Source organism: Mesocricetus auratus, unplaced genomic scaffold (genome assembly GCF_017639785.1).
Source record: "Mesocricetus auratus isolate SY011 unplaced genomic scaffold, BCM_Maur_2.0 Super-Scaffold_100007, whole genome shotgun sequence".
Classification (NCBI taxonomy): domain Eukaryota; kingdom Metazoa; phylum Chordata; class Mammalia; order Rodentia; family Cricetidae; genus Mesocricetus; species Mesocricetus auratus.
In genome coordinates this window covers 64,133,001-64,204,186 of record NW_024429191.1, presented here as the reverse complement: position 1 = coordinate 64,204,186, position 71,186 = coordinate 64,133,001, and the positions used below count along the sequence as shown (strand labels likewise).

Genomic DNA, 71,186 nt, shown 5'->3' with positions numbered 1-71,186 from the left:
CACTGCAAGCTCTGAAGATACTCCCCATCAGTCTTTCCTGTGCTTCACCGCAAGCTCTGAAGATACTCCCCATCAGTCTTTCCTGTGCTTCACCGCAAGCTCTGAAGATACTCCCCATCAGTCTTTCCTAGGCTCACCGCAACTGAGCTGGGACCACCATTGCTGATTCTGTGGTTGTTTGTGTGGGTTCAGATCCATGATCCTCCTGCCTCAGCTTCCCAAAGGCTGCGATGACGGCTTGTACCAACACATCCTCCAGATTTCTGGTCTTAACATAGCACTTAGATCGCCCTGCTTTCTTTGATGTTGTTTACCCAGTAAGTGTTCTTTTTCAGTAAAAAACATCAAATGGAGGTCTCAAATACTCTCTTCCAGCCGTTTGTTCCTTTATTTTACTCTCTCCTGCTTGATCTGTGACATCAGCTCACTTATCACTTTCCCATTCCAAGTTACTTTAACAAATTCTTCATTCATTAGTCAGCAAATATGGAGCTTAAATTTTGCTTTTTTTTATTTTAAAGACAGTCTTGCTGCTTAGTCTCTTGTACTCTTGGTCCTTCTGCCTCCAAAGTGCTACGGTTACAGGCGGGTACATCACAGGCGGGTACCATCACAAGTGGCTAAGACTTCTTTTAAAAAGCAGGACTTGGGCCGGGCGTTGGTGGCGCACGCCTTTAATCCCAGCACTCGGGAGGCAGAGATAGGCGGATCTTTGTGAGTTCAAGACCAGCCTGGTCTACAAGAGCGAGTTCCAGGACAGCCTCCAAAGCCACAGAGAAACCCTGTCTCGAAAAACAACAACAACAACAAAAAAAAAAAAGCAGGACTTATGGGGCTGGGGAGATGGCTTGGTGGGTAAAGTGCTTGGCGTACAAACATGAAGAAGTGAGTTAGAATCCTCAGCACACAAATAAATATCAGGTAGGTTCACCTACAATTCCCCATCTGGAGGATGGAGAGGAATTCCCCTAGCAAGCTTACTCCCTTAACTCCCTGACACATCAAGCTCTATTCAGTTGAGACTCCGCCTCGATGAACAAGGTGAGAGAGCAATGGGGAAGATTCCCATATGCCTCTGGTTTCTACAAGTAGCACACACGTGTATCTGTATGCACGCTTCCTCACACACACCCATGCCTACCCACCTCCCCCCCCACACACACATACATACAAACAGTCACGCACATGCACACCCCACCAACGGACATGTGCAAGAAAAATAATAAGTAGGCGGCTTACCTAACATGAAGTAGTCTTGATTGGCTATGGCCAGAGGCACCGTTACAGTTTTGGGTATGTCCCATCAGCCTGCATTGATGCTGTAGGTGGTGTACACACTGCTTTCCTCGTGTGGGACTTTTCAGATACTTCCATCTGGCTGGATTCTCATCACTCTCTCCTGACACAGTGACTTGATGAACCATCCTGCGGTGCTCTATAACATGGTTTTAGTTCTCTTGCGTGAGCCCCCTCAGTACCCTCCCCAAACCTCTGTCTACCTCCTCACAAAGCCCCCCTCCCCACTTCCTCGAGGAAAGGGCACATCCTGAGCTGCCCTTCTTGGGCTCTGAGTCGCTGCCGGACCTGCAGCCTCAAGGGAGGTGAGGGAGGTGATGTGAGGGGCCACACGTCATTTTATTGCCTTCACCCTCAGTTTCCTTCAGCTCCACTCATACCAGGCAGTTATGCATAGTATACTTTTATGAGGGTCCCAGGGGAGTGACCTGCACCACTCAGCAGCAGCAGGGGAGGAAGTGAGCGTGGGGTGTCACTGTCCTAATGTCCCTATTGAAGAGGATGTGTCCCAGAGAGGAAGGGGCTTTCTCTGTTTTGGTCTAGCTTCTAAACATCTCTTCTAACCCCCCCCCCCCCCCGTAACAGCTCCATGTTCCAGGTCACCCTGTCCTTCATTCTTGCTGATTCTCTGCTGAAGCTCAGCCCTCCAACTTAATCACAGGGAAATTCAGCTCTGCCAAACCTTTCACAGTGAGAAAAAAAGTTCTGCCAAAGGGTTTTCATAAGCAATGCTAACTCTAAAAGTCAACTTCAAAACTTCCTTGTAGTAAAATGTCAGTTGTTAGTTTCATTGTTTTTGTTTCAGTTTGGGAGTTGTTTGTTTTGTTTTAGTTTGGGGTTACTTGTTTTGTTTCTGTTTGGGTTGTTTATTTTGTTTTTGAGACAGTCTCACATAAGCCAGGCTGCCTTTGAACTCACTCTGTGGCAGTCGGTGACCTCTACATCTTAGTGCTGGGATTGCAAGCTTGCATCATCATACATAGTTTATGGGGAGCTGGGGATCAAACCCAGGGTCTCACGAGTGCTAGGGACCACTCTACCAAATGACCTACATTCCAGTCCTAGTTTCAGTTTTGAACTGTGTCTTCAGTTTTTGCTACTACTACTACTACACATGTTGGACCATATCACATTCACATCATGCATAGGGACTTGCACATGACAGCCTTTGGTTCTGCCCTTCTCCGGCTTGGGTCTTGTGGAAAAGCGCTTTCATGTCGGTACCATGTGAGGAGAGGAAAGGCACAAGGTTTCTAGCTCAGGCTGGCCAGGTGCTTGGCACAGCAGCAGAGTCTGCCTAGAGCCCACGGGGAGGGGCTTTCTTTGTCAGGGAATGGTTCAGCTTTGAAGGCATCCAGTATGAGGTAGCTACAGGAGCTCGGATAGCAACAAGCAGAGGGTAACAGGAATGCAGATGCCTGCACTCAGGAGAGACGCCATTTCTTTATTGGATACGGGCATCATGGGAGTACAGAGTATCGGGTTAGCTATAAAAGAGATAGCAAGAAAAAGAAAAAATACTGATGAGAAATAGACAAATGGAAACAGATGTAATAATCGAATGCATAATAAATGAAAGCATAAGAATAAAGCCCTGGGGGTCAGAGGGCTGGGGAAATGAGGACCTGAGTTCAGATCTCTAACACCATAGGAAAGCCAGGAAGGTTAGCATTCATCTGTAATCCCCAGTGCTGGGTGCAGAGAGACAGGATGTCCTTTGGGATCTTATTCGCCAGCCAACCTACCTGAACCAATGAGCTCCAAGTTCAGTGAGAGATCCTGTCCCAAAAGATAAGATGGAGAGTGATCAAGGATGACACATAACGTTGACTTTTTGCCTCCACATATGTGCACACACACCAACACGAGCACACACATATACACCACACATGTGTCCAAAGAATAAAGCGCTAGAAGGATTTCAATTAAAAAGTCAAGCTAGACTGTGGTAGTGAACACCTTTAATCCTAGGACTCTGGAGGCAGGGGTGGGAGGGTTTCTGAGTTCAAGACCAACCTGGTCTACAGAGCAAATTTCAGGACAGTCAGGGCTACACAGAGAAACCCTATCTCGAAAAAGAAGAGAAGAGTGAAAAGTCAGAACAAGGAGCCATTACTCAGTGGTTAGGAGCACTGGCTGCTCTTCCGGAAGACGCCAGTTCAGGTCCCACACAGCAGCTCACAGCTGTCTGTAATTCCAGTTCCAAGAGATCTATCTGATGCTTTCTTCTGGCCTTCACGGGTAGAAAGCATGTACGTGTTATGCATGAATACATGCCGTCAAAGCATCCATGCACATAACTTTTAAAGATAATTTTTTAGTCTTTATGTGCTTTGGTGTTTTGCTTGCATGTATGTCTGTGTGAGGGTGTCAGATCTTGGAATTATAGTTGTGAGCTGCCATATGGGTGCTGGGAATTGAAACCAGGTCTTCTGGTAAAGCGATCAGTGCTCTTAACCACTGAGACATCACTCCAGCCTCCACATATAAAAACTTTTAGTAGAAAAAGTCAGGACACAAGGTCTGTTGTTACACTTAGTTATCACTGTGCTCAATGTCATTTTTTTCTAACAACAAAAATTAGGGGGAAAAATGAGGGAGAAGAGCAATGAGAGGGGCTGAAACATTACCATATTTTATTGTCTAAAGAGAAAGCCAAATAAGCCAGATGTGGTGACACATGTCCTTAATACCAACACCAGGAAGGCCAAAGCAGGTGGATCTATGAGTTCAAGGCCACCCAGGGCTACATAGTGACCTCCATTTCTAGAAGAAACAAGGAGGAAGAAAGAAGATAGAAGATGACAACAACCAAATAAAAACTACAGGACCTAAAAGATGAATAAGTAGCCATGCTAAAATATAAACTGTGGTTCTACTATTATCTCAGAAACACCCACTTAAAGAGAAAAGCATAACGGGAAAATATTCGAATAAACACCAGGCTAAGCACAAATGTAAGCACAAATAAGGAAACTGTTAAGTTTGGAGACACACGGGAAAGAGCTTACGGAACCGCCTTTCTTGTGGCCCACGCTGTGGCCGGTACATGTGACAAAGCTTCTAGACTACAGATCTGCGTCTTCCCTGTTCCTCAGAGCACTGAGGAAGAAGCTTCACCACCTGGTCCATCCTGGTTTGTGCCTTTCTCTCTGGAGGTCACTGAAGCTTAGAGAGCAGCAGGCAGGGAGCTGCCATTCTGTAAAACAAGAAGATATTCAAAGCACCCCAGCCTGAGACCTGACGCTTCCAAAAGGGGAGACTCGGTGTCTCTTTTCCTGTGAAATGTGTTTGCTTCAACAAAGCACATTTTACTGTTTAAAAGAAAAACTCTCCAGAAATGCAAGTGAAGTTTAAGCTTTCGCAGGTTCTTTGGAGTACCCGTGTTCTGCTTCCTGACGTATCGGCCTGTGGAGGCACCACGTCCCTCCTTGTGATCTAAACTCTACCCCAGCAACTACTGAGGCTTTGACGTGGGCATCAGAATAAGTCAGTCGAGTCATATTTGAATTGCTTGCATATATTGCTCTCAAAAATGCAGAAATATTTGGTGCACTGTGTGTATGAGGTGGCATTTGTGACGTTAATCTTGACCGTCAACTTGATGGGATCTAAACTCACCATAGAAATAAGCCTCTGAGGAATGTCTGTGAGGACGTTTCTAGATTGAATTAACTGAGGTGAGAAAGAGCCACCGTGAGTGTGAGCTATACCATTCCACAGAGTGGGGACCCTGGACTCTATAGAAATGAGAAACCAAGCTGAGTTACTCAACTTATCTCACTTCCCGACAGACTATGGGACCAGCTCCCCCAAGCTCTGCTGCCATGCCTTTCCTGATGTGGTGGACTGCACCCTCAAACTGTGAACCCAAAATAAATTCTCATTTCCTTAAGTTGCAAAAATAAAGTATTTTGCCACAGCAACGAAAAAGGTAACCAATCAGAATTCGACCTACGCCTGGGAAACTTTACCATTTTTAATGGTGTTCTTTCTACTGAAGTAATAAGATAAGCAAATCAGAATAGGGTATACAGAAAAAAATATTTGTCATGGGAAAACCTGAAGATGAAAATATCTAAGAACAACAAAACCATCAATCACTACTATCCAGGATGTCCATGGAATTTCCAAGACAATATGGTCAGTGTCCACATCCCTACAGAACCTCAGTGGTGCTGGTGCCTGAACCTTACCTTACCTTATCCCAAGAGGTGACTAGGGGTGTCTCACTGTCCATGGTTTAAGGAGTAGACTTCACAATTGGTTGGTTTTGTTGAGCATGACAACTTTAAGCCTATACAAAAGAGTCTCAATTCTTCATTAAGACAGTGTCAACCCCTCGTCTGAATGGGAAGTGGGTGGTGTCTGATCATGAAGTTACAGGAATAGGGGTGGCAGGGACATAGAAAAGACAAGCGAAAGGAGAAAGGCCTGCCAACTGGTCCACTATGGAATAGAGAGACCTGAAAGAAGGGGACAACTAGGGAGTGTTCCCCAAGGGATGGCCTGGTGACAATCATCCAGATTTTCCTTGATGATTCGGTTACAGACTTAAAAGATGCGTGTAAATTTTTATTAATAACAAAAGGCATAAAAATACTGGAAATACCTTTTGTGCAATCCCAGAACTGAGTGATGGCTGCTTAAAACACGTTTGAACGTTTGGAGATATGCAGGTAGTATAAAGCAACTATTGAGAAAGCAGATGTATTCAGATTGCAAGTTATGGCTGCAAGCACTGTGCGACCGACCATTGGAAACCAAATATGCTGAATTGGCAAAGATAAATGCAATCCTATAGCAAAATGCAAGGTGGGAAAGGGAAATTCCCCTGATACTCAAGGTCTAGCCTAGAGTACACAGTGGCAAACAGCAAGAGAGACTCTGCCTCAAACATTGCAGAGGGGAAGACTGACACCCAAGACTTTCCTCTCACCTCCACATACATGTGCGTGTAGGTGTCCTCACACACATACGCTTGCAAAGGTAAATACATAATGAAGCAGAAAAGCAATCCCAAAGTCTATATTCTACTGCAAACAGCACATATAAGCCTTTTCACATTCTTCTATAGGACTTTCTATCTGTACTCACTCTAGATGTGACCCTAAATATGTATACATAGAAATGAACATTTATGTATATCTGCATATGAATAAACATATACGTAAATGTGCATAAACATATAAGATTTTAATTGCCTCCTGTTCTGCACTGAGCTCCTTGTTGTGTTAATGGCATATTTCAAAACACACAGGATTTTAGTTGACTACATATCAAACTTCTAGTGTAGTTGGTGGATTTTGTGTGTCTAAGCTCAAGGTCATGGCAATGTCTTCCAGGTCTTTAAACACTATGTTTTGTATTTCATGTTTGGACCACATCAGTCTGAAATGGATGTGTATGGCATGAGTCAGGCATCACTCTTCATTTTGTTGCAGATAGCATCAATGGGCCATTCTTCCCACTGTGCCTCTCGGCTCCCCTAACCCACACATCACCTGTGAGGGTGTGTGTCTGGAGTCTGCTCCATGCATCACACTGAACCAGTACTGTGCCTCCTGTCCTGAAGATTTAGGGTAGGTTCTCTTAATTTTTTTGTGGGTAAGTCCCTCCACTTTTATTCTTCAAGGTTGCCAGAGGCTTGAGTTGTATGCATACTAGAGGAGTCCATACTGAAGCTCGTCATAAATGGCTCAAACAAAGATAAAAACTCCCACCCAAAGCAAGGAAAAGAATTTTTGATATTTTATTAGATTTATGTATTTATTTCACGTCAGAGGGCAAGTGACAGGCCAGAGGACAGTGTGCAGGGCTTAGTTCTCTCCATGTGGGTCTGAGGAGCATACCCAGGTTATCAGGCTTGTACATAAGCATCTTTACCTACTGAGCCATTTGTTGCCTCTGGACAAAGAAATGCCCTCCGTTATATGTATGCTTTCTACTGCCTGAATAGTCTAATATACTACAAGCTGAAAAACCAACAGAGAAGGTTTTTGTCTTGCTTTTGTTATGATTACTATTTTAAGCTGTCTCACTAATGTAGCTCAGGCTGGCCTCCAACTTTGGTCATCTTTCTTCAACCTCCCAATGGCTGGGGTTCAGGCAGGTGACACCACATGTGACTAAACTGGCAGCTATCTGTGCAAATGAAATCATTCTGAAGGAAACTAGCAGTAAGTAGATTCCTGCTTAGGATGAGTCCCTACAAAATTATGAAATAAGAGAAGAAAATATTCTGTTTCGTGGTGTCAGTTGATCTAGGAAATGGCAAACTTAGTCATCTCCCCCCGCCCCCAAGAACCCCATGTAATAAGATTATCATCTACAGATTATTTTAAAGTGTGTTTAAGAATAATTAAATACATAAAAAGAAGAGCTTGTAATCATCAGAAAAAGTGATAGTTTTTAAAAGGCTGAGCTGTCTTTAAAAGGATTCAAACTGAGTTTCAGGGGTTGAAACAATATCTCTTGAAATGAAAGTAACCATTGATTCCACGAAAATGGAAAGTCTTGGTTAAATAAATGCTGGCTTAACCATAGAAGCATGACCATAAGCCCTCATTAATGATCTTTCCTACTGCAGGCTTCAACAATCTTTAGTTGTGATCTGCCGGGTGCCAGCAGATGTGGGAAAAGCAGGGAGCATTCTCATGGGCTACACATCTCTTTCAGTCTTTCCCCGCGATATTTGTCTTGAATGTTAAACATGGTGTTTTTAACCAAGTGTGGCCAAGATGATGATGCTCAAAAATGATCCAGTTGCTGGGCATTGGTGGCGCACGCCTTTAAACCCAGCACTCGGGAAGCAGAGTTAGGCAGATCTCTGTGAGTTCGAGACCAGCCTGGTCTACAACAGTTAGTTCCAGGACAGCCTCCAAAGCCACAGAGAAACCCTGTCTCAAAAAACAAACAAGAAAGAAAAGAAAAAAATCCAGTGAAGTCAAAAGTGAAAGGGCACTTTCCAGTGGTTAAGTAGTTGGTGTGGGAAGCTTCGTGATGCTGCCTAAATAGAACCCACGCAGTTGAGTTCAACACGAAGCAGCATCACAGACTCTGAGATCATTTCAGCATGTCCCCAATATGGGTGACAGAGCCTGCCTAGGTATATAGCAGATCTAAACTCACACACTTGTCCTAAAGCTTACAGTTGTACATGACCCTCATCCTGACTCAGTGCTCAGGCCTCCCATTCCCCAGCCCCTATCCAGAATCTATAGCAAGCACATGATGTCTATACTTCTGCCCATCGGAGTCTTCAAGTACCTCCTGAAATAGTGAGGTCACTGTGATGTCTAAACACTGGTGCTAATCATTAAGGTTTGTTGGTTTGTTTTCCATCAACAGATCAAACCCAGGGCCCTACTCATACTAGGCAAGTGCACTATCTCTGGGGCCTCCACACCAGATGTTTATATGTCTCTAAGATCTCAACAACAACCCTCCCAATATAGACATGTGTAATTCTTCTTGATGTTTTATTTTATTTTTTAGTGGTTTTTTTGTTAACTATACAAAATAAAGGGTTTCATTCCAACATTTTCACCTATATATAATCATTTTACTCTGTTCATATTTGCCCCCACTGCAATTTTCTCCATAAATATTGTTTATTGAGACAGGGTTTCCACATAGCCTAGGTTGGCCTTGAGTTCCCTAAGTAGCAGGGAATTACCTTAAATTTCTGATCCTCCTGCCTGCACCACCTGAGTACTATGATTAGGCATGTGCTATCACACCCAATTTATGCAATGCTAGGGATTAAATCCAAAACTTTATGTATCCTAGGCCAGCACTGTACCAACTGAGTTTCATCTCCCAACACTGCAATTTTTTTTCATTTTTGAATGAAGAAACTGAGAATAAGTTTTGATGCCCCTGTCTGTCCTGAGGTTTGTACATACATGCTTGTATGTGTGTATTTGTGTGTGTGTGTGTATGTGTGTGTGTGTGTGTGTGTGTGTGTATGAGCACATATGTATGTATAATCACGGGCACGCACCCTCATACACCTGAATACATGCATGTATTCTCTTTTACCCTGAACATCCTGACCCGAGACTTCCTGTACAGTCTAAATTAAGCTTCCACGTGTAAAATGACAATGCACTCTCATCAACTCTTTTTTTTTTTTTTTTTTTTTTTTTTTTGATTTTTCGAGACAGGGTTTCTCTGTATTGTCTTGGAAGCTGTCCTGGAACTCGCTTTGTAGACCAGGCTGGCCTCGAACTCACAGAGATCCACCTGCCTCTGCCTCCCGAGTGCTGGGATTAAAGGCGTGCGCCACCAACGCCCGGCTCATCAACTCTTAAATACTGTCACAGAAACATAAGAACTCAGCTGTGGGAACACCAGACCTTGAGCAGAGACCCACTTCCCCTTCTGCCTGGGAGTAGGCAGCTGTAAGACAATGTTTACTAAAAACATGTTTACTAAAAACAATACAATGCCTGGGGGCAATAAGTTCCTGGAAAAGGCCTGCCCACAGAAACCGCCCTGACCTCGACCTTGTCCAAAGACTAACCGCCTCTTCTGCCACACCCAGATCAGTTTTTTGTGTCAGAGCAGAACCAGCGAGGGGAGAGGAGAGAGCAGAAGCTTCTCTGGTGGGAGCCTTTCTTAGGAAGTTTTCTTGAACCTTTTTGGGGCCTGCTTAAAGTTTTCTTTACATCGTTGAACAAGTCTCTGTGTTGTCAATCCCCGACACCCTCCGCATGTTCTCGGACACAGGCCGAGCAGCAGACGAGACACTCAGCTGATTTCCTTCTTCAAGTTTTCCATGATCTTCTGACCTCAGCAGGTCCAGCTGCTGCCTCCTGCAGGGCTCTTATGTAAACCCCACAGCCAGGATGTCTAGTCTTCAAAGCCCAGGCGACCATCTGAGAAGCTGGAAGAAACCAGTCAAAGATGGGGTTCTGGGTAGCCATTCCAGGTAGGCTCTGCTTTTATGTGCTGGCACATTTGTGGAGCAAATTCGTTGCACTGAGAAGGGCAGTTAATGAATACAAGTTCAGTTCAGTTCTTAGTGTAAACAAGAGAGAGAGCCTGTGTCTGTAATTTCAACGGCATTGGGGTCATTTCGGAGCTGGTGGGGCTCTATTTGTCTTAGGAAATCTCGAAAACTTTTATAGGGAATTCGGAAAATATTTTTGGCCAGCAGGAAAGATAAAATCCCTGCACACAAAGTACAGGCATGGTCCCAGGGACTGCACAGACAGACTGCTGTAAAACCCCTGTTTAATAAGGCATTAAAATGCCATCGACCTGGACACATTAAAAAAAGAGAGAGAAGAGAGAGAGCTATGAAAACAAATACCATTCAAATAATTAGGATCTTATGCCTGAGGCCAGCCTCGATGCCAAGCAGGGACTTCCCTGCAGGAATCTGAGCCCGGCCTGATCCCAAAAGGAGAAATGGGCCGAGACAAAGGCAGCTCAGGCAGGCCCTTCCCTGCCCCCTCTCTGCCCGCCTCAGTGTGCTACAGGCTGTGTCTGAAACAGCTGCGCTTGCCCACCTTTGGTCGCTGTGCAGCCTGGGGCCTCAGGTGGAAGTTCCCAGAGCCCAGAGGTGGACGGGCCTCCAGTAGGGCAATTTGGGAGAGCACAGGGTAGGCGCTACTCCTGCAGGCGCCACAGGGACAAGAAGGCATTTGAAAGCCTACTCTAGTTGGTGAATAGGTGCCAAAATGGGTCAAGGGTTGGAAGGCGTGCACTTGTTTTGTTTACGAGCATAGCTACACGGGGGGGGGGGGGGCGGCAGGGGCGAGGAGGGAAGGATATCTTTTCACAAGCCCCTTCAGAAGCTGCTTTGGAGCCATTCCTGCAGGGCGGCCAAGCCGTTGGAGCCCAGGTGCATGGCGACCCGGTTGCATGGCAGCCCGGTTACATTCCCTCCCCTAACCATCCCCCAGGGTAGTTTCCAAGGGACTCAACCCCAGAAGTTTGAAAAATTAAGAATTTGTCCTCATTATTTCTATTTAGGATCGCCCATGTTGTGTAGGCGTGGCTGGTTGGCAGGCCTGTTAGAAAAGCGCGCTCATAAATTTGGATTTTAAATCAGATTGAGTCTCAGGTGCAAGTCGAGAGTGAGTCTTGCGGCTGGTTTTGTTGTTGTTGCCTTCTCATTCTCTCTTTAAAAAGTCTCCTACAAATGTGTGTCAGTGATAAATAACTTTAAGGGATCCCACAGAGAAACTTCTGACCATCACAGTACGTGTCTATATTTTACTTTATTTTGTACCAATCCTTTTTTACTGAGCGAGATCGTAACACAGTGAAATTTGAAAATGAGAACATGGAAAAGGGGAGGGAGAGAGAAGGAGAAAAAAAGAAACGTAATTTTAAAATCTATGATTTTTTTTTCCTAGGGTTAATTTGAATTGGACCAGTTGGTTTCATTTTGCAATACAAAAGAAAAATTCAGGCCTTAGGGCCCAAGACTTTCATTAAATTCAGCTTTAGTGAGCTCTAATAATACGGTGGTTTATTAAAAGCGTGAAAAATGTCATTGCAGAGGCCTTCCCTCAGCAGCAGCCGTGCCTCCGCCTCTGACTCACGCTTCCTCCGTGGCGGCCTGGGCTGTAAAGTTGTGGTCAGGATATTTAAGGTCCACTGAACAGGCTCCTTGAAATCTTTCTTGCCATTTGGCTGGGCTCACGTCCCAATTAGCCATGTTGCCATGCAGAGCAGTAGCTGGACAGCAAGCTTGAGAGAGGCTGGGTGCTCAGGGCTGTGGGGAGTGATTGGTCTAAAAGGGTAGCAGGGAACTGAGAGCCCGGTGCCCCTGCAGGAGCCCGCTGGAGGAAATGAAAGGATCAACAGGAGGCAGGGAGCACTGTGGCCGATTGTTCCCAGCCACAGCCGTGGGCTTTCCTGTGTGTGCCGGAAATTGACCTCCTCAGAAGCCAGGGATGCAGGGGGCGGGCCGCAAGGATACCGATAAGGCAGGTGACGCTGCTAAATCACCCAGCTCTTACAGCCAATGACATTGATCCACACTTTGGTAATCGTTCCCCGCCCTCAGCTTATAAAAAGCCACATTTTGGTTTTGGTTTAGTTTTTCTCCAATGGAAATGCAGAAACAATCATGGACCGGTACTAATGGAACAGGAAGCACCATGGTTACAACTCTTTGGCTAATGTACTGTTTTATTTAGAAGCATCTCCTTTGGCCCTTAAATCCAGAAGGTTGGCTTTTTAAAATGGAAGAATCTGGATGCAAGAAAAACTTGCCCATATCGTGGCAAGGTGGGGAGGCACATGGGGGGGGTATTTGAATTTTGATACAGGGTCTCATGTAGTAGGCTGATCTCCAACTTGATATGTGGCCAAGACTAACCCTGAGCCTCTTCCCTCTACCTCTAGAATTCTGGGATTAAGTTGCGTGCCGCCACACCCAGCCTTTTTTCAACAACTGATTGATTCCCAGTGTTGCTGAGTTTGCTGTGGATGACAGGCAAACTCTCCAGCTGTCCCTTCCTCCCTCGCAGCAGTGGTGATGGTGATTAGTTAGAAGTATATCCCACCCCCAAGCCAGAACAGATTGATGCCCAGCTCAACTGTCATCAGAAAGGCTTCATCTAGCAACTGATGGAAACAGACGCAGAGACCCACAGCCAAACAAGAGGCAGAGCTCCAGGAATCCTGCAGAAGAGGGGGAAGAAGGATTGCAGGAGGCAGAGGGGTCAAGGACACCACAAGAAAACCCACAGAACCAACTAACCCGGGCTCATAGGGGTCACAGAGACTGAACTGATAACCAGGGAGCCTACATGGGACTGATCTAGGCTCCCTGTATACATATAATATAGTTGTATAATTAGATCTTCTTGTGGGACTCCTAACAGTAGGAGCAGGGACTGTCTCTGACTCTGATGCCTCCTTTTGGGACCCTTTCCTCCTACCAAATTGCCGCCATTCAGCCTTAATAGAAGAGGAGGTGCCTTATCTAACTGCAACTTGATATTCCATGGCTGGCCCGTGGTATCCATGGAAGGCCTGCCCTTTTCTGAAGAGAAGCAGAGGCAGAGTGGATGGGGTGGGGGAGGGCATGCATGGGAAGGGACAACATATTAACAAACAAAAAAGGAAATAGACCCCCTCTGCTTACTACTCTGTGACACTGAGTCCCAAGGCCCTGGTGATCAGGATACTGAAAAGATCAGGTGTGACTCTTCACAGACTTGCTCTCCTGCTGCCAGCAGTTGGCATTGTACGCCTAACTACACATGAGTCCAGGCTTTGGCATCTGGTAGAGACAGCTTAACTGTGAGACAGGAGAAGCAATAAAGCCCCTAAAAGCAATAAATAGAATCTCCCTGAAGAAAAAAAAAAAAAAAGGTCTCACATCTTTTAAGCATCTAAAATGAAACTTATGGAGAATGGCATCCCAGGCTGGGCGGGGAGGGGGGCAGCAACTTGACTGGAACACGGGTTTTTCTGTATTGTTTCACTATATGCTTAAGAGATGTCCTTTGTCATCCCCTAATTAACATGCCTGGCAACAAGCTCACAGAGATTAGGCACGAATCTAATGAGTGGTAGACTTCAGCCCATCCTCTGTCTGCTGCCTGTCCCGGCCTCTCCACCCACAGCTCCGGTAAACTATCCATGGGAGGAGGCCCAGAGCCCCAACTTTCCTTGCCTGTCCCTACAGAGTCTCCCCTTTTGATCTCAGCTTCCCTCAGGAGGCAAAAGTGCCTCCTATCAATTTATTATTTATAAATTAATTTACAACCCAGTGTGGTAGTGAACACCGGAAAGCCCCAGCACTCGGCAAAGCAAAAGGAACAAGAATTTCAGGGCAGTCTGGGCAACATAAAGAGGTAGTCTCAAAAAACCAAACAAACAAACGAATAAACAAATTTATAAATATACCGCCATCCTAACAAACATTAGCTGTTTGAAAAGAATGAAGTAAAATTCACAACATAAGTTTAGTATTCCATCCCCTTTACTTTGGAAAGCCCTGCTGTAGATGCAGACAGGGCCTTGCTGTGATGAAGAAATACTTCATTACAGATATTCTTCATAGAATCGAACCTGAACCGCTGGCTACAAGGGAAGTAAGCAGTGGCAGAGAAGAAGGAAAGACCGCTGGGGGAAAGGACAAGTCCCACAGCCAGCATATGACAGTCCCGGGACCAGGCCCCTGTGGTCTCACACCCAGTCCCAAACCCTTTTCACTGCCTTGTACTGGTGACAAAAAGGCTGCCAAAAGTTCATTTTCTTGGACCAGGAAGTTATGTTTGGGTCTCCAGTGTAATCGGCCGGGGCTTACCACTTGAGGCAGCCATACTGAGTCTGGACTAGATTGAGGGCCATCCATTGCCCTAAGGAGACACCAAAACTCCCAGTCCAGGCAGCCGAGCACGTGGAGCCCAGGGAGAAAGAAGACTCTGCCAGGCTGCATTTAATGCTATTAAAAGCAGCTCACATACTTTCCACCGTCCCTAATGGAGCCATGTCATTTTACAGACCCAGCCCTTGCTTCAGGCAGCCAGCTAGGAATTATGGGTATTTAAGAGAAGCAATTCCTAAGCAAGTCTCTCCCAGGTCATTCCAAGGAAGCATGCTGTACCCAGGGGTTAGAACGGCAAGAGGAGGCAGCCCTTGCTTTACTACCTAAGCCTTCCCACAAAGAATGCCCAGTTGTTCTGGAGGCGTCTTCACAATTTGTCAAGTCTGCCAGTGACATCTCTTGGAGAGGCTGGCATAGCATCAGCTGTCTGAGTGTGAACATTGGGAGCTGCAGGAAAGGTAACCCCCATAGCCCAGGTATAGCTTGTAGCTGGGGTTGGTAGAGGTGGCCAAGTTTCTAAAAGGGTAAGTCTGCCTTTCCCTGTTAGTTAATCCCAAAGCCATGGAAGCACACATCTTTTGTCTCCAGAAGCCTTGGGAGAAAGAGGGCAGAGGGGACAGTGACAGTCCTGCTGGTAAAGGTGACAGAAGTAACAGCTTAGAGAAAAGTGAAAAAGCTTCCTTTGAGAGAGGCCTGGGTTTGAAGCCAGTTGTGGGCTTAGACCATGGCCTGAAGACAGTTCTCATCTTCCTGACCTCTCGTTGCTCTCCTGGGAGGTGGCTGTGAGGGGCACCAAGCCCAGTGCCTGAGGGTTGATGATTAACAAACTAAGTGGAAATTTCAGTTTTCTTTTCTCATGATGCAGATGAGAACGATAAAACCCTGTGTTTAGACTCGGTCTTCATTGTCCAACTCTGCAAAACAAAAGCAATGTCGGTCCCTAAAGGGAAGCAGTGAAATGGAACATGGGTGTTTACTTCCTAACCCTGTCAATCACCAGGATCAGAGATGGCAGCACAAGGTGCTTTCACACACAGTCAAGCCAGGAGCAGGGCACACCTGTGGTTGCAGCACACGGGGAGCCCAGCAGGAGGATCATGAGTTCAAGACATATCTAAGCTACATGATGAACCTCTTCCAAAGAGAAAAATGAAGAGGGAAGGGGAGAAACCCTCCACAATCCTAAGAGCCATGTATGCTTAGAAATTGTCTCCAAGTCCCCAACACAAGCTAGAGACATCCCAAAGCTCTGACTGAAGGGAGACAGTAACCCAGATGCAGGTATTTACCTGGATGATATAGGCACTGTTTGGAAGGTTGTGGTATCTTTAGAATAGAAACCCAGGAGAGCAGAGTCCTCCCCTGGGAGGACAGAGAGCTTCAAAGACCACCTGGCCCAGTGGTCCATAAACTGGATGCTGGAAAGGACCCTCTACAACGTCACCAGTGGAGCAATTGAGGCCCCTCTGGTGCACTGAGCTTGTAATCAAGACATTTGGGATACTGAACCAAAAGCACTTACTTTGAGTTTGAGAACAGCCTTGATCTCATGGTAAGTCTCAGACCCCTCCTCCCAGCGCTACTAAGATCCCATCACAACAACAACAACAAAAAAAAAAAAAACAAAACCAAGCAAGAGCCTCTGGCTATTGGCCTCCTAATTCCTGACTAGCTCAGTTCCGAAGAATTCTACCTAGATGCAGCCTGGCTTGGAACACCCTGCCAGGATCCCCGGACCCAGGAAATCTCAATTCCAGGGTCAAGACTTTCTCAGGATGCTGTATAGGTGCAACAATTATTTGTCCAGTCAAAAATCAGAACGTTCCACCTTCCAAATGGCAGTGACACTCAGTGTCATAAGATTTTGTTGGAAAAAGTCTTCTAATACCTCAAATCCAAAAGGTCTAGACTGGAGCATCCTGGGGTTACATCTAGTGGCCAGCTTGTCTGCAGGGAGGATGGTGAGTGATGTTCGGGCAGCTACCTCCTTTACCCACACAGGTACCAGGGACCAGGGTTGAGAAAGAGGTCAGGCTATAAAGGGATGAAGGAGGGAATTTCCTGAGCATTCTCCCTCCCTCCCTCCATCAGGACCATGCACTAGGTTTCCTTACATAGGGAGCCATGTTTGGATGTGTCTTGTCTTCGGTGTTGTTTTCATGAGACAAAGTCAATTCACTGTTGGCATGGATTAAGCATGGTTCCCAGGGGATTGTCTCCTTGTCTAAGAGCTGATAGGTATCAAGGCTTGATGTTGGAAATATCCCTGATCTAGTCTTCCCGTGCCAACATGCCTCTAGGCAAGAAGGAAGAAAAGATAAACAGCTGTCATTGTGAACATCATACTCCAGTTGCAGGCCCTTGGACAGGAGGGTACTCAAATTGCCCAGTACCTTATGAGTAGCCTGTGACCTGGGAGTTGACCCGCCTTGCTTCCATGCCACACCTATGGGGGTGCTACCCCAGGCTGAAGGCAGAGACCTCCATGAAGGCAGCTCTCCTGTCTCTGCCAATGCAGTTAGTTCCCTGGCTCCACAGGTCTCAGCGGCCATCATACACGGGTGATGCATAAGTACCACTCACAACATCCCAAAGCTCTGACTGAAGGGAGCCAGTAACCCAGATGCAGGTATTTACCCGGATGATGTAGACCTGCCAGGCCTGAGGGATGAGAGAAAGACTCAAGTGGGCTCAGAGCTTTGGGAGGTAGAACCTGAATCATTTGGCATGGGTTTAAAGTGACCTGGAAGGGACCACAAGGAGTCAGCACCAAGTCCACAACTCGGTGGGAAGAAAACCCGAAAGGCAATGTTGTCTTGGGTCAGAACAGGGCGGGGTGAGATGCCCTGAGACTCTTTAGTAAAAATAACCCAGGAGGTGGTATCAGGAGAGGGGAGTGAGGCTGGGCTTTTCAAGTTCGTAGACATGTTTTGTAGGAGGAGCCACACACATAGATGGTGTCAGACAGAATACCCTATGAGCTAGAAGGCTGCAGCCCAAGGCGTCACGCAACAGCAGCACTGAAGGCCTGGGAGAGTCAAAAGGAAAGGGACAAGGTGCGACAGCCCCAAGGCAGTCTGTCCAGCCCCAAGGCAGTCTGTCCAGCCCCAAGGCAGTCTGTCCAGCCCCAAGGCAGTCTGCCCAGCCCCAAGGCAGTCTGTCCAGCCCCAAGGCAGTCTGCCCAGCCCCAAGGCAGTCTGTCCAGCCCCAAGGCAGTCTGCCCAGCCCCAAGGCAGTCTGTCCAGCCCCAAGGCAGTCTGTCCGTTGCATCCCTGGCAGCAGCTTCAGCCTCTTCCTGCGGTTACTGCTCTTTGCAGCTGGGTAGTTTGTTTGGGTTCAAGGAGTTCTGTAATTACACCTTATTTTTCTTTTGTCTTTTAATTATATATTTTAATTGCAGAAGTAATCACGTGCTTATTGAAACAAGCCAAACAACAGAGCTGTGGGTGAGAACCCTTCAACGGGTCCTTCTGAGCCATCTAACCCTAGTACGGGCACACCACGCATGTCTAAGCGCTTGTATACGCACCCCACACACGTCTAAGCTCTTGCATTCACACCCAGGCTGGATTTTGGCTTTGCATTGTATTGTAATGGGAGACTACACTATCACTCTTTTTTCTCACATAAGAGGTCATAGGCACGTACTTGATTCAATTATTAATTGCTGCTTAGTGATACTTAGTCCAGTTACTCCAGCTTTGTTTTTTTTTTAATCTAAATGCTCTTGAGACCACATCCTATTATGCCTTTCTTTTTTACTTAATTTTCAATCGGTTCCTATGTCATTAATGGTTCTTTGTAATCATAATTCCATTGGCTGCATCATATCCCAGAATATGAGGAAATCATCATTTACCAATTTGCTTTCTGCCAGTGGGGACTTGAAAAAATAATGGTTCAATGAGCATTACACAGCATCCAGCTGTGTCTTCATCTCTGGCTATTCTTTCCCTTAAGGATGTGAATACTTTTAGAGTCATTGTCCAGGCTACCAAATTGCTTTTTCCAGAAAAACTAACAGTCTGTTCCCACCAGCAATAACCATTAAAGGCTGCCTTTTTCTTTTCTTACTTCTGGTTAGACAGGAGTGGCACGCTGCCACTCAGCTTGCATTTTATGTTTTTATGAAGTTGATTTAATCATCTTTGTAAGTCTTGTCATAGGAACCATGCAAGCACCCCTCATTCTGGTTCTTTTCTCCCTCATTCCCAGCCCAGCCTTGAGCCTTCCAGAGCCAACATTGCCTCCAGAATGGCCCCTTCCCATCCTATTCCTGCATCCCTTGTCTCTGTTCACTGATATCATCTGTCTCCCTATAGCCCTAAACTAGCTGATTTCTTCTAACTTCTGTGCCTAGGGGCATCCCTTGTTCTGTGTGCAGAGGCCCCAATACCAGAGAATAGAGCAACCAAGTCTGAGCCTAGAATTTTGTTGGGCGCAGACATCAGGCTAGGATTAGTGTTGACAGGCAGCAGATGCAAAAGGAGCCTTGCTGCTCTGACCTTGGTTCAGGAAGAGTGGGAGTCGGGGCCTCTGCGCCCTATCTACTGGGCTTCACACAGCCCTCTCATCTTTTCCTCTTCCATTTTCCTTCTCTCATTATTCTAGTTCAGGCTTTAATTTTCACAAATGATACAATTTGGATGTTTGGAGTTTCTGCAGAATGCCTGTGATCCTCCGAGCCCTGGGGCCTGTTTGCCGTTGTTGAGGAGGGACCCTGGATGCTCTGCAGGCCCCATCAGACTGTGGTAATAGGCAGGGGCTGGTAGGCTGAGGGGTAAGGCCCGTCCTCCATAGTGAGACTTCACAGAAATCCCGCTGGAACTTTCTCTGCTCTTGCCCTGTCTTCTTTCCTTCATAATGATGAATGGCTGAAAAGAAAACTATCTAATCTCCAAACTGCTGGCTTTTTTCCCCTTCTCTTTCTTCAAGGAGAGGAGGAAGAACACAGTCACATAAAACAGAGTCCTTCATCGCCCGCTCCTCAGGAGACGCTCATTCCCTTTTCATCCCGGGGGGCCTGTTTCTGATCTGCGATGGGCTCACATTGAAAGTTCCAGGCTGGCCCTCTCTAATCGGCTGCGACAGACACTGCAGTTGCATGGGCTGCCCATTGAAATTGAATTGATTACCCGGCCCCTCTGCCATTTTGTTCTGCGCACGATTGCTTAATAGCTGTCACCTTGGCTTTCAGTCCCAGCCAGCTTGGGGCTGACTGGTTCCCATTACTTGAGATGGCCAGTGCAAGTTCACCACCCTTTACAGGATGTCCCTGATTGATTCCGTATGCCTTGGAGACCTGTGAGAGATTTGCATAGGGGTTGCTGGGGGGGGGGGGGGGAGTGGTGGTGGTGGAATAGAAGCCTTCAGGCCACAGAGGCTGCCAGGTTTTTGCTGTGGGGCTAGCCATGTTTGCCATGTTTGAATCATTACCTGAATGCGTCTGGCCTCCGCTGACATAACTGCTAATGAATTTGTAAATTTTGCAAAACTAGAAAACTTAGCCTGTTCTAACCTTGGCTGTCACCACCTGCCCCCGCCCCACCACCACCATTGGGGTCTACAAGCAGAAACTGCTTTTCTGGCCTGAGCTTGTGCAGGCCTTTGAAATGAGTCTCTCCCTCCCTGCCACCCCCGCCCCAGCGGGCAGGAAAGCCTGACTTGGAGGGAGACATCTTTCAAGTAAAATCCTTTGCACTGGGAACTACTTCAATTAGACGGCAGGCAGAATGTTAACATGCCCTTCGGCCTTTTAAGTGGGTTTTAATTTTATGTTGTAAGATAAGGCACTGCAAGGCCAGGCTGCGTTTCTTCTAGCAGGCTCCATTAGAGGGGCCAGGAGAGGCCTCTTGACCCCCCTACCCCAGGCCCTGCTGAAGCCAGAAATCGCTTTGGTTTTTTAGCAATTTGTCAGTCTGACCCAGCTTCTCTTTTGTGATTCTGGACCTGCTGTCACTGAGGGCAGTCCAGTGGCTGATCTTCGAGGTTGGAAAACCTCTAGCCTTGGCTGGAGCAGAATCCAGAGAGCCACACGATCATGGCCACATAGCTGAGTGATAATCGGCTATTTTTTCTTCCCCAGCAGGGCATGGTAGAAGCAGGCAGTGTCATGTGGCAGGCTTCTGGGCTGATGATGTATGACCTGCCGGCGCTACTGAATGCTGCCCTTTGTTCCAAAAGATCCCATGTGCCCCCTTTTTATTGAGTTGTTGATTCAGAGGGGCAGGAAAAGTTCCACAAATCCCACTGCAGGTCCTGCTCTTGCTATGCCCAGGTGGGGCAGCCAGGGAAACTCCAGCTTCCCAGAAAGTCAGGACTGTGTGAGCTGTTTCAAGATCGAATACCTCTTTGGGAACAACTTTCTCTTACTCAGTTAAGTAGGTATTTTGAGAAAATCTAGGAAAATACTCCCAGCCCTACCAGTTCCAGGTGAGGAGTGTCCTGGACGGGTACCATCTGTGGAAAGGAATGAGCAGGGCCTTGTGAGCTAAGAGCCACCGTTTCTGTCTCTAAGCTAAACCAAGGTTTTTCTCGGTGGCTAAACCTTGGTGGGCACCAACAGGTAAGGGAGTACGAGGGAGGCTACCCAGTGGGAGGCCCCATAGAGCCACAAGGAAGGGTGCAGACAAGTTTCTGAGCAGGAAGTCTTAGTCCTGATGAAGAGGCTTTAGAAGCATCCCTCTTCTTGCCTCTTTCTCCTGGGTTCCAAGACCATCTTCAGTGGAGGCCATGGTGATGGAGAAAATGCCTTAGGGGATGGATGAGCCATGGGGATGAGGGCTGTGCTGGTCCACTTTTCTTCATCTAATGAGAGAAGCCCAGGTTGGATTTCATCTCCCCCAAACCATCCACCTTGAGGCCAGGGACTCACTTCATACCCACGAGGATGAAGGTGGCTGACACACTCACAGTGCCAGGTGCTCCAGGAAGCCCAGACTCTGGCTCAAACCTGCTCTGTAGGTATTTTTCTGAAGTACACACATGCCACTAAGGAGTCTCTACTTCCCCCAAACTGCAGGGCTGTGCTGACTGCCTGCTCTACCCTGCTCTACCCCTCTCAGGTCTTTGTGAGCCCTGGAACACAGCCCCGTAACCCAGGGAGTATCATGGGACTGAAAGCACTTGGAACTTCCTTCATTCTGAGGACACATGGTGCGAACAAATGCTTAGAGGCATTGAGGGCCCCACCAGACACTTGAAGGAAGAAAAAAGGGAGAGGCAGGCCCCACTGCCAAGCAATAGCAAAACATTAATAAAGGACAAACACACACTTCACAGTTGCAAGATGACTTTATGTTCCAATATGCAAATTAAAATGTCCATGCTACATACCAAAACACTTGGAAGTTTCATACCAACTGTCAGCTAATGTGTTTTCTAATAAAGCTTTATCTGTAGTGTGTGCATTTATAATATATATATATGTTATATCTAAACCATTCTTAGATAACATCAAATGTAATAAAAATTTAAATAGCTGTCTTTCCAAATACTGCCTCCAGCATTCATTTTTGGTAAGTTTATTCATAAGAAGCAAAGCTGAATTAGACATGTGGCCCGCATTTGTGAGATATAGATATATTTATTTATATATTTATTTATATAATATTTAAATAGCTATCCAGCATGCAAAGAGTTTAGTGATTTCCAGATTCTGACTGAGTGTTCACACCAGCCACCCTGACACTCTGGTGATGTCCGATGCTAATGGACTGAGTGTGTGCTCTCCTCGTTGCCCACTCTGAAAGAACTATCGGCTCCTCTGAGCTGGAACGCCTAAGTTTTTTTCTCAGCTGCCCGTTTCCTTCTGCCAGCTTTCTTGTTCCAAGGATGTAGATTTTCTGGGAGCAGAATGGGTCCAGCAGACGTGTAACATCAGTTCAGGTGAGACCTCCACGGGATGTTGCCAGGTGAGGTGTGTTTGCCTGCCCATCATAGGATGCAGATGGTATCTAGCAGGCTGAGGGGCCACATGCTGGGACTGGGGGGAGGAGCTCTGTACTTTATTATGATGAAACTTGAATGATTACAGAAATACTACTGGTGCATTTTCCCTCCTCTCTGAGGAGCAAGCACCATGAGGTGACATTTAGCACATGACCCTGTCTGAAAGGCATGCCTCAGACCCTGGAGCTTCAAAATCCAAGTCCAGGCTGATGTTTGCCCAACCCTACTGTCACAGCACTCTAAAGCTCAGGTAGTCTCATACAATCTCCACAAGCAAAGGGGGGGGGGTTCCCAGGAGTGGTGGGTAGCTCCCCCTGCAGGTGGAAGGCCAAGAACTCTAAGTAAGCACAGATACCCCCAGCAAAGAATGGCCCTCCTTGTGCCAGAGACCTCAGCTGGCCCCTGAGTAAAATCAGAGTATATTTCAGAAGCCTCTAGATAACTCATGAGCCCCCCACTTCTATCCCACCCAGGGCGTGTCAAGAGATGCCAGGTAGCAGTGGACTTGGCCCCGGAAGCCAAAATTACTTCTTAGATAACTGTATTTTTTTCTTGTCTTGGCCTTAGCTGCATGTCAGAAGATAGATGCTCTCCAACCACATACATGCATGTAGAAGCACAAGCATGTGCACGCCTGCGCGCGTGCAGACATATGTGTACACACACCCACACACACATGCACACACGCGCGCGCACACACACACACACACACATGCACACCTTCTGAAATACCTTCCCACGTTTCTTGGCAGTGCCAGCCATCCACAGAGGTTAATACTGGATTGACATGGTCCTGGGGCTGTGAAGGGTACAGCAGTTACGTCATCCATCAGTCCAGTTCTCCACAGCCCCCACTCCTGAATGGTACTGTAAGGATGACTCTCGGGTCAGGGAGAAGCTCTGTGAGTAGAGGAACTCATTGGCAGCGTTCAGGTGTGGTGAGGGCGGCTTCCTCTCACACACTGCAGGGAGGCCACGCTCTCTAGGGAAGGAAGCAGACGGCCCCCGCTCTCGGACCTGAGACTGGGACAGCTGGTTGTACACACTGAAGTGGGCATTTCCTGGCGGCTGGGCACTCTGGGCAGAGATGGTGGGCAGCCGAGGCATCATCGTGGTGGTGGTGAAGTGCGTGGGGAAGGGCTGGTAAGGCACTGTCTCCATGGTTTGAACACTGTAACTGGTGTACGGTGATACCGACGTCCACATGTTACAGCTCAGTGGGGGTGGGGGCAAGTCATCCACGGCAGACACCCCCGCAATCTCAGGCCCTGAACTGGAGTACATGCAGGCCTCTCTGGGGGTCACCTCACTGCAATAGGAAGGGCTCAGCATCTGCTGGTCGTAGGGAGGGGGTGAGCGGAAATAGTGATCGTCTCCCACCGAAGAGGGAGTCTCCAGATATGATCGCTTGCAGGGTAAGTCCAGGTGGCGGGCACTGTCTGCTGGAAGACAAAGAAGTGCTTAGGAAGGGGGTTCCCAGCAGCCCAGGGCCTGGTGCACCCGCCCACCCCCACATGCCAGGACAGCCTGCCCTTTTCACTCAGCACCCGCCCTGGCCCCATGTTGCCTGGTACTCCCAGAACCTTCTGAATCAGCTGCAGCTTTTATAAGGTGACGATGTCCAAGAAGCGGTCAGATTATGGACCCTCGTCAAAGGCCACAGGGGACACCACATTACTGGACACTGAGGGATGCATTGCATCAGACAACACAATGCTCTGATCCCTTGCCAGCCTGACTCTCGGGATACTGAGAGGCCCTTATGCACACTGCCATTCTCGGGCTAGCCCAGCCTTGGCCCAGGAAAGTGCCAGGCAGAGCCAGGCCCGGAGACCACATCTGTCAGAACTCGCCAACAAATTAAGGCCTCAGCCCTCAGTGCCTGCGGAGAGCCTCAGGAAGGGGGCCGTGGGCCAAAGAGCTTGTAGGCAAGTTTTTGCTGTTTTGAGAAAAGCTTAACCCTACTGTGTTCAAAGAAGACACGTCTGTGGTTGTCCCGCCAATCCCAATCTGACAGTCTTCACACAGCTGCTGTACTAGTGACAAGGGAAAAGGCTGAACGTTCAGGCTTACTTTGACACCATCTGGAAAGATACCAGCAGCCACCACAAACCACATCTCTGCATCTTCCACACCCCACCCGCACCGACTGTGTGGGCTCAACCCTCTGGAGTGAGATGTCTTCCCCCAGGGCCCAGGGGTAACTGAGGCTTGAGGGCTGGAGCAGCAGCCTTCTCCCCTGAGACTGGCCTCTCTCCTGTGCTTGCTTCTCTAGGGATCCGTGTATACAGAGCCGGGCAGCCTGAAGGAAGAGGGGTGGAGCCCCTAGTGCCTCTGCAGACTAGTTCCTGGCTGCCAGGGGTACTTACGCCTCTCCTACTTCCTCCCCTGACTAAATTCCTGGGATTGGCCGGTGACCCAGTCACTCTGGGTCAGGAAGGAGCAAAGGGCCAGACAGGTGGTACAGGCCTTAAGGCCATCAGTATGTGCCACAATTACTCAGTTTTGTTGCTGGCTTATGAAAGCAGCTGTGGGCCAAGTATGGGTATAGATGAGTTCCACCAAAGCTTTATTTACGGATACTAAAATTTGGCTATTATGTAATAACATGAAAACCTTTTTGAAATATAGAGTTATCAGGTCTAATGACCCAAAGGCCATTTCTGACCTCCAGGGGACCAGGTTATAATGGGACTTGCATCGAGGATACTTGGCACTCTGCCAGGCTTGTCTCCAGGAGTGGGCCAACAGAATGTTCTGGATTTTATGCAAAAATCCCCAGACTCACTCCAAGAGAATTCTGGGGACCTACGAAGGCCTCTTGGCAAGGTAATACTAGCCATGCCTGCATCTGTTTGTGGAAAACAGGGCTGGCAGCAGAGCCTGGATATGCTGGTTCCCAGGCCAGTGTTGTAAAGAAGCCAAGTGCCCAGCCACTCATTTCAGTTTCCAAGAAGCCCGTGTGCATCATTAAGGGCTGGGTGGAGAGCACCAGACAGGTATTGTGGGTTCTCCCTGCTCTGCGGCAGAGACTACCAATAATCCAGCTTCCTTCTAGGCAGAGCAGAGCAGGAGGAACCCCATCCAGGCTCCCAAACCAACATCTGGGGCTCTGGCCAGCATACTTGGAACACCAAGAGCTGTCTGAGGATCCCCAAGGCCACACAAAAGTGAGCACCAACATGCCTGCCCATAGAAAGGTGGCTCTGGCCTGGCCCAACCCTCAGGCACATCCCAGAGCCCTACCTCTGCGCTTCAGGCAGTGGTAGAAGAGGCTGGAGTCCCTCTGCGTTGAGAAGGTGTTGAGGGGCAGGTCCTGGGGCTCTGCAGCAGCAAACTGCATGTGGGCCCCATTCTCATACTGGTAGTGCTGCAGGGCCTGGTGTGCGCTGTGCAGGGGGCTGACATCTGGCTTAGCCGACAGCTGGCTGGAGACGAGCCTCTGCCTCATGATGCTTTTGGAGATCACCGGATACTCCTTGCTGGAGGAGCAGGGAGAAAGTGAAGATGCTTTGAAGGTTCCGGGCTCTTCCCGTCCCACCCCTGGCCAGGGCAGTCCCACCTCTGCAACCGGGCCACACGCAGGTCACTGTCATCACTGCCCCGGAATCCCTTGGCAAAGGGGTTGTTCTCAATTTTCAGCTGTGTAATCTGTCAGAAAAAGGACACACAGAGTCACTGGAAGGAGAGAGGACAGGCTGGCTTGGTAGATCTCCTCTGCCAACCCAGGCCTAATGAAAACCTAGGCATGGCCTGCCTGGAGAAGCTACATTACAGCCCTAAGCCAGCTCAGGGTCCAGGACCAACAGGGTCTTCCTTGACCTGGCTGCTCACTGGGAGTAGCTTGTCCCAGGCTCTCTGCTCTATTTGTTTCAGCCCTTCTGGTGCTTTCTGCTAATCCCTGTGGCAGCTTCCTGCGTATGTCAACCCCCCTTACAGACTCTGAGTGACTGCACATCTGACTTGGTCATACTTCTAAAATCCACCCTAGCCTATGACCAGGAGTCAGGAAGGAAGGGATAGGCACAGGCCAGGGACCCAGGTTCCTCTCCCACTAGACCAAATATACCTACAGGGAAGAGTCTAAAAGAGAAGAGCCCAAACCCCAAGGCAGACTCCATGCCTCCAGTTGCTGGCCACGGCTCTGTCTTCCCGGGCTCCTTGGTTTAACTCCCTGGCTGTTTCCCGGTGTGGCAGCCTCACTATCCATCCGTACTACACTGCTTTTCTGCTCATCACTTGATGTGCCCGCATCAGCACCAGCCTCACTCCGCCTCTGGGGCAGCAGGCAGGTTGGCTGGTGTTCCAGTGCTGGTTGCGGCTGCCATACCTTGTGGTTCTGATAGGAGGTCACGGAGATGAAGGAGGTCTCTGGGAACACATGGGTGCAAAAGGCTGTGTTTTTTGAGCCAAAAGCATTGTTCTCATCTGCCTTAACGATGTGCAGCCGTGGCTGGTACTTATGCATAGAGTTGAGGATGATCTGTGGAGAGAAGGTCTTGATCTGAGCCCCAGACCCCACCCCCAGGACCTGGCTAGCCTCTTCCTGAGAGCCTAGGACCCAGTCCTGAACCAGTCTCAAAGCTCCCAAGTAAAGGAACTGGGGTCCCAACTCCATCCTCACAGCCTCACCTCTGTTCTAGAGGCCCCTTATCCCAGCTTTTGTGGTGTGGGGTGGTTTCATTGTGACCATCAAGGGAAAGCAGAAGTCTGTAGAGCTGAGTGAGTTGGGGAACTGCAGGCAGAAGGCCAGGGTGCTGCTGACCCACTGACCTTAAGTCTCTCACCTTCTCTGGACCTCCCCTGTGAGATTAGTACACAGCCTACCCCCTTCCCCCAACCTACAGGTGCCCTGCCTTTCCTGGGACTGCCCACTCTAAGTGCTCAGCCTCTCACAACTGTCAGCAACTATGGTAAGGGTTGGTAGGACAAGAGAGGGAGGAGAAGCTGAGGGAAATGTCCTGCCCTAGCTTGGGAGACCAACTAGCTGTATGCTGCCCTTCGAGCTGCTCAAGGCAGTTCCTAGCCTGGGGAGCACTCATCCTAGACAAACAAAGTTCCTGAACTGATGCCTGGGCCTGCAGGACACCTTGAGCACCCAAGAGCAACTGGCTTGGGGATAGCGGTCAGCCTAGCTGACTGAAGCTTAGGGAAGAGCCCAAGATGCTTGGTCACCAGAGCCCAGGCAGAAACACACGGTAGTTAACTGCCCCAAAAGTGCTCCATACGGCTGTGCCCCCACAGTAGCGGCTACATCAGGTGCCATTAAAATGCATTTTTTATCATTGACATTTGCCAGACGCCCTCCCATTGGAGGCCGGACCAGGAATTTGGGGCATTTTATCAGCACTGCTGCGTCTGTTAACCCTTTGCTTTCTATCTCAGCTGCTGGCCCTCAACTCCTCTCCCCCTCCAAATGCTTTCCTCTGCCTAGGGGGGCAAGCCTTGCTGCTGCCTCTGTCGAATGAAATGTTTAACCCTTGGGTGGTCACAGTGCCAAGTGAAAAGGCCAGAGTTGGGCTCTTTCCTGGAAAGCCTTGCTTGAATTCTGAGTTCCTGAAGGTTCCACACTCATCCTCACCTGGAGGACTGGTGCAGGCTAGCTCGGGGCCTTTGCCTGCCCTAGGTTTTAAAGTTCACCTAGGGGGCTCTGGCCAGCCTTTCTGTCGTGTCCAGCAGCTGTTACCCTCTTGGGGGTAAGTGCAGAGCTTCCTGGTAGCCCTGGACAACTGAGCTCAAAACAAGGTAAAAGAACACACCCTTTCCTAGCAGCCAAGGATGTCCTCATATGGTAGAGCTGTGCCTTACAGAGCAGCTCAAGATTCTGTAAGGGATTCTGCCACCCTGTACAAGTCACCAAGGCACAGGTATGGGGGGAGGGACTGGCTCTGTTCCCTAAAGCCAGCAAGTGACTTCCTGGGAGGCAGCCTTGGAAGAGCACCAGGGGGTTCCTACCTCACCATGGTAGTTCCTGCGGCATTCCCATTCTCTCACGGCTAGTCCTGTCTTCTCTCCCTTCTGCAAGGACCTGAGCCTGTATGGAACCTCCCAGATCTGAAGCTTCTCACTCTGCCTAGCCTACACCGTGTGGCTTCCTAATTCTTCTTGACTCTTCAAACTACAAACTCACCCAGGGCTGGAATTGGGGGCTCACTTCCCAATACCACTAAAATGAACAAACTTCCCCAAGGAAAGGGTCCTATCTGTCATCCTTTTGCACCTCAAGCTTCTTGGCTGAGTGTATACAGAGCTGGGCCAGGCTCACAAACCTCTAGATTTTACTTTGCTCACCAGAGGCAAGTTAATCTTGGCATTTTTTTTCTAGTGGAAATGGCCTCTCACACCCAGTCCATGAAAGTCTTCTGTTCAGAAGGCCACCACTTCAACCTACAAGACAGTGTTCCTGATGACTTGGGTGAGAGACTTCCAAACACACCTTCCAGGGAACAGAAACTGCTGGACCTGCAAAGCCAGGTAGAAACTACTAGAAGATCAGTTCTCAACCTGGGGGTTGCACAACCCTTTCACAGAGGTCACCTAAGACCACTGGAAAACACAGATATTTACATTATGATTCACAACAGTAGCAAAATTACAGTCATGAAGTAGCAATAAAAATCATTTTATGGTTGCGAAGTCACCACAACATGAGGAACTGTATTAAAGGGTCACAGCATTAGGACAGTTGAGAACCACTGCCCTAGAGGGTACAACACGAGCCACAGAGAAGCCTTGCTGGTATCTCTCCACCAGCTCTAAGTTCTGAGCAAGCTCATCTCCAGACACTGGAGTCCTCGACCAGGTGGTCTCAAACACCCTTCAAGCTCTTAACAGTCTGGAACCTGTCTAGAAGGACCCCCATCCATCAAATCAATGGGCACGTAGATCTGAATCCCAGTTCTACCAGCCTGAGAAAATCTGAAAGCAATTGAGTGACTCACACACCTGGCTTTGGTCAGAAGTTCCTCAGGCACCATGTTCAGCTAATTTGCCAGAGTCCCACTTTCATATCTGTTATAGAGTGGTACCAAGCCAAATGGGCTAGCCATGTCAACCGCCCTACTACATGACTATCCCATCATCATCATTGCTCTACAGAAATGGGATTCATTATGTTCTGGCCACCATTCAGAAGCCTGTTCTATTTTAACAATTGCAATAGTGCCAAACATCCATCACAAGAGTTTACCATGGCGTGCTTTGCCACTGAGGTCGAGACTTATCCCCATTGGAATCCAAGAACTTGAGAACCTGGAACGGCAGAGTGCAGAGGGTGCTCTAACCCAGCCCCCTAGATCTACAATGAGGAACAGAAGGCCTGGAGTGGGAACAGGACTCGCCCAAGGACACACAGCTGGATGAAGACAGGCAGCCCAGCAGATTCCAGATGGTCTTGGGAAAGCACATCCTGCTCTTGACAAACTTCCTGACTAATAAGAAGGTGTCTGCTAGACTCCATAAGGGACATGGACCCCAGCGCATCTGTTGCGGAGACTAGCCACACAACAGCAGGCTGATGCACATTTTGTCACATAGGAAACCAGATTTACCCGGCATCCTGCACTTACTAAGGTTTCTTCTCCAACCCTGCCCAGATTAGGACATGGATAGGATCTGCAGCAGAGCGGACCTAGTGGTTTGTACCTGTGATCCCGAGACTTGGGAGGCTGAGGTAAGAGGGACCCCAAGAGATCAGGTCCAGCCTAGGCTGTAGAGTGAAATACTGTCAAAAAAGAAAGGGAAGAGAAATAAGAGGGTGGAAGAGAGAAAACTAAAAGGACTCAGGAGACCTTCAGCTAATTCAAGAAGCCTTGGCCAGAGAAGCCTTGGGTCTCACTCCCACGACAGCAACCTGGGGTTCTCACACATAGTCAGCAACCTTCCTGCTTTCTCTCACAGCAACAGCAATGACAGTCGAGGGTCAGGAGAAGGTAGCCTTCGTGCCAAGCCCCGGGCTAGGTATTTTACTTACATCATAATAATTAATCTTAACAAAGTCTTTACAAAGTCAACATCATTGCCATCCTCATTTTAGCAGACCATGGACAACATCAGACAGCGGAGCAGAATCAGGACAGACTCCTCAGCAGCACTTCCTTCTACCTACAGTGGAGGGGTGGCCTGATGAGTCCTGAGGTTTCTGTAGCTCCTAAGGCACTGGCAGGGACTTGACACACTGTCAGTCAGGAAATGGGGGTGACAAAGAGGGAAAAGAGACATAGGAGATCTATGGGGGGACAGAAGTCCCCGGCACAGGAAGGGCCACCATCCTATTCTGTGGGTTCATTACTCGTGTGGTGTCCACCAGCGCCCGCTAGCTCTCCAGGCATCCAGACACAATGTGAGACACACCTCATCACTCGAGTGGTGAGAAAATATGGCGGAAGAAGTCTGCGTTTAAGATGGTGACACCTGAGATGATGCCACCTGAATGTGCTCTGGAGGACAGGAGGTGACAGCAAAGCAAAGGCATTCCTCGACATCTTCCCAAAGGCGGTTTATAATTGAAAGGAATTACAGTAGAAACACGAGTTTTTTTCAGCCCCACATGCTGATCCTACAATTCACATGAAACACACACGCAACTCGACAAGAAAGCTAAAAAGAAAAAAAAAAGTCGAGCCAAGGGGACAAGCCCTGCCAAACTCTAAATGTATCAAGAAGTCTCAGCAGTTAGAGCAACTGGAACATGAATAGACAGATTCACCTGGGGACCAAGAGTGCAGAAGACTTCCTACCCCAGGGAAAGATGCCCCACCCCCACCAGTGTTGGAACAACCGGGTAGCTCTCTCAAAAGACAGAAAATTCAGAATTGACACCTCCCATCAAATGCTAGCATAGTTCTAAAAACAACCCTAGTTTGTACTTAAAAATAAATCCAGGGCTGGCAAGGTGGCTCAGTGGTTAAGGACATTGGCTGCCAAGTCTGACCACTTGAGTGTGATCATTAGAGCCCACATTAGTGGCTAGAACAGACTCCCCCCCCCCACACACACACACAGTGCACTCAGGAAGTTAAGGCAGAAGGATCATAAGTTTGAGGCCAACCTGGACTACACAGAAAGACTCTGAAAAGTACTGAAGCGAAGTTCCCTAATAAAGAAGAAATGACTGAGGTCTTTCCAGACCTATAAAGGAAGAAAGGATAAATTCAATCAAAAACTTCTGCCAGGGAAAACCACTACCACCATGGGCCAGATCAAGTGACAAACTGGCCAACACATTAGACGGGACCTAAATCTCTCATTTGTAAAAGCTCCTAAAATTGATGAGCTCAAAAAGCCGACAGGAATGGGGAGGGGGAAATCACATGGGCTCTGTGTACAAGGGGATCTGTGTGAAAGATGGCCAAGGAGAAGGGAAGGGATTAAAACGAAAATTGGTACCTGCAGTTCGCCTGCCAGACTGTCAGGTCTCTAACAAGCTGGGGCTGAGGAATGGCTCCGTCAGTACAGCCATGAGAACCCAAGTTTGCTCCCCTGTACACACGTCAAATGCCAGGCATGGTTGCACACACTTGTAACCTCCAAGCTCAGGCAGTGAGAGACAGGACGATCCCTGAGGTTGGCCGCCCAGCATACCTAGATCAGTGAGCTCCAGGTCCAGTGAGACTTGTTCTCAGAAGAGAAAGCAGGAATAATACTCAAGGCTGACCTCTGACCCCCACATGTATGTGCACACGGTGCAAATACAGCACATTCACATGAACATGCATGCACACACCACATACATATACACACAAGAGAATAATCCAGAAAGTCTGCCCTCCTGCCCTGGGGGAAGGCCACAATGGGCACACATATCTGTGGACTCCTCTAAGAATAGGGAGGTGACTGTTTTCAAAATTCTCAGTCCAAGTTGTGAACAGGTCATTTACTGCACACACTTTTGCTTAAGCAAAAAAACGAAAAGTAGCCAGGTGTGGTGGCACTCGCCTTTGATCTTGCACTTGGGAGACAGGCAAGCATACCTCTTTGAGGTCAGCCTGATCTACACGAACAAGTTCCAGGCTAGCCAGGGCTATAGAGTGAAACCCTGTCTTAGAAAACGAAAAGTGAAAACAGCATGGGATGGTGCCAACTCTATAATCCTAGTACTCAAGAAACTAAGGCAGAAGTTCAAGTCTAGCCTGGGCTACCGTACCTCAAAAACAAAAACCAAATGAAGCACAAAACAAAGTGGAGCTGGGCGTTGGTGGTGGCCACGCCTTTAGTCCCAGCCCTCAAGAGGCAGAGGCAGGTGGATCTCTGTGAGTTCAAGGCCAGCCTGGTCTACAAAGGGAGTTCCAGGACAGCCAGGACTGTTACACGGAGAAACCTTATCTCAAAGTAAAAAATAAAAAATTTTAAAAAAAACAAGCAAACACCGAAATGGTTCATGGAGCAACAGAAAAGTGGAGCTCAGCAGCAGAGGAAGAGGAAGAGGAAAAGGAAGAGGAAGAGGAAGCTCTCTCTAAACGAAGGCTCACCAGCACACGTCCGCTGTTCACATCACAGCCTGTGCCAAACAATGCCGGTGGCTAACCACACCACAGCAAAAACACTTTGGTTTAGTCAGCGATTAATTTCCTGTGCTTTGTGCTGTGTGTGTTTGTGCACACGTGTGCATGTGGAGGCCAGAGGTCACCATCCAGTGCCGTCCGCGGGTGCTCTCCACCTTACTTTTTGAGACAGGCTCTCTGACTGAACCTGTGTTTCTTAATTCTGGGAACTAGGCAGTGAGCGCCAGGGGTCCACCTGTCTCCACACCCACAGTGCTGGCGGTGACAGACACATGCCGAGGTGCAGGACTTGTTGACATGAGGGCTATGGATCTACCTCAGGTCCTCAGTCTTATGGGGACCAATTGAGCCATCCCCAGTCTCCTCGGTGACTTATTTTCAAATCAATGTGACTGCATTTCTGATTCAGAAATTAACTGTATTGACACAAGTACTCAGACACAACTTTGTAAGAACAGGGATGAAAAGGTACACGTGCTCTGAGAGCAAAGAGAGCCTGTGCTTCCTCGCCAGAGGACCTGTAGTTGAACTCAGGGTCAAGGATAAGGAGTAAGTGAAGGCAAATTGGATGGGGAAATCACCCACACCGGAAGGTAGCAGGATGTCAGGCAGGTGAGGTGTTGTACACGACTGTCCTCTGAGCCAAACTGCCACCATCATGGTGCGCTCAGCTGTGCCTCCTTGCAGAAGGTGCCAGCTGTTGTTGACTGTTGGGTCATGGGATCCTCACCAGAGTATGCAGCTAGTTGTAAGCCATTCTGCCCTAATTACATATGGCCTCCAGAGAGAGGTTGGGGGAAGAGGCACCATCTATGCAGCAGCGAATGGGAAAATCATTATCTGTATTGGGTAGAGATTTTTCAGTGTAGCCTCTGGGTGGGGGAGGAGCACCCACACTCCTGTCAGTAACCCCATTATCTGTGCTCTGTAAGTAAACCAATAAACTCACTCACTATCCCTCAGGGTAAACTTTGATGGAATCCTACCTTGGAACGCCACTGGGATGTTGCTCTCTGTCCCCAGTGTATCCTATGTCTTGTTAAGAAATTCATATGAATCTCTGAGTTTGAGGCCAGCCTGGTCTACAGAGCAAGTTCCAGGATGGCCAGCGCTATACAGAGAAACCCTGTCTCAAGACAAACAAACAAAGCCAAGCCCCCAAAAAAAAAAAATCCTAAGATGAGGGCTGTTAACTCAGCCCTCCCCAGTCAGATTCACTCCGTGAGGTGCCCCTTTCTCTTCAGCCAGCTGAAGCAGCTGAAAGGTCTGGCCCTGGTAAATATGCATGCCTACCGCACACATCTACTTCCCACGTCCAGACTGGCAGAAAGGCCTTCATGCCAGCGCCTACGGATCCACTCCAGCCCTACTTGACTTCTAGAAGCCCAAGTATTGCTAGACTAGGGGAGAAAAGAGGGGACATGCCTTATTTCCATCACATGGCCACCTAACGCCAGGTCCTACTGGAGGGTCAGGGGGAGGAAGGAAGTAGCAAGAGATGATGGACAGTCTGTTTCACAGCAGCAGAATGACAGCAGCTGAAGGTGTTCTGCTTCACTCCCATGATCCTCTCTGCTCCTCCTGCCTCCTCCAGGTCATAACAAAATCCAGGTCACACCCTGCATCTGCCCTGCCCTCGTGAGCCTCCTTCTCCACTGTTTTTACTAGAAGTTTCCTCGTGGGCGTTTGCTGCAAAGTCTCACAAGTTGAGGCTGGAGGGGTGGCTTAGCAACTAATATAGCACTGGCTGCTCTTGCAGAAGACCTGAGTTCAATCCCAGTACCCACATAGCAGCTCACAAGAATTTGTAACTCCAGTTCCAGATAATCTAATGCCCTTTTCTGACCTCCTCTGGAACCAGGTATGCAGACAAAACATCCACATACATTATATTTTTTTTAAAGAAGTTTTGTTTAACTCCACAGGTTTTTCAAGTCAGGACTCAACCCTGACTTTGGGAGCATCCAGCCATGTGGTCTGAGAGAAGTTCCTGTTCCAGATCCCACCTGTCGTGAAAGACTGGCTGCCAAGCCCAAACCCTCATACCTTACCCCCTTTCCTGGTCCTCACAAAACTAAGGAAAGTGTCAGGCTGAGGTCAGGGGTAGAATGCTTGCCTGCCATGGACAAAGCCCTGCATACCATCTGAGGAGGAGGATGAAGAGGGAAAGGGGAGGAGAGACGAGGGGAGCTGGGAGGAGGGCAAGAGGAGGGAAAGAATAGAGGAGTGGGGGAGAGAAGGCGACGCCCAAAGAGCATTCATGAAGGATAAGTCCTGCAGACAAAGAACCTCAATAAAATGGAGACTCCAAATGGCCGCTGTGCTCTTCCTACGTTCACAGCTCCCTTCTGCTTTTATGCAACGGTAGACACATGGCTGGTTGGCCACTTCTGAAGTCAGGAGATGGCGTGGGTTGGCTTGGAAGAGGTCTAAGCTAGGGTCCTCTAAGCCCATGTGGAGGACCCCAGGGTAATTCACACCACTGGAACTAGCTGTGGCCCTCTCTAAGATGGAACAGCCCCATCTCACCCCTCAGCTGGCCCTTTCCCAGGGAGAGGTTCCAGCCATTTTGGTGACATAGTGGAGAAAGGTCACCACTGGGTAGCAGCTTCTAGAGCTCCTCGGATACTCTGAGAATCCCAGGGATAAGACCCATGTCCACTGGGCTGGGGAAAATTCCTTCAAGTCTGGAAGCTTTTAGTTTGTGGGGTGAGTTATGCAGAAGGAAGGGTTTATTTGAGTCAAATTCTTAGTACAAGATGGCTTTTCCCTGGGCTCCTGGACTGCGAAGCCAAGAAGGGCAACTTCTTCCCCTTTCCCTTCAAGCTCCCAACTCCCTCTAGAATAAGAGTGAACAGCTGGAGTCCCAAAGGGCTGCTCTGCCCTGATAAGGCCCAGAAGCGAGCCTGAGTACCACAGCCCTTGTCTCCATGGCCACAGGCTGCCCCCTCTGCAGGGTTACTACCAATGCCCTTAGAAGACAGCCAGAGCCCGGGGTCCAGAAAGACAGGTTGAGGGGCTACAAGAGGCTGGAACTAAGAAGCAGAAGGTGTGGGTTCAAGTCCACCCTCTTTACCCCTGGGCTCCCGAGTCACTTTCACCTCCTCGGCTCTAACAAGGTAAAGGGTGTAGTGGACAATAAATGCCAAGTGCCAAGGTCAAGACATAAGGAGGGGACAGAGGCCTTCATCCCATCCTCGGGGTGAAAGCTGAGGTAAAATCTCTATTGCCAAAGAGATGAGTCCCAGATAGGCAGGGCCAGTGAAGCCAAGGTATCCACAGCCTTACAACCTGCACAGCAGTCCCCACTGAGAAGACACAGGATTTTCTCCTCCTCAAGAAGAGCCAGTTTTCCAAGCCGGGTACCCTCTCCTCTCGTCTTCTGCTGGGCCAGGGAAGCGGGACTGTCTTAGGAAGCACCTTGCAGCTGGGAGCCATGGCAACAGGCAGGTGCACCCAAGATTCCATCCAAACCCTTAGGTATTTTCAGCCGCCCACACCTGCCACGCTCCTGACTTGCCCATCCTGCCAGTGCTGCAGGAGCCTGCAGGGTTAGAGGGTCCTGTCTACATTCCCTGCCAGCATCAGAGCCCCCCCCCATCTTGTAAGCCCGATACCACAGTCCAGCCAAGCAGACAAGCTCCAGCAGAAGTCAAGTGGGCAGAGACCTGGCCAGGATTTGCTCTGGGAGTTGGTGCTTGGCTGACCCTCCCTCCCCACTGGGATCTTCCTGCCCTGCATAGGAAACCCAGCATAGAGACATGTAAAACAGAGAAGGCTAATTTGGCGAATTCAGCACTCTAGGTGTGTATTTACATCACCAATGACCAAGAAGAAAGCTGAACCCATTCAGAAACTGAAACCAGGAGCTGCTTCCTCTCAATCAGGACGAAGCACTTGCAGCATTTTCCAAAACGGATTTTTCTTCTCTGTATCCCGACTGAGCTGCTCAAGAGACCTGTGCTCTTGTCCCCATCCACCTTTGTGTTAGGCGTGACGCATCACAAACACCTAGCGGCCTCCACGCCCTGGGGTTCCCCCACACCCCCACACCACACTACCAGAGAATCACAGGGATCCACAGAGGCAGGGTCTGAAGCCCTGGAAGGTGACACCAGCTGCCAGGCATCTGTTCGCAGCACATTTGAGCTAAAGATTTCCACATAAAAAGCTCCTTTCTGTGTGCCTGCCAGGGCCAGACGGGCAAAGAATGAGCCCGAGAAGCTGGGATTGGGGTGTTTGCAGGCAGCACTACTGCCACTCCTAATGTTACCACCACTGTCCTGACCTATGCCAGACCCCAGGCAACCAGGCAGAGGCTCAGCCAGGAGCCAGAGATGAACTGTGCCTTCCAGAGTCAGAAGGACGGAACATTCAGAGAGACTTCAGAACCCACATCTGTAGAATCTATCAGGAATAGGTTTTAGAAAACTAAACCTGAGAGATTTGGCTTGTCATCCCCGTCATCCTCACCACCACCACACCCCATGGTCATCGCCACCAGTGTGGTCATCATCAGCACTATCTCCATGTTCATCACCACTGACACCATCATCACCATCATCTCCATCTTCTCTGTAAGGTACTGTTTGCATACGCTTTCATCTAGGCCTCACTACCAGGAAAGGCACATACGGTCAACCCCATTCTCTATACAAGGAAACTAAGACTCAGAAAGGCTGAGACGGGTACCCAGAGTCACCAGCTATTGAGGAGAGGAGGAATACACACAGCTGATCTGCAGGGTCAGAGGCCTGACAAAAAGTAGACTATCTCCATCCTCAAACCCGTAAGACCCACCCCCTCCTGCCGCTCTCTCTCCCAAGACCAAGCCCATCCCTGTTCTTACATGGCCAAAGGGGTCCAGGTGGTTGTTTGTCAGCTTCAGCTTCTGGAAAGAGACCAGCTGCCGCATCCAGTGGGCCCCGGTGGCGGGAGAGTCTGGGTGGACATAAAGCCTTCCTGGCATGGCTGGCTCAGCCTTCCCTGCAACCATCCTATCAATAAAGCAGAGCAGTTGAGTTCCCTGGGGTCTGGGGAAGCCTAACTCCCCACTCTCTCTGAGAGCAAACCAAGGCCCAGAGGCACACTAGCTGTTTTAATAGCCAATGCTGGTGCAGGGGGGGTGGGGAGGGGAGGGGAGAGGAGGAGTCGGCACTTCTCAGCTCCTTACTCCACTGCATTAGGAGGGAGATAAGGAAGGCAGGCTCTTTGATTGCAAACACTGGGGCTGTTTATAAAGATATTTCAGGGAGAGTCAGGCACTTCTGTGTATTTTATTTATAAGTTTTATTTAACTCGTGAGCTACCGCGTCGTTGTTCTCACACACACACAGCCCTTATATATTTTTACTTTTTCAGTATTATAAATGCGTCAGCTGGAACTTCTCAAAGGCCCTAAACAACTTTCCAATCCAAAGCCTGTGCTCAGTTCTAACCTAGCTCTTGCTTCTATGACCTCTGCCACCATGGAGTCCAGAGCCCCAGCCAGATGTTCTAGGGACAAGGACAGTGCCAAGATGTGGTACTCACTTGGCTCTCCAACCTGCCCACCTCTCCTCCAGAGCCCACTGGCCTGAGGTAACAGACCCCTCAGGCTGAGGGGGTCAGACTCTAAAGCCAGACAGAAACATGAAAGCTTCAAACCAAGTGATGTCGGTAAATTATGAAAGTTTGTGAAGAAAAAAGCCGTTCCCATTCTCTACCTCAGTAAGGCGTCAGCAGTGCCTGAATCCACCAGGTGTTAGCACTTTTCCTGACACACAGCGCAAGACTGTCTGTCCATGATTGTGAGGAACTAGGGCCCGGTTGTGAAGGGCCAGCAAAGCCCACACACCTGCCATTGATGGTGCTGGTGCTGAAAACACAGGCCGCGGACCAGCAAAGCGAATCTGGGCCTAACCGGCTGGAATCAAGAGTAGGAATGACAGCTGAGGAAAGATAGCCCTGGGCCTCTTACCATTTGTTGTCACAGAACTTGTAGCGATGGTCGTCAGCTGGGACGATGTCAATGAGCAGGATGTACTTGGTCTTGGGGTTCATGCCTGTGACTTTTACCTTGTAGCTGGGAAACATCCTCCTGAGGGGTCAAGGAGGTGGCACAGCAGGAGAAATGGCAGGTAAATGTACGAGCAGACACACGGAGCCCTCCCTGGTAGCAAGAGTCATGGTCTGCTTCCCTCTCGCCCTCAATGTACCACAGGACAGAGCTGTCCAAACTACACCAGACCCCACCAACTATCAACTACATCCAGAAAGACAACTTACACCTCTCCCCAAATGTCCCACCCCAGAAATCCCTCAAGATTAGGACCCAGTAGCTGTGAGTCACAGAAGCATAGAGACCGTGGTCCGAACAGTGACAGGGCACTTCAGTAGCAATCTGGCTGCCTTACATTGTCCCCAGCCCTTTGCCAGCCTACATACAGCTAAAGTTCAGAGGTGACATCAGAGGGCACTAGTGCAGCTGACCTGGAAGCCACTGTCAGCTGCTCCCACAGCCATAAGATGCCTTTCTCACAGGAAAGAGAACTCAGGGACAAGCCTGCTGAGCCTGGTTCTTCCTGTGTATGCTGCAGGGGAATTTCTCATGGAGGATCCTTCACGCAGGCCATACAGAATCCAGGAATCCAGGAAGTAAGGGGAGAAGCCTCGTGGGCGAAAACATGGAAGCTGGAATCAGTCTGCCACTGATGGCAGCCAGGCCCACCACTAACCAGCTAAGCCTCGGGCCACCTGCCTGGATCTCCTGTGCCTCAGTTTCCCTACCTCTCAAGTGAGGATAACATTACTATTTCCTCCAGCCCCTGCTCTGTTCCACCTCCCACAAGACCGTGGTATGGCCTATTTCTATGAAAATGGACCCAACAAAAATGAGTCTTCCAGTGCCTGTAGCCCATGGTGAAACCATCCAGGACCCTAATGGAACTTTGAGAAGAGCTTCCCCAGGGCCCTCGGCACCTCCATACAAACCTGCAGAAGCACAGATCCCTCTGCTCCTACTTAAGCAGAGCACCCCCTCCCCCATAGGGTGCCTCGAGTCCCCCCAGCTGACTCGCCACAAATGAGGGCTGGAGATGGTGCCTAGGTGTAGACCTCTTGCCTAGCACCACCTGGGTCAGATATCATCACGACATTATACAAGTCACATTTAAAATCAGCGTGGTCATTCATCCTGACCTATAATTCCAGGGCTCAGTCGGGCTAAGGCAGTAGGATTTCTGGTTAGAGATCAATCTAGACTACATACCAAAACCTTCTCAAAGAAAGAAAAAAATCAGCAGGGTGGTGGCGGTGCACATCTTTAACCCAGCACTCCTGAGGCAGAGGTAGGTGGATCTCTGAAGCCAGCCTGGTCTACAGAGTGAGTTCCAGGACAAACAGGGCCACACAGAGAAACCATGTCTCAAAAAAACAAAAAACCTGAATCACTAAGAGGTTTCCCAGAAAAGAAGCAGGGTCCAAACCTGACTGAAGCCATAGAGATGTGGGAACCTCAACCCACCCTCCACTGTGGTACTGAGGATCAAATCACACCAGGAAGCCATTCGCTAAGCAGAGAACCTCACAAGAAGCTGCCCCGAATATCTCAGATTGGATGTGGCCACCTCCATTGTGTCATAAGTACTAGCTTACCTGGATAGGGTAGGACTTCCTGAAAAATGAAGGTCTCCACAAACTGGCAGACCCCACAACACACTGGGACCCTGAGCAGAAGGGTTCTGGAAGAATTGGTTCCCCTCCAGGACCTGCCTAGCCCACCCTATGCACCTCTCCAGCTACAGGAAAGACTGGTACACACTGCAGAGAAAGGCGGCTAGGGCGGCCCAGGCGCATGTGCATGAGCATATGGGGCAAGTGCGCATGTGTGCCTGTATGCGTGCCTCGAGGGCGGATGGGGTGGGTGGGGGGAGCAGTTCTAGCAGCAAGTCTAGGGACTTATAAACCGTGTGGAAGAATTTGTCTCAGATGTCAATTGAAAGCATTTTCAAATATCCACCCCACCCCCTCTCCAAGGATGCTGGGAAAGTCAGAGAACTCAGGAACCCAATCTGGCCTCCTTCTTCGAACCAGCCCCCTGCCCAGCATAGGGGCACAGCTGGAGTGGATGCCAGGCTGTTTCCTGGCCCGGCCTCACACCTGGTGGGTTTAAAGCTAAAAGAAGAGGGCAGCAGCTGCCTTGCCTCTCCCTCCCTGGGGGAAGGCCAAGAACCCTGTCCCCACCAGGCCACCATTTCGTAACTGCTACAGAAACAGCAGCAAAATGGGCCAGCCCTAGCTGTGTTGGGCTAGCTGGGCCCAGGGAGTCAGTCGCTACAGGTGGCAACAGCAGAGGTTGGAAGGAAAGGGGACTAAGGACCCTGGACTTCCCATGTTGCCCTGTGCTCAGCAGCTCAAAGGGTCAGATGGACACCGAGCACTCCTTAGAAATCCCTGAGATTCTTGCACTCTGCCTCCCAAGGCTTAGGGCAAGGGTCTTCCCGCTTCCAGGGGCCACTTTGGGGGAGGTCTGGGGGCACTGGTATAGGGAAAGAGAGTACCTCCCGGTCTCTGCCACCAGGTCCCCTCTTCTGAGGGCATCGGCTGAGAGGGCAGGTAGGGTATCTGGTGTGGGCCCTCTGCAGCACAATGAACTGCCCACTTACAAACAGATGGCCAGGTCTAAGCCAGGCTTGTTGAAGGCATGCTTCTGGGACCTGCAGACCACACTGTGGGGGCCCCAGGCGTTGCCACCTACCCCATGCCCAACACCTAGTTGCCTGTCCGGGGTGGACGGCTGCATGGAAAGGTGAGGAATGGCACCCCCAACCGCACAGACATCTGCCCTTGATTTGGGACAGGGCTATTGCTGGAACCCAAAGACCCAAACCACAGGGCTGTTGTCGGGTAAGCAGGCCTCTGGCTGAGTTTGGGAGCTGAGACTTCCTCGGCGCTCTACTGGCAAAGGAAAGGTCCTCCTAATGAAACACGCGAAACGATCCTGTGAGCTATAAGTTATTTCTGATTTATGACATTAAACGTACCTGAAAACCAACACCCTACAGTGGCGGGGGTGGGACTCAGGGCTGGAAGGGCGGAGCAGGAGGGGAGGTTGTCACTAGCTTTGGTTGTCGCTGCGCCCCAGGCGGCCCGCGCACCCTTCGCGAGTGCCCCCCGCGCCTTCTCTCCCCCCACCACCCCGGGTCCCCGCACCCGCGCTGTCCCCAGACAGCTACAGCGGCCAGCACGCGCGGAAGCGGCTCCGCCAGGGGAATAAACACGCCGGCCGCCTGGCCGCCCGCCGGGAGCAGATGAAAGCCGGGACCTCCCCTCTGATCAGCAGCCGGCTCTGAAAGGGTACCGGGCCCGAGCCTTTATCTGCTTCATACTCGGAAATGGCTTTAGAATGAGCTGCTAGGATAAGCTTCCTCTGTGTGCAGGCCCGAGGTTGGGGGATGTTGTGCTTTTGGCCACAAATCTGTAAATGCGAACTCCCCGGGAGAGGACGCATCGGGATGACTGGGCTTCTGGGTCTTATGGTTGTCAAATGTAAGGCGCCCAATTAGTGCACGCTCCCCCATGCCGGGGACAGGGAGGAAATGAAGATCTTGGAACCACACCAGATTCTTCCTACCTAGCTGAACCCCAAAACACAACCCACCGCAGCCCCTGTCTTCCCTGAGGAGCAGACCTGAAGCAGCTACACGTGCCTTCCCTTAAATGCAGACATTAAAACCGCCGGAGCCGGCGATGAGTGTGGAAAATGGTTTTCAGGGTGGCAGCGGTGGTGACCCGTAGGGCACGCAGGAAGAATAGTGGGGGACTGGGGAGGTTCTCTCTGATCTGAACGGTTGTTACACGCTGGGTTCATATTTTTGTTTTTTTTTTTTGTTTTTGGTTTGTTTGTTTTTAATTCTATAGGGCTGTAAACTTCAGATGCAGCTGCATTCTCTTGCAGAAATTTTCTACTTCAAAGAACTCTACATTTAAATGAAATTAAATCTCTCTCTCTCTCTGTCTCTCTCTCTCTCTCTCTCTCACACACACACACACACACACACACACACACACACACACACGTGGCTCCTATCTTAGAATCGTGAAGGGAAACAAAATGCAAAATGACCTGCAGGAGAAAGGCAGGGGATCACTGGAAATTCTGCCTATCATTTTATTCCCTAAAATCCTGCGGTCTTTTTGGGAAGGGGTGGACAGCAACCAAAGGGGGGGTGAGGGTTGCCTATATTCTGGCCAGACCTTTTGGAGCCAAATGATTTCTGAAACCCAGAGAGAGAGAGAGAGAGAGAGAAGAGAGAGAGAGAGAGAGAGAGAGAGAGAGAGAGAGAGAGAGAGAGAGAGAGAGAGATTGCCTTTCTAATACATCCAAAGCATTGTTAAAGACATATTTTCTCTGAGGGAAGAGTTGAGGGGAGGGTGTCTGGAATGGGTGCTGTTTGGGAAGGCCAGTTGTTTTGCTTGGACTTTTTTTTTTTGAAGGCACTTCCTTCTGATAGACTTTTGCTTTCAGAAAATACTTTAAGAAGAGATCAAAGCACTCTCTCCCCAATCCACTTTCCCAGTGTCTTCAACCCTTACTTCTCTTATCATCCACGCCACTGGGCTCTGACGCTCTGTATACAGAGCAAGGGCAATTGGCTTTGAAGCCCGGGATTAAGCTGGGCCAAATCCTTGCCTCAGAATAACAAACAATACAGGTTCAACAGGAGTTCTCATCGGTAGTTCATTTTTCAAACGCAAATTCACTGTCACTAACACAAGCAACATTGAACTCAACAGGCTATGAAGGCTGATAGTGGAGATTTATCTGGTGGCAAAACCATGACCTAGGAGAAGGAAAGTCAGATGGGTAGGAAATGTTCATCTTTGGAAGGTTTATATTTAAATTTTTGTGGAGTTCACTTTTATCTGTGTTTGGGAGGGGAAAAATGCAGTTTCTCACACGTATCAAGTTTGGAAGGGATATGAAGCCAAGAGAGAAATCTGTTCTTTGCCATTACCAACATGAGCACTCTGGGTACAAGGGGCTCAGAGGAATTGCGACTCACTAGGGAGGATTTGACTCTTATGTGAGATCTGCCATCCCGGGTTTTTGAGCATTTTAGTCACAGGCACTCTCCAATGAGGCTGATTGTCTTTTTCCTTTGGCCTTCAGATTTTCTAGGACCCAATGGGCAGGAAATTTGTGAAACCCTGAAGTCAGGTGGTCTTGAGAACCTTCTGGTTCCCTTCTCCGGGGCCTCATCCTTCCTCAGTCAGAGTGGCTAGGACCAAACAAACTCACACCTTACAGGGCATCAGTAAAAAAAGAAAAGACAAGAAAAAAGCCATCAAGGAGATTTGTACATCTTGGGGTCTGTAAACCATCTACTGAAAAACGAGCATGTCCCGGGAAGGGCACTGGCGGTAGACCTGCAGCGTTTGAGAAACACGGACTGGGTGGAGTGCAGAAGTGTCAAAAGTCCACACAGAGCAGGCTGCATCCAGAGACTGCCTGGGCACAATGAACCAGTCAATGAAGATGCTCTTGAAGACAGTGGGGTTCTGGCAGGGTAGCTCAGTGCTTTAGCAGCATGCTTAGAGTGTGCAAGATGGAGTGCATCATAGCACACACACCCCCAAAAAAGACAGTAGAAAGGTTTGCAGGAAGAAATGGGGTCTGTGAGATCTGCAGTGAAAGTAGATGAGGCTATTGAGTTTTTTCCAATTAGATTTGCCATAACTTTCCACCAGAGAATGAAAAGATGTGAGGACCACGTAATTGACCAGCACCTTCACAGTCATTTTTAAGCTATCAGCACCATCCTAAAAGCCCATCCTTAAACAGAATCACTAGGATAGAGCCCAGGTAGAGGGCAGCCTCTGCGGTGTGAATTTAAAGACTTCTCTTGGGAGTAGGGAAAGAGGAGGACCCACACAGATATAGAAGGCTCACTCACTGAAATCCACAAACTACTATATTCAGAAAGCATGCCCATCATATATTTCCAGGAGGCTAAAGTCTACAAATGTAAAGTCTGGGGTGTGCTTTCATTTTTGTTTTTGTTTTTTGTTTTTTCTTTCCCTCCATGTCAGCAAGCACAAGAGAACAACGCCCCTTTCTCCACACCTGTAAAACACCTGAAGTTTTACCAGCATCTTTCACAGGAGCCCCTGATTCAAATCCCAGAGTTAGGAAGGACAGCAGGTATGCATACAGGTACCATTTTCAAACACCTGGCACCAAGGAGCTACAGGAGGGTAGTTACTTCCCCAAGTGCACCCAGCTAGGAAGAGGTAAAGCCCCTTTCTCTGTTCTCCATGGCTATTCAACCAGGACACCCTCTGCCAAGAACACTAACGTACCCTCCTTTCCATCCCCCAAATGCAGCAAAATCAGGGCCTTAAAATCTTCATCTCTGATAAGCCCTGGGTGACCACACCATCTTTTTGACAGAGGCAAGAGGATGGCCAAGCGTCCGTATTTCCATCTCCAACAACAAAAAAGCTTCCCGATGCCTGCCTGGGAGCCTACAGGAAGGACCCCAGCATCCAGGCACGGCACACAGAGCTCCACTGCCTTTTGTTTCATTTGAAATGAAACTCTGCCACATGCTTTATGGACAGCTGAATGAAGCAGGACCTTTTCTCAGGGGGGGGGGTGTAAAGTGGAAGCAGGTAGAGGCCCAGATGGCCCTTGCCTGAGGGTTGTACAGACAGAAACAGTTGATGGGGGAAGAGAACACTCCTCCCACTGCAGTCTCCTAGATGGTTTATTATCTGATTTCTCCAAATAACAATGTCTAGGCTCATCACCACGGAAATAGACTTTTTCTCACCTAATTTTCTCCCAGAGACCAAAACCAAGTATATGTATGCAGAAGGGTAGAGCATCCAGAGCAGCTTCCTAAACTGTAAGTTTCCAGTGTCTATCCCTGGCTCCTTCACTTGCCGGCTGCTCCATGGACCACTCCCGTCCTATGCCAGACAGCCCACCACAGTCAATGTCTGCTTTACACACTCATAGGCATGTGACCTCTACACACACACACACACACACACACACACACACACACTGCTCTGTGTCTCTTTTCACCCTCTCCTCCCTCTTCTCTTCCACAGACACCAGTGCATTTTAAAGACGTTTCCACTTTATAAATCACCCTTCCCTGGCAGCCACCGAAAGCTAGGGAGGCTCCCCAACAACACACGGACCCAGCGGTGCCTTCCTCTGACTAGACTGAGGAGGGTGTTGCCCTAGGATAAGTAACTTGGAGTTCATGCTGCTCCCAAAATGTTAGGAGACTGAGAAGCACAAACTTCTCCCTTGGGTCACCTGGAGGTCCCTAGGCAGCTCAAACCAGAGAAAATCCCCTGAGGGCCAAGCATCCCAGCAGGTGGCCTCTGGGTGTGGCTGCCCTTGTTTGCATGTCATCAGCATAACGCTGTCCTTCCGACCCCTCAGGTCCTCAGAAGGTGTAAATGCTTTGGGCTCCGCCGGCTGCTGTAGAATGTGGCGCTGGGACCTCAGTGGCTGATTAATTTCCCTCTAGCCCCAGACCAGGCACCAGAGGACTGTAGGGTCCTCTGCCTGCGGGGCCTCCAGACAGACACATCCTCCTAGCTCCCACCTGCCGCCCTCTCCCACGGAACTCTCCCCGGCTGACCTGCCGGCCTTAGTGATGATCATCTCGGTGCCCGCTTCGTGGAACTTCTTCCACAGCTCCTTCTCATGCAGCCCCACCTTGATGTTCTCGATGGTCTGGGGATGGGAGGGAGGAGAACTGGTCTGCCTGGCTGGCCCACAGCTGGGCTCCACGCAGAGCCTGCTCCGAGTAGAGCGCAGACCGAGGAAGCGTGCAGAACATGCCAGCCCCAGAGCCCACTCCTCGAGATTTCGTTTCACAAAATTATTTTTGAACCATTGGAGAATTTGAAGCTTTGAAATCAGAAATTCAAACTCCCTCCATGTGGGCTTCACCTACGATGATCATGCCGCCGGAGTAGATGAGTAGACTACCCGCTGGCCTTAGCCAGTGCCTGCGGTTGGATCGAGGGACACCGAGAAAGGCTCGGGGGATGCGGGTTGTGATGATGTGCAGAGTGGCGGCTTTAAAGCCTTCTCGGTGACAATTCTGTGACCTTCCTGTCTGCCCTGCTCCCTGGTTTACACCCTCGCAAGGTCCTCGGAGCTGGACATTGGTTTGGGCTCCTCCCCGGAATCAGGAATCTCCTTTCCAGGGGTCAAGGTGGAGAGGACCCTCCCTCGAAAGCAGAGGGCATGAGTCATGCCCAGCGGAGAACCAAAAGGCTGACGATCTCTGACCCCAGGAGTCCTGTCTACAACCCACGAGAGGACCGGTACAAACAGACAGTTCGATGCCCCTACCTGTTCCGCAGCGGTAGCGGCAACGTCTGCTCCCTGGCCCGGGGGACTGCCGAGAGCTGCTCCGCTAAGGCCGGGCGCAGCCAGCGTGGGCTCGGGAACGCTGGTGGAGTTGGTGGTGCTGGCCTCCCCGAGCGCTGGGCCCGGGGCCCGGAAGGCCTCCTCGCTCTCCGACAGGCCCTTATCCTGCAGCATCTCCTGCGGGCACAGCGTATGCCAAGTTACTCAGCCAGATCCACACTGGCTGGTCAGAGGCCCCGCGGCCCTGTGGAGCTGAGCCCCCCGGGCTTCTAGTGGGTGCACATGTGGACCCCGCCCCTTTCTGAGCTGGGGGAGGGAGCATGCGAGAGGGCAGGACCCTAGCCTCCTCCCTTCAGGTTCTGGACTTGGGAGGGTCTACAGGCAGTTTAAGATCTGCTTGCCCTCAAGACTTGGGGCTGTTTGATGAGTAGGTCTTGAGGAAAAGTCTCAGCTGTACCCCGTGTCCCTCCCTCCTACTCAACTAGAGCACAAGGCCTGCATCTTGTTGACCACTGGGAAATAACTAGGATCTCACTTTTGACCCAGGATACTCAGGACACTATTGGGCTGGCGGGCAGAGGAGAGCTAGGCCCAGATTCCTCCAAGTGCATCTCTGAGAAGAGCCCAGAGCTGGGGCGCTTCAGGCCAGCACTGAGCTTTCTACCCTCACCCAGCACCTCAGCCAGGCACTCCAAGTGAAGACATCTGAATCAAAGGCCTCCAAACCCCATGCCTCATCCTCCTCACCCAAGAAGCACACTCTCTCTTGGGGTCCCTCTGATCCAGACCCTGAACTCTGCCAGGGGCCTCCTCAAACTGTCCTCACATTTGCACGCGCTGGCGCACACACTTGCTCTTTAGTTCCAAAAAGACATCTGTGTTGGGCCAACGGATTCAAAGCCTCCTTAGCTAAACACTAGGCCAGTAGGGCGGGTCCATTTCACAATCACAGTCTGGCCTTGCCTGGGGACACAGCTAAATTTCCCCTAAGCGTCTGGGCCTATTCACCTGCCTGCCCAAGTGCATGCTGTGGTCTTGGGGACACCAGAAGGAAAAATCTAGCTTGCAAGGACCAGCCTGTCCTGCATCCCTGGAGTGCTGCCGGGTTCTACGCTTTCCTCCACTCTACTCTTCCTTCAAGGATCTGTGTCTTGGCGAAACATTTCCCTTTTCTCCTCCCACACCCTCTCTTTTCTAACCTAGATCTCATTGACCATCCCCAGGCTCAGACCCTTCTCCTAACCAGCTCACCAGCCTCTGCACCCGGGTTGAGATTTCGGCTCCCAGGGCCTCCAAAGTAAACAAGCCAAGTGCAACCAAGGAGATAAAAGGGGGCCAGGGCCAGCCGGGCTGGGAAAAGCCCATAAAGATAAGGCTGACAGCCCAGCCGGTCTCGGCCACAGCCTGCCTGTAACAAGCAAGGCTCCCTGGACATGGCCTGCCCCTGCACCCTGCTTTAACCCACGTGCAGGATCCCAGGTTCGGCTTGGAAAATCCAGGATTCCCGCAAATCGGGTCGCTGCAGGGTCTTGGCTAGTGCACTGGCTTCCACTCTATTTGGGCTCCAACCAGGATGAGCGCCCACCAACGGCCCCACCCGCCCCAGGTGCAGGGCCAGGAGCAAGAGGCTGCTTGCGGTGCTAAGGACGTCCCTTGTCACCCAGAGCCGAGCAGCGGCCTTGCGGCTCGCTCTTCACCCTGCCTGCGCTCCGGGCTGCCCTTTTACAACCGTGGCCGGAGTTACCGGGTCGGCTGCTCTCTCCTTCCGAACCTCCATCGGATCGCGGATTACTGTTTCCCTCTGCCTCTAAGTCGCCGTTCAAGACGCTCCAAAGATTCCCTTTTTTCCTGCTTCTTTGGGCGCTCTTCTCGGTCCCAGAGCGCTCAGATGCTGGCATCCAGGGTCCCGCGCTCGCCCCAACCTCCACGCCAGGGCCCTTCACGTAGACCCTTCTCGGGATGACCCGCGGGCTGCTCCTGGGATGGTTGCTTTGGGTTGCTTCATTTTTCGGGGTGGGAGCAGCGTTTTTCCTTTCATATTTTTTACTAGTGAAATTTTTCCTTACACCAGGAGAATTTTTTAAATATTTAATATTTTTAATTTTTAATTGTTATTGTCGAAGTAAAATTCTGGGCAGTACGGCAGCATTAAGAATATTTATTCCTAGCTCTGGAATTATTTATGATTTTAATACTGTAAGGGTAAAACTGGAGTTTTTGGAATACGCTGTTGCTTTTCTGTTACTGTTTCGCCCTTCAGGGCTCCGCAGGCACATTAGTAATATTGTTACCAATATCGAAGTCATTAGATATAGTGTTCAATTGGCCCTATTAATCTATCGTTATTTTACTTGTACTGGGCATCCAATTCATGTTCCCACTTCTAACTCTTCATTCGTTTTTTAGCATAACAGTTATTTAGTATAATTATTATCCCCAATATTCAGGTTAATTTTCTTTACATCATTATAATATTTCTTGTTATTTTGCCATGATTTGTTTTGTTAGGATTGTTCATACTCTAGGCATTGTTCATACTCATCACCCCCTATAATATCTCTCTTGTTACTCTATCATTATTTACAACAGTATGGATCTTAATTTACCTGTTATTTTTCATCACTTCATGGCTTCTTGTTACTTTGTCATCATTTGTAATATTGCTGTATCCTTATTACTCTGATTATTTTTCAGCACAGTTGGTATAATAATTATTTCTCAGACATTATTTATACTGTTATGACTGTTAGTACTTACTCATAAATTCTCATTACTCCAGTAATCCACATCACTGTGCTCTACATCTATCACAATTACTTGTTGATATTTTGGTTAATATTTAATATTTATATGATATCAACAATGCATCGTATGATAGTCTCGCACTGATACTGAAGGAGTTTTTCTTAATATTTGCATTGTTCATCTTTTCCCTGGCTTGTTTTCTACAGTACCTCAGTTTAGCAATTTGCTACTTCAGTATTATTCCTTATATACTGTAGGTAGTGACTTTGATACAATGGTGGTTGCTTTGTCTCTGTATTTGAAAGTACTTACTATTTTCATTCGATCCTGAAAAAGACTATTTACTGACAAAAAATCCAAAATATTATATCAGTTAACCGTTTCGTTCCTTCTTTGGTAATTGCTCACATTGTGGTAGTTTTGAGCTATTGTTATTTATGTAACTGATTTAAATTTGGCTAGTCCCTGGCATCACCCACTTTTCTTCAAGGATTTTCAATTTTCACCGTCAGTCCCGAGCCCTCTTCTTTGGCCTTTCTTATTTTGCAAATTTGAATTTCAAGTTCACTGGTTCTTGTCCCTCCAAAGCTGCCTTTTAATCGATACTACGCTTTGGTTCCTAGACCCGTTTAGTCCCATAGTAGGGGTTTGAGCCCCTGCCACTGGGTATCCGGCTGAGGCAGTGATCTGACTACTGAGGCACGGTCGCGGTCCTCCTGCGACTTTGACCATCCCAGGCCCTTATCCCTAGGTGCCCCCTGTTCAGCTCATGCCCCTAGATCCTGTTGCTTAACCCTGAGCTGGGTGACCCCCAGTCCCGCGCCTCGCTCACCCGCGAAGGGCTGGAGCCCACACTCACCCTAACTGCACAGCAGCATGCGGAGGCGCCTGCGGCCCCCAGGTCTGCAACCAGCTCAGGTCCGAGAGGCGTGGGACGGTAGGGGCTCTGCCTTGGTCTCTGGGTCACCGTCCTGATGCCCGCTGCGCCCTCGAGGCCCGGCACATCCCGGGTATGGAGCGGGCCCTTGATCTCCGAGGCTGCACTTTGGGGCCTCTGTTCCCTCCTCCTGGTCCTCCCTCCCTCCGGGGCCGTCCCCCCCCCCTCCGCGCTGACGTCGCAGCTGTCAATCAGTTCTCGCCCGCCGCCCCCCGGAGAGGGGGATTCTAGGGTCCTGGGACTCCTCTGTCCTTCCCAACCCCAAGCCTCCTTCGGGCCGCGGGTTCCTCGGCAATGTAGCTGGGTGTCCTTCTCCCAGTCCTGGGGCCGGGCAGGGGCCTGGAGCCCTGCATGGTTTAGATTAGAGAGGCGGGAAGAGGGGACGGGAGGCCAGGTCGCGGTGCCCTGTTCCCACTGAGACTGGTCAGGCCCGCTCGCCGGTTGTGCCTGGCCACTGGCCGGGTTACCTCCCCGCACCAGCTCTCCGGCAACCCTGCCTGCAAGCAGTGGTCTTGGGAGTCAGTGTCCTTGGGGCCAAGGGCGCACATGCCTTATACAGACCCTGACCATGCTCACACCTGCACCCGTGGGTCCTGAATCTGGACATAGGACCGTGGACGCTCCACCGGCCTGGCGCGCCTAGAAGTCACCGAGGAGGCAGGCAGGCGGCCATGCTGGGCCAGGCCGGGCCTGGTGACTGCAGGGAGCTGCTTCTGGAGCTTGGGCCCTAAGCTATCCTCAGCTGGACTTGCGGGTACCAGAAGTGGCTGAAACCTTTGAGAAAACTGCAGCTGATGGACAAGTTTCGGCCAACAGGTCCCCAAGATCCAACCCTATGCCTTACTCCTGCCTGCAAAGCTGAGGTGGCTGTACCTTCTGTTCTGAGCCTGAGAGAGAGTGAGGCCTGCTTAGTGTCTAGACCTCAAGACTGCCTGCCTCCCACTGGGCCCACTTACCTTTCTTTCTCTCACTGCCACTTCGACCTCCCACAACCTCTGAGGCTCCACAGGTACACAGCTTCTTCACTCCATGCACATCTGGACGGCACAGCCTGCCACATGCCCAGGAAACTTGGCCAAGATATGCCAGTCCACCCATCTCCAGTGGGCCCCAAATCCCTTGTTACCCAGGATTCCAGCATTAGGCATTAGTCCTCTTCTCAGCATGGGCTGTAGTCCTTCTCCACTGGAGCCATCATTTCCCCAGTCAGCCTCGGCTCCTCCTCGGGTTTTGTCCTCAGAATCAGGCTGAAGGTATACTCAGAGATCCTTTCCCGAAGATATCTGCCCCCTTTCAAAGCTGAGAGCCAGCGCCAGTGCTTCCTGGTCACATGTACTCAAAGAAGCAAAACAAGGTTCTTAGAAGAAGAGGAGGAGGAGGAACAAGAAGAAGAAGAAAAAGAGGAGGAGGAGGAACAAGAAGAAGAAGAGGAGGAGGAGGAGGAGGAACAAGAAGAGGAGGAGGAGGAAGAAGAGGAGGAGGAGGAGGAGATGCTGTTAGGAGCCAGTCATCCAACTAAGCAGTGGTCTTCCACCCAGAGTCCATATAATGTCTATTGTTGACATCCCCCAACCCAACTTTCTCTTGAAGATTCCTCCTACAGAGCTCCAAACTGAGGAGAGGAAGCACTATCTAAGAAGGGTAGAAAGGCTTAGTTCCTCCCACCCTGCCTCCTTCTGGAGTGAAGAAACTGAAGGCCTTCGTGCTTCAGAGTATGCCTGGAGAGCCATGTTTCCTGCACTAGAGAAAACTGGATGACAGACCTCAGCTCCTGCCTCCAGTCCCCTCCCTTGTCTTCTTCAACAGCCTGTAGGGAAATCTTTCCCACTTAGTGGGCAGGCTGACCAAACAACTGTGAGGAATGGGCAAACAGAGCCGGGTAGTGACTCAGCAGGTACTATATGAAGACTAGAGTTAGGCTAGACCCTGGGAAGAATTTGTTGACAGTCACTGGAGGAAGTTCATAATGACACTGTGTAGTAGTGCAGTTCTGAAAAACTTAGACTGTGGTTTTCCTATAAGTGCGCGTCTTTCTGGGGACTCACGGGAGATGGTCTAAATTAGTATCAACTGGTTTGTGATGATGTGGAGACATGAGATATGGAAGAGACAGGCAAGGTTTTGGCAGTGAAAATAAAACAGCAAACCAGCCAGCAAGTGAGTGAGAGGGAAAAAGAGGTCTCTCTCTCTCTGTCTCTCTCTCTCTATCTCTCTCTGTGTCTCTGTCTTTGTCTCTCTCTCTCTCTCACACACACACACAACCATCACAAAAATGGAATAATTCTAACACACATTTTTTATATTGCTCTGAAACTGGAATGTACCTTATAGTCAATGTTGTATGTAGCTTAGTGAACGGTGTGGTTATATAGATATAGTAGCTTATAACAGATGAAACACAGCACTCTGTGATGAATGAGCAAGAAATGTCTTTACCTTCCCTTTTCCTCTAAAACAGCTTTTAGAAGTTCCAAATACATTCACATGAGCATGCATGCACACACACACACACACACACACACACACACACACACACACCCTGCATCTCAACTAGCTAAACAATATCACCGTATCCGACAAGCATTAGCACGCTGGTTTGGGCTGGTTTAGGAGAAAGTCCTCAGGTTTGGTGTTAGTCTGGCCTTGGTTTTACAGCCAGATTCTGAGCCTTGAACCACCAATTAGCAGCTGTGTGACCTTAGGCAAGTCTCTTAACACCCACATCAAGTGGGGTGATCAGAGCCTACCAGCTATGGTAAGGACCAGTTGAGTTGGTACACGTAAATGAATGATGTGTGATAGGTGCTTAATTCTATTCTTTATTCCCCTCTTCTTCCAAAATTCAAGGTGCCTTTTTCTTTTCTTTTTTGGTTTTACGAGACAGGGGACAGGGTTTCTCTGTATTGTTTTGGAGGCTGTCGGTCCAGTTCAGCTTCGAACTCACAGAGATCCGCCTGCCTCTGCCTCCCGAGTGCTGGGATTAAAGGCGTGCGCCACCACCGCCTGGCTCAAGGTGCTTTATAACAAACATAAGCTAGTGAAAATACAAATCGGAAGACAAATTGGGGACAAGGCAAAGGAGAAAGTGTGTGTGTTCTCTTACTGGCAAGAGAACTGTAATTGACACCAAATCTGACTTACCAGCATCAGGGAAGATTGAGAAAGAACGGTGTTACTCCACTTCAGAAATGTAAGAGCAACACCTCTTTTGTTTTTAATTTGTGTGTGTGTGTGTGTGCGTGCGCGCGCGCTCGCCTGCGTACGTGCATGCATGAATGCCCACATACCCACAGTAGCATTATACACACACATACAGAGGGTCAAGGGTGACCTTGAGTGTCGTTTCTCAAATACTGTCCTCTCTGCTTTTTATTTGTTTGTTTTGAGACAGAATCTCTCACTGGCCTTGAGTTCTTCACATAGGTTTGGCTGGTTGGTTACCACGCTCTAGGGATCCACCTGTCTCCAGAACTAGGATTGAAAGCATACCTGGCTTTTTTGCATGGTTCCAAAGCTGAGATTCTGTTCCTAAGGCTTACAAGGCAAGCACTTTATTGACAGAGCTCTCTCCCCAGCCCAGAAGCAGCAGTCTTTGGTAAATGATGGAGGAACAAACTTTCCCAGCCCTAAATTCTGAAAGTAGTTGTTTCCCATATAAATGTTTATTCTTCTGTTTGCACAGTTTGGTAAAAAGTGGTTAGTGGCTTCAATCTTGTTTGACGCTGTTTTAGAACTCCATTTTAATTTTTATTCTATGTGTTTATTCATCCAAAGAATATTTACCAGTGCTTACTGTGTGCCAGATTCATAAGTAAGAGGAAAGGCCAACCAGTGGTCCTATTGCCTAACCAACTAATTACCTGTAAATCATTAACAAATACCCTATAAGCACACTAATTCCTATGGTTCCTGGATAAGCAGGAGAGTCCTAGCCAGCACACAATGATGACCTGCCCAAAGCCTAGGGCAGATGTGGTCAAGGCTGAGTGCTTGAGCCAGCAGTGTAGTATAGTAAGATGCAATTACAATTTTATGTTTTATTTTAGTTTCTGTGTGTTTTGCCTGCTTGTATGTCTGTGAACCTCACATGTGCTTGAGGAACCCAGAAGAGGGCATTGGATCCCCTAGAACTAGAGTTACAGATGATTGTGAACAATAGTGTTATGAACTGAGCCATCTCTCTAGCCCCTTATTTTGCTTTATTTTTTTTTAAACAGGCTCTCATGTAGCTATGGCTGGTCTTGAACTAATCCTCCTGCCTCCAGCTCCCAAGTGCTCAAATTATAATATGTGCCACTACACCCAGCTAGCCATTATGATGAAAAAGAAAGGAAGAGAAGGAAGGAAATCTGGGATTGTAGCTCAGTTAGTAAGGAGCTTGTGTAGCATGTACCTGGGTTCTATACTCTCAGAAGTCTGTACTTACAGACAGGAAAAATCAGTTCATGGTTATCCTCTGATACACAAGGAATTTGGTCACACAGAGAATTTAAAGACAACCTGGGCTACATGAGACCCTCATCTCAAAAAGAAAAAAGTTTTGGAGCATTTAGTAAATGCCTAATGCCAACCTCAATTCAGACCAACTGAGTCATAATCTGTGAGCAAAGCCCCGGTGGAGAACTGTCACTCTTAGCCAGACGTGGAAGGCCTCACCTCCACTCTCCTAGTCTCCCTGCAGCTGGATATGACACAGGACCCTGCACCAAGAAGACTGGAGGAATAATATGAAAAATATTTTTTCTTTACAGAAGGAAACACAGTGAAGACAATCAGCTGCCCCTCAAAACCCCCTACCTCTTTCCTGAGGGTGAGATCCTTGGAGTCCCCACACTTCAGAGCCTTAAATGAAGAAGGATGAAAACAACTGTGCTGATGTCAGAGCTAACAGAGGGGCACTTGTGGCATCACTAAACAGGTCAGTGGGTCCACTTGCCACTTGTGATGGGAGAGAACTAAGCCTCATTTCTTTCCATCGTTGTTCATCTGGATCTGTTTCTTTTGGTCAAAGGGGCATGTAAGACCTACAACTAAGTCCCAGTCCACTGGTGAGGACCACTGCATAGGGAAAGACCCATCTAAGGGTCTGAGTGGCCTTGCATGTGCAACATGGCCTCCCACCCAAGTCCAGGAAAACGAAGCCCTCCCACGCCCTCCGAGCTATTTCATGTTGTGAGTGCTATGAGCCAAGGCCTGAGATCCTTACTGAGCCTCCCAAAGGGAAAGGATGGGGGAGGCACGGGACTTTACCTGTCCCCTGTGACTTTATTATCTCCCGGTAGCCTGGATCTTGGTTCCAGGTTCCCCAGCCCACATCCCATTGGGATTAGCAAACTCCCGAGGCTGTGTGGGGGCGGGGATTTAAACCCACTCTAGGGGGTGGGGGTGGGGGGAGGTGGCAGCAGCTGGCCCTGCAGGTGCTTCCCCTTGCTGGTAGATGAGGGCTGATCACCTGACCTCTCACCCCAGTCTCCCCTGGGCCTTCTGCTAGAGAGAATTAGGAAACGTCCAGTTAGAAGTGAGGTTAGACTGCTGGATCCCTGAGCTGGGTGTGACAGGCTAGGCAGTCCTATCTGGAGTGAGATAGCCCCCCCAGCACCACCGGTGTCTTCCATGGACACGCTGAAGAGGCAAAGCTCAGTATGAGTGTGGCTAGCCTGAGCTATGTGGTCCTCAGCCTTCCCTGTCCATATTATCACACTCTCCTAAAATAGCACTTCCTTCTGTTTGCAACAAGATGACTTCTCTGAAATGCATGAGTCTTAGTGCTAGGCCTGGTGAGTTTAAAATATTCTGAGAAAAATTAATTACATAATTTTTGTTTATTATGTAGCTCTGGCTGTCCTAGATCTCACTATGTAGACCAGGCAGAGATCCACCTGCTTCTGCCTCCTGAGTGCTGGGATTAAAGGTATGAGTCACCACCGCCAGCCGGCTACATAACTTTTTTCTTTTTTTAATCCCTTTCTTCCTTTCATTTTTCTAAACATGAATAACTCAAAAATCCCTTGGACACAGAAGTGTAAAACCTGAATGTAGAGCTGAGGGGTATAGCTCAATAATAGAACGCTTGCCTAGTAAGTAAATAAGTAAAAGACCCTGAGCTTAATTCCCAACAATACAATAAATAAATAAGTAGTAGATAAAAACCAGAATTTAGAGCTGGGCATGGTGGCATGCCTTTAGCCCTAGCCTAGGAGAGACAGAGGCAGGCAGATCACTTGAGGTGAGGAGTTCAAGGCCAACCCCTGCCACAGAGTAAGCTACAGTCTCAAAACAAAGAAAACCAGCCTGATTTGATGCCCTCAACAAGCTGTTTACAGAGAGATCTGGAGCCAGAACAGCTTTAAGGCCACTCCTCGTCCATGGAATGAATCTGATGCTAACAATGCCAAAGCCTAGCAGAAGGGGTGAAGTGACAGCCCACAGACAAAGGCGCTTCAAGGGCTCATGGAATAGTTCACATGTCCTGGACACTTACAGCACGGCAGGCAGAATTCAGGGTGCAGTGTCTCAGCTCACCCCCTCTGTCCTATCAGGTGGACACTATCATCAACCCAGCCTTGCAGGTAAAGACAGTGAGGTCAGATCATTTGTGAAGGTCAGACAGCCAGGAGATGAATTCAGGATTGGAGATCAGCTAGTTTGGATCTGTAGCTTTCAGATATATTGCCCTGTGCTCACTTTCACAGTTTGCATGGGAAGCATCCCCCTGAATGGTCCACACATTGAAGACTTGTCCCCAGCTGGTAAGGCAGTCATTGCAAGGTGATTGGATAAGAATGGCTCTGATCTAATCAATGGATGGATTGATGATGAATTCATAATTTGGTGGGATCACTGGGAAGTGATGGAAACTTCCAGCAGTGAGTCTAGTCAAAGGAAGCTGAGACTATCACTAGGACTTGTCCTTGGGGTCTACATCTTGTCTCAGGTATCTCTCTGTCTCCCTTCTTTTCTTCTCCTGGATGCTATCAGGTGACCAGCTGTGCTCCATTAAACTCTCTCTGCCATAATGCCCTTTCTCAACACAGGTCTAAAAACAATGAAACCAGGGACCACAGTCTAAAATCCCTGAGACTATGAGCCAAAAAAACAAAAACAAAAACAAAAATCAAAAACAAAACAAAAAACCCTCTCCTCTTTTCAAATCATTTCTCTTGGGTGAGTTGTCACAGCAGCAGACACTAACACAGTCACTTAACACAGTAGTTTTACTTACTAACACTGCTGCCGTCAGAGTAACAGGAGTCACGATTACTCAGGAGGCCAAGACAGGAGAATCATTTGAACCCCGGAGTTCAGAGCCTATCTGGACAGTATAGGGAGGCTTTATCACTTAAAAAGAAAAGAAGACAAGTGTGCCCAATACACAGGAACACTCTGGCACCAACATCATTATGACAAGTAAGACTTGTCCAAGGTCTCACGGGAAGAGACCTACTTCATGCCTTGTTTTGTTAAAAGTGTTGGAGATCAAACCCAGGCTTCTGTAGATACTAAGCTTTCTTTCTTCCTTTTCCTTTTGAAGTTTGAGGCAAAGTCTCACTTTATTACCCAGACTAGCCTAGAACTCACTGTGTAGCCCAGGCTATCCTCAAGCACTTGGCAACCTTACCTTAGACTCCCAAGTGCTATTATTACAGGTATAAGTCTTACACCTGGGTATGCTAAATTCTCTAATAAAAAAGTTTCTACCCAGAGACCAAAACCTTAATTTCCTCTCCTTTCAGACAAAAAAAGAGCCCCTCTTGGGGCTGGCAAGGAGGTTCAGCAGGTAAAGGCACTTTCCTAACAAATCTAATGGCATGAAGTTTGATTCCATGCAAATAAGGAAGGAGGGAACTAAGTTTGAAAAGTTGCCCTCTGACCTCCACATGAGCAATAGAAAATAAAATAAAACCAAGGAGAGAGAGAACCATGTCTATCATCCTCACGATCCCAAGTGTATCGTTCTGTTTTTGTCTTTGTTTTCTTGGTTTTTTGAGACAGGGTTTCTCTGTGTAGTCCTGGCCTGGCCATCCTGGAACTCACTCTGCAGACCAGGCTGGCCTTGCACTCAGAGATCCACCTGCCTTGCTGGGATTAAAGGTATGAACCACCACTACCTCATGTTCTGAATCTTGCTGATGCCAGCAAGGCAGTTGTTCAAGAAAATGGCTGTTCCTTCCACAGGTCCTGTTGCTGACAGAAGGGGAGCTTAACAGATACATCCTCCACAGCAAGCTTTCAGGTGGAGAGATGATGTGGAGGGGACCTTTCCAGGTGGGACATCAGCCTTGGCCCAGAAATTCAAATATTTACTGTACTAAACACAAGCAAGGAAGATTGAATTCTTCATCACAGACCGCTGAGGGCCACACCCTGTATCCCTGGACCCAGACCCACTGCACCAGAGGAAATCCATCTCTAGACCTGGAGGGACTCAGGTTTGCACAGGGCTCAGAGCTCTGACCTTCCTCTCCTTCCCCCAACCCGATTGGCTATCACAAAGACACCAAACCTGCTTACCTACAGAATCCGTCTGAGCTTCCTTCTAGAAAAGGGAACCTGAGGATGCTTGCCATGAACATTGATGGGAAGGTTCGGGAGAAATCAAAAAGGGCTCTTGCTCACTGTTCAGCAAAGGACACCTCTCTCTAGTGTATTTCACAATGGGGAGATGTTGAACCAGAGGCCTAAGAGAAAACAGTCCTTGCCTCCAAGATCCATAAGCTTTGTCCATCTAATGTTCCGGAAATGCCTTCTGCTCTCCAGCCCCAACTCCTCTCGCTGCAGTTGGTCTTTTCTCTAAGGAAGCAGGGGCAAGCTGGAGCTGCCAGCTGGTTAGACTTCCGCAGTAAGAGTTTCCATTCCCTCATGCCATCCCGGAGCTGGGGGGATGGAGCGGCAAGGAATGCCATGCCTTGAAGCTAAGTCAATGCTGGCACTGCCAAGAATACAGATCCTGGGTTGCAGGCCGGGAATTGACTTCTCCGAAGAGTCAACAGGCCCTGCCTCTGCGTTTTCTGAAGTTCTTTCTTTGAACATGTCCCTTTATTTATTGGGCTTCGTTTAACCTCGACCATGTCCTTCTGGGATCATTTATCTGGTAACTGTCACTCAGCCTGCTCTGGTATTAACCTCATAATCCTATTGATTTCCTCCAAGATAGTTGGAGGTTTTCCCATCTTCTCCCTGGTTAGAGACTGAATCCCAGTTCTGATCATTACCGCGGAAGACATCCTAGGTTAAGGATGGTGTCTGCCCGGAGGACTATCTGGGGGTTCCTGTTTTCCCTTTTACTCTTCCCAACCCTCAGGAGGCAGACTAGGGGGGGCCCCTCGATTGCTTAAATCCAAGAGGAGCGAGCCTGCAGCCACCGCCCTCCGCTGCCACCAGCAGGAGTATGCTCAGTGGCTGCTGAGTCTGTCTTTCAGTTCAAAGGGACCAAGATTCACCAATCACAGCACTGATCCTTCTGGAAGGGTGAGAGACCCAATCACTGAGGAAAAAAAAAAAAAGGAGAGGGGGCGGGGCCGGTGCCGGAGTGCGCCACCACGTGGCCTCAGGGCTGCGCCTTCCCGCCACCTGCGGCTGGTAGTCTGGCCCCTGTCGAGCTGCAGCTGCAGCTCCCAGACGCCACCCCAGCCCGTCGCCAGGGGATTAGCGTCCGTCTGTTGGTGGGGACAGCCTCAGTGGGGGTTGTCCCGGCCAGACAAGGGTCGCCATTTCTTTCTTCCTTAGACTCCCCACTCTCAGACCAGTGTGGGGCAAAGGGATTGCTTTGAGGGGGAAGGGTCTCACTGGCTAGGGGTGCCGATCTGTCCTAGAGTGGGGGTGACTGGGAACCCCCCTCCTGTCATGCCTGGGCCACATGTGCTGGGAAGTTCATTTCCCCTTGTCTTGCAGCACAGGCTCTGGGATTGACCCTGAGAGTGACCCCAGTGTCAGGAGGCATTAATGATCTCCATACGGGCAATAAACAGGCAGCCCGGCTGGTTGGTGTGGAGAGACCCTGCAACGGGGCCACCTTATTAGCCGCACATTCGCTTGTGGGTATAGGCTTAATTAGCCGGGTTCCCTCACTTAGGCCTCTTCCCCCAAGCAGCCTGGAGCTCCATGGGAACATGGCTAGAGACCTGGAGTCTTCAGCTAGTTCCTCTGCTTTTGGTGGACTACCTCAAAAGACAAGCTGCTCACCAGATCGGCCCAGCCATTTGTCTAAGTCTAATAGAACTTGGAAGTCTCGCTGATACACACCATCTTGGGTTTTAAAGCCTCCAGAGGCCGAGTTCCTAAGCACTCCGAAGTTAGCTCACTTTTGTCTACCAGACCCAGGAACAAGAAGGTCTTCCCTTTACTCAACGGAAATTCCCCCTCCCATCGGAGCTGGAGTCAGTTGAGAAGGTTGACCACCTCCAGGCTATTCCATACATATAACTCAGGATCCATTTCCATATAAGAAGTTGCTGGTCCCTAAGCGTGTGACTTGACCTCTTAGGGCTTCATTTTCCTTGTCTGGATAATCCGTCTGCAGAGTCTCCAAACACTACATGCTTCTATAGAAGGACACACACACACCCCACAACAGGAACACAATGACCAGCAGGCAGTACAGTTAGGGGAGTTCCAAGTTTCTAGAAGGAGACAGACTCATAAGTTTATGCAGCTCAAGGCAAAAATCAAATCCATGTTGATAGATCCAAGTTCAGGAGAAGGATGAACTGGCTCATTTTGTTGTTGTCATTTTTGTTTTTTGAGACAGGGTTTCTATGTGTAGCTTTGTAGACCAGGCTGGCCTCGAACTCACAAAGATCCACCAGCCTCTGCCTTCCAAGTGCTGGGATTAAAGGTGTGCGCCACCACTGGCCGCTGAGGAAAGTTTCTTGAGAGGTGATCATGTGAATGGAACCCTTGGAGACAGAGAGCAACGAAGGACAATGGAGAAAGGGACTGTGTCCAAGGGCAGGAGAAGGGCATGGGGCGGGGCGGGGCGGGGGCACGAAGAGTTTTTAGCCAGGAAGAAGAGGCAAAACCTTGGGAAAATTAGATTTGTATTTTAGAAGACCCCTATTGGTAAGGTGTGTGCATGGAAACTGGCCTTGAGGAGTTGTGAAAGCAGGGAGATTATCTGAAAGGGTTTTTTTGTTTGTTCTTTGTTTTTTCAAGACAGGGTTTCTCTGTATAGCCCTAGCTGTCCTGGAACTCCCTTCTGATTGTCTCGGCCTCCCAAGCGCTGGGATTAAAGGCATGTGCCACCACTCCCCAGCCAGAAAGATTTTTAAAGTGGGGTATAATAGATTGTTCCCTTCTTCAAGTTCAAAATCCTGGTATGATTTGAATGGGAATGGACCCCTGCGCTGACTAGTTTTATGTCAATTTGACACAAGCTAGAGTCATCCTAGAGAAGGGAACCTCATTGAGAAAATGCCTCTTATGGAGACTACAGGAAAGCTGTAGGGTATTTTCTTAAGTAGTGAACCATGGGGAAGGACCCAGTCCATTGTGGGTGATGCCATCCCTGGGTTGGTGGTCCTGGGTTCTATAAGAAAGCAGGTTGAGGGCTGGAGAGATGGCTCAGAGGTTAAGAACATTGACTGCTCTTCCAGAGGTCCTGAGTTCAATTCCCAGCAACCACATGATGGCTCACAGCCATCCATAATGAAATCTGGTGCCCTCTTCTGGTGTGCAGACAAGATGTTGTTGTATTCATAATAAATAAATAAATCAAAAAAAAAAAAAAAGAAAGCAGGTTGAGCAAACCAGGAGGAGCAAGCCAGTAAGCAGCTCCCCTCCATGGCCTTTGCATTGTCTCCTGCCTCCAGGTTCCTGTCCTGACTTCCTTTAGTGATGAACAGTAATATGGAAGCCAAATAAACCCTTTCCTCCCCAACTTGCTTTTGGTCATGGTGTGTCATCACAGCAATAGTAATACTAACTAGGAAACCCCCACAGGCTAATATGTTTGAATACTTGGTGCCCAGTGGGTAGGACTCTTTGGGAAGGATTAAGAGGTGTGGCCTCTTTGGAGGAGGTGTGTCACTGTGGTTGGGCTTTGAGATTTCAAAAGACTGTGATTCTTAGTGTTCCTTCTCTGCCTCCTACCCACTGGGTGTGAGTTCTCATCCTTCCTGCTGCCGTGCTCACAATCTATAAACTTCTAAAAACATAAGCCCAATTAAATGCTTCTTTTACAAGTCGCGTTGGTCATGTTTTGTCACAGCAATAGAGAAGTCACCTACATACCTAGTCTAGTTTTAAGGGAGGAAAATGTTGCCTTTGAACACAATTTGGTGAGACCATCAAAGGCAGGAAGTCTGCCTAGTCCCCAGTCAAGACATGTGACTCATGTGCTCTTTTCCTGGAATTCTGCTCTTGTCCACCATGACAGGAAGAGTGAAGGACGGAAGTTGAGCCATCCATCCTCCTTTGGCTAAGCCAGCTTGCTTTAGAGTTGGCAAACACTGTGTGGTCAGTGGCGCCCTCTCTGTGTGTCCTAAAGAAACGGTGTCCTGGGCTGAAGAGATGGCTCAGAGGTTAAGAGCACTGACTGCTCTTCCAGAGGTCCTGAGATCAATTCCCAGCAACCACATGGTGGCTCACAACCATCTGTAATGAGATCTGGTGCCCTCTTCTGGTATGTGCAGACATACATGGAGGAAGGATGTTGTATTCATAATAAATAAATACATCTTAAAAAAAAAAAAAAGAAACCGTGTCCCTGTGTCTACAGCTCAGTTCTCCATCTCCAGGTCTGAATCCTCATTCTTCCAATCAATCCCTCTGTGTCAAGGTCAACCAGGGACATTCACAGAGCTTTGACAACTGAACCCTGCCTGGTTACGATGACATTAAGTGAGGAGAGAAGCAGTAAGTGTGGGTAGAGATAAGTTTCATATTGGTCACAATGAGACTAAAATGAGAAATGTCAGGGCTGTGGGTCCTGACTTAAGGCACTTAAGTGCATGGTAGGAGTTTAGACTGGCGGTGGAGGGGCCATAAGGGTGAATCCGGAGAAAGAGGAGAAGGACACCAAGAATAGATCTCTGGAGATGTGGAAAAGAAAAGGAAGCCAGAAGAATCCGTTAAGGTGGACGAGAGAGGGAGGGAGGAAATACTCATAGTGTGTCAAAGACCATTGGGGGAGGGGTAGTAGCATCATGAACAGCAGATTGCAGGGATGGGTGAGCATAGTTAATCTCTTTCCCATACTGATGGATCAAATGCGCATGCTACCAAATGAGAGGATCAGCCACCATCAGAGAGGTTTGCACTCTTGGTTTCCTTGGACTTCTGGAAAGTGCTATAGCTCTGTCCTGATAATACTGTTCCCCTCCCCTCATGGGCAGAGGTTGAGACTTAGTGGCAGGACCCTGCAGATCTCTGGAGTCTTCACCTGCTCCAGAGGGGTTTTGTCATGAACCTGGGACCCAACAGAGAAGCTAAGATAAAGCTACTAGAAAAACTGGAATCCACACAAAAGAAACCAGACCCTTATACTCTAGCATGTATAAAAAACTAATTCAAGGGCCTGGGAAGATGGCTTAACAGGTAAAAGTGCTTGCTACCAAGACTGAGGATCCGACATCAGTCCTGGGACCCACAAGGTAGAGGGAGGGAGCTGACTGACTCCCAGAAGTTACCCTTTGACCTCCAAATGAGCACCATAGTGTGTGCACCCCTCACAATAAATGTAATAAAAAACCTTTAAAAACTAACTAAAAACGAATTAAATTCATAAGTGTAAGATATGAGACCAAAGATAGCCTTTGAGTTAACTTTTTTATATTTTATTTATTTATTATGTATACATTCTTCTGCATGTGTGCCAGCAGAAGGCACCAGATCTCATTCAAGGTGGTTGTGAGCCACCATGTGGTTGCTGGGAATTGAACTCAAGACCTCTGGAAGAACAGTCAGTGCTCTTAACCTCTGAGCCATCTCTCCAGCCCCCTTTGAGTTAACTTAACCCAGGGCAAATCCTTAGTATTGACAACAGTTTCTTTGGAGCAACCATCAAATACAGAGACAGTCAACACTAAAAAAAAAACAAATGGAACTCTATCAAAGTTAAACACAACAAAGGAAACAATAAAAATTAAAAAGGCATCCTGAAGAATGGAGAAAATATTTGTAAACCATATATCTGATTATCTGATAAGGAGTCAATAATATATCTATATCTATATATATGTAATAAACTCAAAAAATTATTAGCAAACTTTTAAAAATGAGGTTGTAAACTCAGCCAAAAGAGTTGGACAGACAGACACGTTTTACAAAGATATACAAGGGGCCAGTGAGATGGCCCAGTGGGTAAAAGCACTTGCCCTGAGCCTCACTTTGATCACCAGGACCCATATAAAAGTCCAGATGAGGTGGCTCACATCTGCAATCCCAGCCAGATGAGAGGAGAATCAACCAGAAGCTCAAGTTGGTAGAGGCAGAAATGAGAAGAGAGAGGCTTCCACAGAACAAGGTGACATGAGAGACCTCCCGGAAAGTTGTCCCCTGTCTCCACATGCACTTTTAGAAAAAAGATGAATGGCTATCAACTACATCAATTAACAAGAACAATCATCAGAAATGCAAATCAAAGTCACAATGAGGCATCGACTCACACCTGTGAGAATGGCTTTTACTTAGAGGCTTTAGTTTGAGACAGTGACTCCTGTAGCCTAGGCTGGCCTTGAACTCACTATTATAACTAAGAATGACCTTAAACTTCTTTGTTTGCTTGGTTGTTTTTATTTTGTTTTGTTTTGAGCCAGAGTTTCTCTATGTAACAGTTCTGGCTGTCCTGGAACTTGCTCTGTAGACCAGGCTGGCCTGGAACTCACAGAGATCCGCCTGCCTCTGCCTCCCAAGTGCTGGGATTAAAGTTGTGTGCCACCAACGCCCAGTTTCTGGTATTATTGAAATCTATATTAAGTGTTGGTGAGAATATAGCGAAGGAAAACTTTATACTGTGTGGGAATGTGAATTGGTTCAGCTATTATGCAAAATAGTATGGAGGCTCATCAGTAACTAAAAATAGAACTACTCCCGTAATCCCATTTCTGAGTACTTATCCAAAGGAACTGAAATCAGATGGTAAAGTGAACCCTGCGGCTATGGTCTTTTCCTGAGACCACTGTGGTAGTTCCAAGTGGATCTCCACTTGCAGGTTCCACTTGAAATCCCAGCCCTCTGGTGGCCAAGGAAGGAGATTTAAGAAAAGTGATTAAACCATGAGGGTTCGGCCCTGGAAAATGGCTGGCACTCTCTGGCTCTTCTATCACGTGAGCTGGTGTTTGCTTATCTCTACCCCCACTTCTGTTCTTTACACGGTTCACAGGCCTAAAATGAATCTGCTGGCACCTTGGGTCCCGGCATCCAGCCTCCAGAACTGTGAATTATTTTTTTCTGTTCTTTGTCACCCAGTCTCAAGTATTTTGTTGCAGAAGCACAAGCAGACTAAAACACCCGCACCCCTGTGCTCACTGGGGTTATTACTCACAAACAGTTCATCGACAGGTGGGCGGATAAATCAGACGTGATTATGTGCACATGCATATATAAGCACAATGAAATAGTACTTAGCTTTAAAAAGACAGAAACCAACCGTGTCAGCTGCAACAGGGTGAGTGGACTTGAAGGACATTATGCTAAGTGAAATAAGCCAGACACAGGAAGACATGAACTGTATCATCTCACCTAATAAGTGGAATCTGAAATAGTTAAACTCACAGCAGCAGAGAACAATAGTTAACAGACTCTAGAGGGGAGATGGAGAGATTTTGGTCAAGTGGTTCACAATTTAGCTATTCTGGAGCTCCAATGTGTATCATGATTTGGAAACATGTATTGTATGCTTGACATTTGCAAAGAAGGTGGATTTTTTTTATGTGTATGGGTGTTTTGCCTGGTGGTATATTTGTGCAGCATGTGTGCAGTGCCTGAAGAATCCAGAAGGAATCAGATCCCCTGAAACCAGAGTTACAGACAGTTGTGAGCTGCCATGTGGGTTCGTCTCTCCGAACCCCAAGAAGGTAGGGCTTTTTGTTGTTGTTGTTGTTATGTGTTTTTGTTGTTGTTGTTTGTTTTGTTTTTTTAAAGATTTATTTATTTATTACATATACACCAGATTGAATTGTAGATGGTTGTGAGCCACCATGTGGTTGCTGGGAATTGAACTCAAGACCTCTGGAAGAGCAGTCAGTGCTCTTAACCTCTGAGCCATCTCTCCAGCCCCCTGTTTTGTTTTGTTTGAGACAGGTTTTCTCTGTGTAGCTTTGGAACCTGTCCTGCAACTCACTCAGTAGAGCAGACTAGCCTCAAACTCACAGAGATCCATCAGTCTCTGCCTCTCAAGTGCTGGGATTAAAGGTGTGTGCCACAAACGCCTGGCTTAAGAAGATCTTTTCTTTTTCTTAAGATTTACTTATTATGTATACAGTGTTCTGCCTTCATGTCTGCATGTGTGCCTGCAGAGCAGAAAGAGGGAACCAGATCTAATTACTGTCGGAACCTGGCCTTTTGCTGTCCCCGCCCCCTGACAATGGGTTGAACACTCATATCGGCATTCAGGCAGATACTTAGGCAGCTCAAAGGGCCCTGTGTTGCGTGGCCACATCATATGTTATGGGACTGCTTAAGGATTCAGTACGCATGTGCAAGCTTCCCCTTTTAAGCAAGTACCTCCACATGTTTGCGCGCGCTCTCTCTCTCCCTTCGCCCCTTCTCTGCCCCTCTCTCCCCCTTCTCTGATTCTTTCTCTCCCCCTTCTCCTTTTCTTTTTCCCTTTCCCTTCAATAAACTCCACATGGGTTTGTTGAGTCTCCTGGTTCGAGTTTCCATCTACCCATGACTGAAGCATGGTTCCCTGTCCCATCTACTCAACTGGTAACTTAAACAAAAGAATAACAATTACAGATTGCTGTCAGCCACCATGTGGGTGCTGGGAATTGAGCTCAGGACCTCTTGAAGAGCAGCCCGTGCTCTTAACAGCGGAGCCATCTCTCCAGCCCCCAGATCCTATTTACCCTCTACTGTTTAAAATGTTTTAAATTATAAAACAAAATAGAATTAGTAAAATCCAACTGCCATGTCCTTTCACGGTGTTCGGGGACAGACCTGTCCTGACTGGGGTATTAAGGGAATGAAGAAAAGGCAGACAGATGGACACACAGACAGAAAGCTGGGAGTCAGGTGGACTGAAATTTCTGATGGAGAAACCCAGCACGCTTACTATACAGAGTTGAACAGAGAGATTGCACACAGCTGAACAAGGAGGCGGGGCTAGTACTCAGGGTTTGTGGGACACAGCTGGATCAAGGAGACAGGTTTGGGGAGGAGCTAATGGGGAGGAGCAGCCTCTACAGAGGAACATTTTTCAGACCATAAATATCTGGGGAGAGAAAGCTAAGGTGGACATTTTCTGCACAGAGTCAACATCCACACTTGGACCAGAGAAAGGCTTTGCTGCTCCTCCAGGGATCTGAGGCTCTGGACTCCTTGACATGACTGGCTCATGTCAACAACACAAATTCACTCAGGTCCCCACTCACTGGGGGCTTTTTCCATTCCCTATATCCTTCAACCTTCAAAAGTGTGTCATCTTGACTGAGCACCGACTCTGCTTTGGGTGTATAGTAAGCTTTGCTGCCCGGCTTCTTCAACTTTTCAGGACGGTTTCCTGTTTCTTCCTAGTTAATGTGCCAGCTAACACAAACGATACATTTACACATATAGGAAGAAAAGCCACACACACACACACACACACACACACACACACACACACACACATATGTGGGTTTGTTCTGGTAACCTGATTGCTGGATTCTCAAGCTTAAATTTTGTAGATGACAAGATCATGTCATCATGTCAAAAGGTAGGACACACTGGTTGGCTCTTTGTAAGAGCAAAAGGAAGAAACAATCTGGAAGCCAGATAATCTATGAACAACTTAAATTCTGGCCATTTATCCAGCTAGTGTACAGAATGATCTGAGTTTTATGAGAAATTAATTTTGTCTCTTCAGGGCTCCATAGTGAGGTGTGACTGGTCGGTGTCTTTTCATGGGTAGCTTGCTGATTTCTCTTTTGTTTTTCTTTGACTCATTTGTAAGTTTTCTGTAGTGAGTAGATACTATTGGGATAAGAAAAACAGAAGCAGGAAGCATAATGACAGTGGCCAACATTAATCACCTAACACACTAGTGAATGAATGCTTGATCCAGTTCCCCTTGTCCAATGTGGCAAGGCAAGCAGACACATCTTTTTTTGTTTTGTTTTGTTTTGTTTTGGTGGAACTTGGAATTGAACCTGGAGTCTCTATGGGAAAACCATTGTCTAGTTTTCTCACTGGGGAGTTTAGGCTGGCCTTCAACTTGTGATCCTCCTGCCTCTGCCTTCTACCTGCCATCTGTCTTAAAAAATGTTTCCTCTTTCTGAACCTGGCTAAGCAGAGGGATGGCAGACTAAGCACAAATCTCCCCCTGGGATGCTGGGTGATCTGCACACGTTTCCAGCCAGATGAACCAGCCCCACCCTCAACCGGGTTGCTCAGGAGAGATTGTCTGTGTGTCTCATCAACCTACCACCTATAGTTCTCTCCCAAAGGAGAGATTTTGTGTCCCCCAAATTAAAGCAACTGCCATTCAGGGACAGTGTACAGTTCAGGAGGATGGCAGAAGTGGCCCGCCCCCACTGTCTTCAAGGTCTGGATAACTCCCCTTCAATCAAGTGCTCCTGGAGTTGCCCCAGGCCTGTGGTACCATCCTGCTCTCCGGGCCTCGAAAGAACTGAGAAGTAACCCTGCATTTCAGCAAGGCCCTGGCATTTGGCACATTTGTGCCAAACCCTACATCCACTCAAGGGCTAGAAGTTCTAGACAGAGGCAACCCAGCTAGCAGCAGCTTCAAATCTAACCAGGGACTTTACATTAGAAGACTTTGGATGGCCAGCAAGATGGTATGCCAGGGAAAGTGCTTGCCACACAAGTTTGGACACCTGAGTTTGATCTCTGGAACTCACAGAGGTAGAAGAGAACTGGCTTACAAAGTCGTCCTCTGAGCTCTATGGGTGACATGATACACGGAACACACACAGGAACACACACAGGAAACACAGGTGCACACACACACACAGAATCATATGATAATAAAGATTTGGTGATGCTAAAGGAAAAGTTAATTTTAAGCTGGGCGTTAGTGGCATACATCTTTAATCCCAGCACTTGGGAGGCAGAGGCAGGCAGATCTCTGTGAGTTCAAGGCCAGCCTGGTCTACAGAGAGAGTTCTAGGACAGCCTCCAAAACAATACAGAGAAACCCTGTCTCAAAAAACAAACAAACAAAAAAGGAAAAGTTAATTTTAAAGTAAATTATAGCTAATACACAAAGTTAACCATGCTCCTTCTCTCTGTATATTTCTTGTTGGACTTTCTCTTGGGGACTGCCAGCTCCCAAATAATGACACAGAGACTTATTATGAAAGCTTGGCCTTATCTTAGGCTTTTCCCAACTGGCTCTTACAACTTAGATTAACCTGTTTCTATTCATCTATGTTCCTCCATGTGGCTCGGTTACCTCTCCTCTGTACAGTATGTCCAACTTCTTCAGTGTCTCCCTGGCGTCTCTTGAGCACCTAGATTCATCCCTAGTTCCTCTCTCTGCCTGGAAGCCCTGCCTATTCTCTCCTGCCTAGCTATTTATTGGCTATTCAACTCCTTATTAAAGCAACCACAGTGACACATCTTTACACAGTGTGAACAAATATTCTGAAACATCCTACCAAGATACCACATATCTAGTCACCATGTCTTCTTAGGCTCCTCTGGCCTGTAACAGTCTCTCAGATCATCTTGTCTTTGTTTATTTTATTTTATTTTGTTTTTGTTTTTAGAGACACGGTTTCTCTGTGTAGCTTTGGAAACTGTCCTGGAACTAGCTCTTATAGACCAGGCTGGTCTCGAACTCAGAGATCCTCCTGCCTCTGCCTATCAAGTACTGGGATTAAAGGTGTGTACCACTGCCAGCTGTCTGCCTGGTTTTTGCTTGTTTTTTTGTTTTGTTCTGTTTTGTTTTGAGGCAGGATACCATGTGGC

General features: G+C 48.6%; 1 protein-coding gene across 8 annotated transcripts; it reads right to left on the bottom strand.

The window, feature by feature from the left end:
* Nucleotides 1-21,873: 21,873 nt before the first annotated feature.
* Tbx4 (T-box transcription factor 4) lies at nt 21,874-52,455 on the bottom strand. 8 transcript variants are annotated; one of them, XM_040749401.1, is made up of 9 exons: nt 52,073-52,455; nt 47,417-47,611; nt 46,695-46,789; nt 39,011-39,130; nt 37,901-38,048; nt 26,880-27,032; nt 26,112-26,200; nt 25,796-26,031; nt 21,874-23,991 (listed from the first exon to the last, which is right to left on the bottom strand). In XM_040749401.1, the coding sequence occupies exons 2-9, from the start codon at nt 47,606-47,608 to the stop codon at nt 23,372-23,374; spliced, it is 1,653 nt and encodes a 550-aa protein (XP_040605335.1). In that variant the 5' UTR covers nt 47,609-47,611; nt 52,073-52,455; the 3' UTR covers nt 21,874-23,371. The 8 variants fall into 8 exon arrangements, with proteins under 8 accessions (XP_040605335.1, XP_021086736.1, XP_005076963.1 ...); XM_021231077.2 differs by lacking the exon at nt 52,073-52,455 and adding an exon at nt 51,039-51,231; XM_005076906.4 differs by lacking the exon at nt 52,073-52,455 and adding an exon at nt 51,039-51,231 and having other exon boundaries at nt 21,874-23,988.
* Between the last annotated feature and the right edge of the window lie 18,731 nt (nt 52,456-71,186).

Bases quoted from the DNA above. Each gene is read 5' to 3' on its own strand.
- Tbx4 (XM_040749401.1), bottom strand. From the start codon at position 47,608: ATGCTGCAGGATAAGGGCCTGTCGGAGAGCGAGGAGGCCTTCCGGGCC. The intron at 39,131-46,694 runs GTCAGCCGGGGA...TTGACCCCTCAG, and splicing joins ATCATCACTAAGGCCGGCAG to GAGGATGTTTCCCAGCTACA. The intron at 27,033-37,900 runs GTAAGAACAGGG...TTCTCTCCACAG, and splicing joins ACCTGGACCCCTTTGGCCAT to ATCATCCTCAACTCTATGCA.